The sequence below is a fragment of the Chamaea fasciata genome, unplaced genomic scaffold (assembly GCF_029207755.1).
Source record: "Chamaea fasciata isolate MVZ Bird 193981 ecotype frontalis unplaced genomic scaffold, bChaFas1.0.hap1 SCAF_4, whole genome shotgun sequence".
Taxonomy (NCBI): Eukaryota; Metazoa; Chordata; class Aves; order Passeriformes; family Sylviidae; genus Chamaea; species Chamaea fasciata.
Genome location: NW_027094089.1, coordinates 67,962,461 through 68,034,549, shown reverse-complemented (window position 1 = coordinate 68,034,549; position 72,089 = coordinate 67,962,461). Strand labels below are relative to the sequence as shown.

Genomic DNA, 72,089 nt, shown 5'->3' with positions numbered 1-72,089 from the left:
CACTTTTTACTTGTCTTTTTATTGTTAATCATTTTGCTTTTTGTTTTGGTAATCAGTTTGCACATTGTATAGAAATATAGATTACCCCCAATGCTTAGAAATAGCTTATAGATTGTATTTGCCCCTCTATTCTTCTGTCCTTCTCCCTCTCTCTCTTCTTTTCCCATTTCCAGGGATCACCAAGTCTTTATAAAAGTTTCACCCATAGGGTCTAGTGTAGAGGTCCCATCAATTTGCTGTTCCAGTGCGGACGGTGCCTTTTTTTTTTTTCTTTTCTTTTTTTTCCTTTTTTTTTTTTTTTTTTTTTTTTTTTTTTTCCCGAAGGCAACAGTGATGGGCCTCAGGGTCCTGGGAGTTGAGTTTCCTAGAGCCAGTTCCCACCAGATGCTGGTTTTTTGAGGCTCTCTGACCCTGTCAGGCGCACCAGAGTCAGGGAGCAGTTGCAGGGGCTATCAGATGCACAGTGCTACTACCCATGGACATACAGCTGGCATATGGAGCAGCTGTGGAATGACTGGTTGTTAAGCCTGGCACATGCGCATTGCATTAGATCCAGCATCTTCTCCTGGATCATGGACTTCCATATGATGTCGTGCACATGGAGATTGTTGCTGCCCAGGCCAGTTGGTCAGATTTCCAGCTGCATTCCACAATCCCCCTTTCCCAGCATCATATCCCACTGAGGTTTGTTGTAGATTTCTAGGAAACTGAAGAAAAAAGCTTCCCATCTGACCTTAGGTGAAGATGCATATCTGCTCAGGGATGCCTGGATGAGCAGCTGAATCTTCTGGAATATTTTTTCTGGTAAGGTATGGCTGGGAACACGTTGAAGTTGATGTTGTAGTGGAGCTCTGGGCTGCACTCCCAACCAATGTGGGACGCCTGTGGTCCACTTCAGTGCTAGTGTCCCAGGCTTCTGGAAGGTGAAAGGCAGGTACTGCAGCACCTGCTGCCAGTCTGACTCCTTTGGAACACTGGGAGCAGAACACAGGGATATTCCTCTTGAGCTCCTGGACTGTGGAAGCACTACTCTTTCTGCTCTTCCAGAAGGGTTTTCTGGAATATTTCCAAGTCCCAGAGCTTGGCTACTAGGTCCACATGAACATGCAGATGCTTTTTCATCTGGCTCAGGCTGGCCTTCATGATTTTCAGCTGCTCCTTCAACACCCGCCCTCAGCCTTTGGCCTCACCATGCTCCCATCACCCCTGCTCCTCTACCTATAACCACCACTTTTCATCTGCCAAAACCTCAGTCTTGTATCAGCTCTGCTCCAGTTCTGTCTGAAATTCCAACAGTTCCAACTCCATGGAGCCCACCCAGAGACTGAGGTTGCTACCCTGTCATTCCTGCCCCTGCTGCTCCCTCTGGAGCCCCTCCAGCCACTGCCGCAACTCCTTGTTCCTGGTCCCTCACTCCTGCTTCTCCATCTCCAGATCCCTGAGCCACTTGTAGGCCCTCCAGAGCAACCCCTGCAAACCCCCAGTTTTGACTCCACAGGTCCCAGAGAGTTTGTTGGAGGGTGCCAGGATTAGAAGGAGCAGAATTAGAGCAGTCTGAAGGCAGTTGTTTATACAGATGTTTTCTAAGTTTTAATAGCTGGCCACTTTTTTAAATATCGGACCGAGCAGCCTTGTTCCTCTGTCAGATAAACTGGTGGTAATTAGTTATGCTGAAACAACTCCACATCTGACCAAATGCAAACATCTTGACTTACAAAATGTGCAAAAACTATCTACTTGGAAACTGTGTAAACTGAATATAAGAGAGGGAGTTTCTGCACTATATTGGCAAGAAACTGTTCTAAGAAGAGAACCCATGCTGCTATGTACGTGTTAGGTACTGCCTGCAATTTATTCACCTCTTTGCAGGCAAATATTCACTCAATCCAGAAGAACACATGACTTTGTGTATACATCAAAAATTTATCCGATTAAGTATTTTTTCCACAGGAACATTTTTTCCACTGCAGAAAACTCAAATATGCCTTTGTAACTCTATAGGCTGGACTGTGATCTGACAAATGCTCATTAGGTTTATAGAAATAAGCCCCCAATATCAAGGGATGTGACTTTATCCAGCTCCTGTCACAACACAGGAATTACTACAATCTACCTACACATACTACTGAGATTTACTGCCCAACCCCTTTGGGATGAACTGTGCACTAGTGAAAAAACTACTGCAGCAAGATGACCGGTGTCAACTGTTGGAAAGCATCTGAAGCAATGGACACAGAATGCTAACCACTATTCATCATGGTACAGAAGGAATACATGGTACAGAAATGATACACGGCACAGAAATGGTCTTGGAAAGAGTGATGAAAAATGGAGAACATCACTAGTGAAGCATTTGGTTTGGGTGGTCATCAACTGCAACAGGAATTCTAGACACAATGTTGCACGTTATTTTAATTTTTATGATTAATGTTGTATAAATCTTATTGTTGAATATAGTTCTATATGTTAGAGTGTGTACACTAGCTAGACATGTACTGCTGTGGCACAGACCTCCTCACTTATAACATTGTTTTATCATGTTCAAAACAATCTTTAAATCCCATTATTTAGGTAACCTGATCAAGAATTTCCATCAATTTAAAATCAGAGCATGATACATCTTTGTTTATAGACACAGAGGAAAGAAGTGACCAGACTGCCAATCTGCTAGTTCCCAGGAACTGCTGCTGTCTAATGAGCTTGTTTTTTAACAAACAGTATGGGAAAGAGATCCTTTTAGATCATGGCAAGAAAAACTTTCATCCCATTGGCCTTTGCAGACACATGTTAATATTTCTTAGGTTTTGTTGTTCTACTGGTTTTGTTATGTCACCCTGTTACCATATATGCACACCTGCCAGAATGTTCTTTCTTCCCTTGGACACTATTGGGTTAATTTTGCTGCAGTATTCCACCCCTGTGATCCCATTAGTCCCTCCAGTTCCTAGCCACCCCTCTGCACAATGTTTCCCTACCCCTACTGGACCCTGACCCTAAGAAACACCCCTTTTATCTGGTATATAATCCTGGATCCTTGGCCCATTTTTGACTCTTGTCCCTGGTCCACATTCAAGGCTGTACCCACAATGCATACGATAAACAGCACTCAGACTTCCAAACGAAACCCTGTCTCCTCGCCCTTATCATCAGCCCTTTATTAGCAGAGTGCACCAGACCCCAGAGGTGCTGGTCACTCTCAGGCCCACACAGTAGCACGATGCTACAGAACAGCCTTGGAAACTTATTTTTCTCACCTGGAAAACTGCCAAGTGGGATGTTTTTATTATTGAGCTTTTGAAGAGAGTTTCTGACCTGAACTGAGGTCAGGATGGAAAATTACTATGACTAAAGCCCACTTGCTTGTGACACTATAAACAGTGGTCCAAAGTGAGATGCTCTGAGCTCTCCTCAGGGGCTGGACTGCAGGGGATTGTGATCAGCACCTCCCTCTGAGTAAGGCCTCTCAGAGCCAGAGAACACTCAAGCTTGCCAAATTTGGAGGACTATCTCCAAACAATGATGATTTCTAAGTTCATATGCCTGGTCCTCAAGGTTCAACCCTGAGCCCACTGTAAAGATGCAAAGGTATCCAAAGTGACTACTTCAGTGAACTCAAAGGTGTTTTTTCACAGGTATACCTTGAACAGACTATTTATGTTTGTGTGCATGCAAGTGTGAAAATGTTGGAACAAATACATGAGGAATATTGTTCTAGTTTAAGCATTTTAAAGTTAGGCCTGTAAGTAAGTTATAGTAAATTCTATATTAATCCAATGCTAAGTAGTTTAAGTAAATTATCTATTAAGTGCCATTAAGTGTTAAGTACTGTTAAGGTTAAGTGCTTTTAAGTTTAGGTTCTGTTAAGTACTGTTAAGTTTCATTTTTGTTAAGTTTAAGTGTTATTAAGTGAAGTGAAGTTCTGTTAAGTTTAACTGTTGTTAAATTTAGGTGATGTTAGGTTTAAGTTCTGTTGATTTTAACATATGTTAAGTTCTGTTTAAGTTAGGTTCTGTTAAATTTAAGTTCTGTTAATTTTAACTGTTGTTAAATTTAAGTGATGTTACATGTAAATTCTGTTGATTTTAAGTTCTGTTAAGTTTAAGTTCTGTTAGGGTTAGGTTTTGTTAAGGTTAGGTGTCGCAACAGGACACGAAATAAAGATGGGACTCCAGTCAGAAGGCAGTAGAAATCAGAAAGTTTTATTTACAATTTATTCAGCTCTTTTATAACATGCTGCACTAAAAAGACAGGTTATTAGTCTGTAAGACTGACACTTCTCTTATTAGCTAAGAAACAGAAATAGTAAAAACCACTTGTTATGAGAAAAGAATATTGTTTACACAAAGTTGTTTAAAAAACAAAAAAAACCCAAAAAACCCCAAAAAACTGTTAAAAAGTTTCCCTTGAAAAGAACTCAGCAATTCTCAGGCTCCAAAAATATCGAGCCCACAATTAGGTTCTGTTAAATTTAAGTTCTGTTAAAGTTAAGTTTAATATTTATTAATTTTAAGTGTTGTTTAGTTCAAGTGAAGTTAAATTTAAGTGATGTTAAGGTTAAGTTCTGTTAAGTTTAAGTATTTAAAGTTTAATTGTTTTATGTTTAAGTGCTATTAGGCTTAAGTGCTGTTAAGTTTAAGTGACCATAAGGTTAAATACTGCTAGGTGTTTGGTAAAAACTGTAGGCCCAGTCTGGGCCCAGTTTAACATGGGGATATACTCTGAACCTTGCGATCCAATCCAAGGGTCTTGCACAAATTTTTGCGTCCTTACCCTTTTCTATCCTCTTCTATTCCCACTCCCTTCCACACTCCCTCCCCTGTCCTCCCACCGTCCCCCTCACCCACCCTACCCTGCATCTTGCTAGCCTTCATATAGGTAGTTTTAGATTGGTTTGGAATTTTTGTTTGCTTTTTCTCTCTGCTTTAACCATCTAGTAAGCAGTAGAGTGAACCTTGCCAACATGCTTTCTCATGCTTTCAATTCAAAAATAAATCTGCTTTAGCAAATACTTTCACTGGTAATTCTTTAAGTGACCTTAAAACAGTTCACAACAAACTATAAAAAGCTGATTCGGGGGTGGCTTTGGGTGTGCTCCTCACTAGTATCTACGGCCTAACTTTTGCAATCCAAGATAATTACCGGAAGCTGATGTGCTTGTAGGTGGCCTGGAATAATTTGGACTCCACAGTTCTGTGTCATCAGTGGTGCAGCCATGCCAAACCTCCCAATACCCACACTGATATGCATGTACATACACACACACGCGCGCACACATGCGTGCGCGCACACACACACACACACACACTCACTCTTAAGACACTTTCATCTCATTTTGTCTCAGTGGCTGTCTCTTACCCTGGAAGAGCTCTGCAGATATCCTGTGCCAAACAGAGAGTCAGCTCTGACTTCAGGATGTAGCAAGTGTGAAAAATAACCGGTTGTGGCACAAAATGTGTTGTATGTGGCGATGCAAACAGCTTCCTAAATGGAACTGATGGAATGCCCATTTTCCCCTATCTAAGAGTCTCATTTCCAGAAGAAATCTGAACAAGATATGTTTGGACAAGTGCAGTGAAGTTTCAGTGGTGACTGAGACAGACAAATGATTATTACATGCCAAGTTGAAGTTGGGCTGTGTAAATCAGCAAATTGCTGACATTGCATGATTAATGGCTTTTCACTATTTATTGCAGGTCTCTAGATGGATGGCAAATTATTCTACAACTTGGAGAACACTGTTACAATTTTAAGTAGCTTGGTGCAAAAACATTAAAGTAGTTTTTATAGCTGGCGTACACTGTCAGAGTAGTGCAGGTACTAGTTAATGTTCATTGTTCCTGTTCGCAACCACACAAGCAAAGGACACAGGTTTTCCTGTAGAAGAAAAGGCACAAGGGTCTAGAATGAAGGTCATCATATGATATTGAGTGAATTCAATATCATGTTATCTAATGGAGGTTTTTTTTCACTTTGAGCAGCAATAACTGGCTATGACATTTTGTCACATTAGCTTTTCATTTACATAGAAGGAACTAGCTGTTGGTTTATTTCTCTGAAGGAACCCATAATGGAAGTGCTGAAATATTTAAGGCATAAATGCACAAAATGCTATTTCAAGCCTTAATATTGATGCATATCTGCCACTGAAAATTCCAAGAGGTTTCGCAAATGAAAAGTGGGATGAAGACTTGTCAGGCTTGTGAAAACAATTTTTGGAATAGCTCCATTTTTGTTTAGATTTCTGCTCCAGTGACAGATATTGAAGGGATCCTTATGTTTAATAGTAACGTTGGCTCTTGTCCATTTCTTGCTAGCCATGAAATTCATTGCATCTCAGCTGTAAATTCCATGACTGCTATAATCTACAAGTATTTCTCAGAGTTAGACTTAAATACCATGCTGCTCTTCCCTATGCTTTCACATTAAAACGGGAGCAAAGGAAGCTGGAAACAAACAGCCTCCTGTTATGAAAAAGACTGTGCGGCAAATAAGAATGTTAAATCAGTGAGAAACCTCATTCCTTAAAATCCAATATGTGCAACTCATGCCTGTGATAGAGCCATTTATTGTTCAAACTCCCTTTCATTGAGGGAAAATCTCATTATATGGCAATCTGTGTGCCATCGGAATATATTGCTGTGAGTAATGACATGTGTATCACTGTGTGTATTGTACCACCAGGGTTTTGGGTCACTCGGTACTATTCTACCCTGTCCTGATGAAAAACCCCCCCTGATAAAATATTTCAGTGGGCCAGATTGAATTGTGTTCTGCATGTGACCCCCAAAGGAAAGGAGGTCATGGGGCCATTCAAGCCTCATTTCTGCACATTTCAATGAGATTCTGAAAGGGCTGGGGAGGAGGGAAAGACTATTTTTCACTTTGGAAACAAAGGAAGAGGCAGCAGAAACAGAATCTGAATGCAAATGAGATATTTTCCCACTTGAGACAAGCTGATTTCCATATTAACTATTTTTTCTGTATTTGTCCAAATACATTTCCTTTGTTATTTGGTATTTAGAAGCCATATGACGATAATAAGTCAAAGTTACGCATTTTGTAAGGAAATACTGAAGCTGAACCTACACAGTTTAATTATGTTGCACTGCATTTCGAGAGTCATATCTTTAAACAAAACTGAGATCTGTTAAACCTGATGACCTGTGTCCAGTATGTGCTTTGTCTCTTACTTCATCATCACAAAGTGAAGGAAGGCAGGTAAGGTGAGAAATAAATATAAAAGTATTTATTCAAATCCTTTTTATGTCACTGAAATTAGGCACAGTTCTATCTGGGATTTAGATAATACACATTATTCACAGAAAGAACTTAAAAGTATAAGGAAACCTAAGCATGTAGATACAGTTTCAGATCCTTTCAAAAGTACAACTTTCTGAACTGCTCTGATGAATTTCTGAGCATTGCTGGTGGTGTCTGGTGCCTCCTTAGTTGATTCCACAGTAATTTGGGGAAAAGAAGACTAAGGGGAAATGTTATCCATGTGTATAAATACCTGATGGGAGGGAGTAAAGAAGTTGCTGTCAGATTCTGTGGTGAAAGGCAAGAGCCAACAAGCATAAAAAAACCACAAGAAAATCCACTGAAAGAGAAAGGGAAACCTGTTTTATTAGGAAACTGGTTAAACACTAGAACAGTGCTAGAGTGTTTGTAAAGCCTCCATCCTTGGAGGCATTCAAGCCATGACTGGATTTAGTCCTGGGTAACCTGCTTTAGTTAGACAATAGCTGCACAGAATTTTGGACTCGATGACCTCAAGAAGTGCCTTACAGTAACTGATTTTGTGTGATTCTGTGTTCAATTCAAGCCATCCTTTTGGAGACATATCTTGATCCCAATCTTCTGGCAAGGAATTCCTTTCCAGTCAATGGCATGGTTTTTTCATCACTTTTCCAGTTCCTGCTTGGTGTAGTGCTCTCCAAGTACTAAGCAAGCCTCAGCCAAGAGAGGGCCATCTGAACAGGACCTTAGGTTGACTGATGTACTGAGACCTACATAGCATATGCTGGTTTATCTATCCCTTGTTAAAATCTGGGGTTTTTTTTAATCTCAGTTTTGAGACTGGCCTTTGCCCTCCAAAACAGGGGCTGGAGGGACCAGACATCATCAGAGTGTCCACGGCACTCAGCAGTGTGACCCAGACCTCTCCTGTCCTCAGAAATGAGAGCTGGAGCTAGCAGGGATAAGATTAATGTTTGGCACTTGGTTTACACCTTCCCTACTGTTAGTTCTTCTGAATCCCCTCAATACCGAGGTTGTGTAGTTCTTCACAACCCTCCCCCTCTCCCCTGGCACCTTCTTCATTTATTGTTGTCAAATTTTTCCAGTCATAAATGAAAAGGAGTCATAGAACTATTCGAACAGACAGATAGTCTTCTCAGTCATACAAATATTGACATTGTTTTCATTTCCCTTCAGCTTCTAGATCTGTGGATTTGTCCTTATCCTTAGCAATTAAAACATCTTTCCTGAGTCAAACAAAAGGAAAATAATACAATGATAAAATGAGAGTGCTTGCATCTGCCTGATGTTATCTTGACAGCAGAATGATGACAGATACATTAAACAATAAAAGACCTTCATTGAAATACAGACTTGGATGGAAGGAGGCAATTCAAAGGAGAAAAAGCAATCTCTCTGATCATTGTGGTTTGACAATAATTATAGCAAAATTAATTACTCACCCTTCACAAGAGCTGAGCAATTATACCACTTAGATCTTCCAAGTCCTCTATGTTTATTTATTGTTAAATTAAATACAGATGGTTTATGACTTTGTTACCTTAGTGAAGTCACATTAAAAAAAAAATCTACTGGCACACAAATGAAACACCTGGAAATTTCAGCTGTGACTGTTGTCGTTCTCACCACTAACCATCACTACCCAAGCTCTCCTCTGTTCTCCCTTAATGACGTATTTCAGGTAAAGATTTGGGGAAAACGTTGTCTGTCTTTCTTTTACTCAGTGCTAAAAATACGTGCAAAGCATCAGTGTGGTAAAGCAGCCTGAGATAACTCCAGCGCTGCAATGATTTCTGGCACTAACTCTCTGTCTGGGAATAAATTGTGACATTATGAGAAATACTGCAGGGACTACACAAGTGTGGCAGCACCAAAAGAGATGAGACTTGATCGTGCTGGATGCAGAACACCATTGCCCAAGGAGACTCCAGTATGAATAAACCCGGGGCTGAAGCTGTTCAGTTTTCCAGGTGGTATTGGCAGCTTAATCTGTAATGAATTAGACAAGACATTGGGAAGGCATGACAGACTGCAGCAGGCACCAAAATCTCAGAGCTAAGCTGCAGTCTGCTTGGTTTTCAGAGAAGGGTGACACCCACAGACATTAAAAAGGAAAACAACTACTGCAAACATGAATGAATTATATGACTCATTAATATCCTCCTTTTCCCACACTTCAAAATTATCTCCGCAACTGAAATACTGCAAAGCAATCTTTAAAAAGCCATGGACGCTCATTAGTTTCTGCCTGACAGTTCCCTTTGGTCAATTTTCCTTTTAATTAGGAACAGCTATACCTTCTGTGTTTCATCTCTTCCCTCCATATTCACAAAGTATCTTTTATAAAATTAATAAGAAATTGCAGTAGTCTGACATTTCAAGAGATGCTGTCTCCACCACTCTGAGAAGGGCTGTTTAATAGATTTGTCTCAGAAGCCATTGATCAGGAGGGAATTTGTGCTGAGGCAGCATATCTGTTTCATAAAAATGGATCAAGGCCTTCTGTGTCTCTTAAAAGCAAATATTCTCCGCCAGGCTTTAATTACCTCTGATAAGCTCTTTAGCAAACTGCAAGGTTTTTAAATCCCTATCTGAGGGACTCTAAAGATTATGGCCTTTGCCAATAAAAGGTATTAATGCACAGTTGGGGAGAGCAGTACTTTTGTGTTTTCAATTTTCAGATTATTGCCATAACTACAAAGTTCAGAGATACTGATAGACATGCACAGTAGTAAACATGCACAGTGCTCTCAAGAAAGTAGAGAAAATCAGAAAGTGAAATCTGCCCTTCTGCCTTCCATTTTTAGGGTAGAGAGCCACATAGGGTGATATTTACTAGAGCGTTTCCAGGTCTCAAGTATTCCACTCTATACAGACAAGTACTCACAATATCTGTGTGGCTGATGTCAGTGATTTTTAAGTGCATTAGTGCCTAATTTTTTTATTGATGTGCAAGTATTTTGCATGCAGCAAAGCTGTAAAAGCTTAATGTGAGGCCATCAAAAGCTAAGAAATGTATGGTGTATGGTTGCCCCATTAGCAAGAGCAGTTCAGCTCTGATAACCATGGCTCATGGACAGTCTCTGGGGATATTTTCACCCAGAAACAGGTAAAGCAGGAAGGACTGGGCCTCAGACACTTTCCCTTCCATGCCTGCCATCTTCTCACAAGGGCATAGTGTAAGTGATAAGTCTACCATTATTTGGTAGAATCACTACATGGAATCTATCCTCTCAAATCAAGCCTGTAAATACATTTTCTTTATAGAACCATAGAATCATAGATCATTTAGGTTGGAAAAGGCCCTTAAGGTCATCTAGTCCAACTGTTAACTCAGCACAACCAAGCCTGCTGTTAAACCATGTCCCTAAATGCTACATTACGTATATCTAAACCGTACATTTTTGTAAGACCTCTAGATTTTTTTGACTCAACTTTGACTCAAGCCTTGACTGGTCTCCGTAACTCTGTCAGAGTTCCTTGTCTCTCTTCAAAATTTACTGTCACCCCTGGACTCCAAAGGCAGTCCTTCAATGACTGATTGGTTTGCTTTTTGATTAAGGTACCACTCTTCTCTCAGATGTCAAGATTTTCACCCCTTTGAGTTTTTACCATCCATCTTCCTCCTGTCTGTTGTCTAGATTTTTCTCTTGGCAGGTTTATATTCACACAAAGAGATGTATCTTATTCTGTTCTCTGAGGACTGAAAAGCCACTAGCACACTTCTGTGTGTCTCATGCATCAATACCCAAGTGTATACAGACTTTCAGATGCCAAAACCTTCAAAGCCTATAATTTTCTTCTGGCAGTAAAGCACATTTTTAATTTCTGCTTCATGTTTCATATCCAGACTTCCTGAATTCTTTTTGTGATCAATATGGCTTAATTTTTCAACTAGTTAGGACTCCAATTTACTTACACAATTTTACCTAGAGTTTAACTTTCTTCCATCATACTGGTAAAAAAAATCAGAAAATAATGGTATTTATTAAAAAACTTACATTGGGGTGGTTTTTTTGGATGTCCATCTAAAAATGGGCAAGAATTTGTTCAGAAGAAACTTTTTTTTTGTCATGTAATATGTTGGCATCTCAGTTTGCTAAAGGCACACAACACAACACAATTAACACCCTTCAGTGCCATTAAGCCCCTGAGAATACTGCCAAAAGGCATCATTCTGTCACCAAAAGGCATTGAAGAGTGATGGTTTCTGGGGAGGAAAGAGTTAAACAGTGAGTCAGAATTTGTATACGTTTATTTTTTCTATTTCTCTAGTTCTCTTCCAGCTTTGTCCAGCATAAATTTCTCCAGAGGCTGCCACAAGATGTTATTGTAAATACACTTTTAGTGACACTGACACTGTCTGCAGGAGCAGCTAAGGTGACTGGACAGTAGCCATGTAAAAAGAGCAACAATTATGAATTAATTATCCTTCTACAGTCATGTACACAGTGAATTTGCTGTGATAGCGCACAATAAAAATTGGTGTTACTTCAGCTTTCTGGATCACCTGAGAAGATGTGAATCCTTCCCTTACTAAAATAAATAAATAAATAAAATAAAATAAAATAAAATAAAATAAAATAAAATAAAATAAAATAAAATAAAATAAAAAAATCGGAGTTGGGCGTTCTTGAAATGACTATTTATCACTTTCAGCAAAAGATTGAATTCACTGAAAGTTTCACAGAACATTTCTCACCTTTTAGACCCTTTTGGAATCTATAAAATCTATCTATCTATCTATCTATCTATCTATCTATCTATCTATCTATCTATCTATCCATCTATTGATGTATGAGAGTTTACCATGGCTTAAAAAGAAGTTTAAGCAATACCTATCCTAAGCATAATTACTTGTTTTCTGCCAAGAGTTGCTGACAGACCTCTTCAGATCACTTGAAATGAAAGAATATAATTTTTTGCACAAATGAAGATTACCTTCCTTCTGTTGCCTTAACCTCAGAATGTATATAACACTGTTTGCACCTACCTGTAAGATAGTCTGAATGGGGAGGGAAACAATATGGAAATCAAATGAACTGTAGATAGACAGGCAGAAAAGAATCCATGGCTGAATTCTACCATTTGCATACCTAGCAAGAAAGAAAGTATTTATATTTATTTATACCCTTTGGGCATTATTTTACCTCTCCTGTGGGTGCACTAAGACTTTGGAATCAGAAACTACATGAGTAAATGCAACCACTCATTAACTAAGATGAGATGCTGTTAGATTTTGTACTCATATGCCATCTTACATTAGAGCTTTTTGTTCAAAACTAGGGGATGATCCAAATTATTAATAATATTAAAAGAAGAATATTCACTCTAAGGCCTAAATACTGGACAAAACACAACCTGAAAATGTATCTCTATAGCTGACTAGAATGAGACTTAGAAAATTTTAAAGAGAAGGAGTAATTTGCTTAGGTTTTCCTGAAGTTTTTTTTAAAGCACTATATGAAAATCATCTCTAACAAGCAATTTCAGAGGCAGCTTCTGAAGCAATTCAGCTGACATAAGCAAAACAAGCACAGATTTTATTCTATGGACACTCAAGTAGTGAAGGGAAGTGCCAGCTTTAAATACATTCTGAGCACTCTTGTGATTATTTTCATCTAGGCTTTGAAAGCCAGGCTGCACAAACCGTGAGTTTCACTGGTAGGTGACAATGAATTCCAAGGAGGAAATTCTTTTCAGAACCAGAGCTGGTGGTTTCAGAATAAAAGCTGCCTTCAGAGTAAAAGATACAATTTTTATATTGAAGAATTTTTTCTCAAAGAAGATGCTATAGGCATCAAATTCTCATGGGAATCACACTTGACTACTGTCCTGGGTTGCAATGTAGGATGTGCCCAAAGTATGTATTCTATCACCATCTTCATGAGCTGTTGAAACCAGGTGCGGCAGTATTTCCCTTGCCCCCTCCCTCCGGACTATCTTCTGTTAATGGCCCATCAATGCCTTGCCACAAGACTCACAGGTAACTCCCTCCAGGAGCTGCCTCTGTTTAATGGGCCATCAAGGACTCACTGCATGACTCATAGAAAGATATCAGCCCACTGTGAGATGCTGTGCCCAGGGGGAGGAGCCAAGCATTCCCACCTGGATATAATCTGGGATTTGGGACAGCACAGGGAGCCCTTACCCACTGGATTCCTAAAGGACAAGAGCTACCAGACCTTTCTATGCGATCACTGCTTCAAGGAGATGACCTCATCTGGACTGCTTCTGCCACCCTGCTCAGATTGTATTCTGACACTGTCAGTGGTCTCTTGTATTATTGCATTCATTTTATTTTACTTCTGTTTTTTCGTTCTTATTAAATAGTGTTTCTGACTTGGAGTCTCTCACTGGTTTTATTTTCAAACCACTACAACTATCCACCACCTCGCTGTGCCAAAAGGATGCTTTCCAAACTCAGAAACTGCAGGGCAGGAGGCAGCACAGAGCATGACTTCAGACTCTGGTGCTTGCTAAAATCACCCATCATCTGTTTCCTCAGCAGCTGTGAGACATCTCTTGGTATGTGTAGCATATATGGGCACAGTCCTGGGCTCACCTGGCAGTTAGAGCAAAAAGAATAAAATACATATACACACACACATATATATATACATAATGTTCATCTATATATTCATACATATATCCTTTCTCCTGAAGGAGGATGTTTCTTAGCTACACATCAGTTTTAGAAAGACATTGAACTTTGAACACATAAAGCAAAACAAACCTCAAGGCACAGCATGATATAAATTATTTTCTCTCTTTTTACAAGTGGATGACAAGTTGTGTGACCACACTTGATATGGTGTGATGTTGAATTGTTCAATATTCTTAAATGTAAAAATGAATGCAGGGCTCCTTAAGTGCTCTGTGGAGAGTTAACCTTGTTAATCTGCCTGCCAAGTGCTTACCCAGCCACCCTCTGATTCCCCCTCCTTAACAGGACAGGAGGAGAAAATCAGATGAAATAGCTCAAGGAAATCACTTATTAGTTACCGTCAAAGGCAAAACAAATTTGAATTAGGGACAGTTAATGTATTGCCAAGCAAAATAGATTTTGATGATGAGAAATTTAGCCTATTAAAATAGTGGATTTAGTCTATTAGGTTCTTCAGAAAAATATCCCTCTTCTCTGTGTTGGAAGAATGGAATGGAATAGAATAGAAATTAGTTCTTTGTACTCACAGGGGAAACCTGACCAAACATCACTAACTTTGTTGTGGACTCACTTAACATCTGGACCAAATACCTTTCCATTTAACTCTAAGTGATGCTATTAACACTTGTGATGCCATTACTACTCTAGTCTGATAGGAGGGAAGAAAAAGGGAGAGAAAGAGGGCAAAGAAAGAAAAAACAGTCTGAAGGAAAAGACAGAAACCCCACATGCAGCTCACTTCAAAGCTCTCGTCCTTGTTTTCCAGAAGTTTTCCTAGTGAAAATATCTGGAAATAGCTTTATCTGTAAAGTTAAAAAAAATTTACTTGCACTTCAACAGCTGCTCTCAGAAAATTAGACTGAGTCATCCCACAGGGAAAAAAACCCAAACTAAACAAAAGCACCCCAAAACAACACAAAAAACCAACCAACCAACCAAAAAACCCCACAAACCAGAACAAAAAGCCACACCACAACCCAAAATACAGTCTTTCATTCTAGTGATCCTCTGCAGGCCATGGCAAACGCAAAGCATACCTACGCTGCTAATGACTTGCATTTTGCAAGTGCTGTTTATCGTCTCCGAAGTTATGCAATAGAATGATGTCTGGCACAAAGGCAAAGCTTTCAGCCCAGTCTTAACAACATTCACTGGGGCATTGCAGCAGGGGTTAGGGCTGGGTCTGATTCAGTCTGCAGCAGAGATGGCTGTGGGACACTAACAGCAACCCTGTGTCTGTGGGGAGGGATCGAGCAGCCAGGGCAAGGCTTTTGCTGGAAACACCTGGTGGGAGTCTCAGGCACAAAACATCAGCTGTGTGCTGAGGAGCAGGTGTGTCCTCTCCTATGGATTTGGACCCTTTAATCCACATCAAATGGAAGTGTTTCTAAGGATGTCTTAACAGTGCCTCTCCAAAATCTACTTATATTTTTATAAAGTTCAGCCTCACTTTTTTTTTTTTTTTGATAGAAAGGCATACAAGATCCTTTCTCCAAAGAGAAAACAACAGCACGTATGTTTGTTGCGTGGTCATGTTTATGCAGGGCAGGAAGATGGTGCACTAAATTGCTTTGACGTTGAGGATAGATTAGGCCATTTCCCGACAAAAGAACTTACAGGAGCATACAAATGGCAACACTCCTCTTAAACAAAAAGCCTGATGTCTGACAGCAACCAGTAAAATGTTCCAGAAAGCATGAGAAAACAAACTGATATTTAGAGTGAGATGCCCTCCCAAGTCTGCAGTACTTTGTGGTTGAAAGGTTTGTTAAGCAAAAAAACCTTTTCATGGCGAAAGAATGGGATTTATTCTCCCTATGATTGTTAATTTGCCTTTTGAACTTCTGTAAACTTTGTCCAAGTAGTCTTCAGCATAATTCCTCAGTCCTCCAGGAATCTTGGGTACAACAAGTAGATCAGTAGATTGGATTAGGAGTTCTCTTTCTCATTTAGCTATTTCTAGAGTAATTTCATTTTTCCTTGCTTCAGTTTATTCATAACTAAAATAAATGTAAACACAAAGTTCATAGAAAATGCAGATTGATGATGAAAGGTGATATGAAAGCATGATAAATTCTAGGTATTACAAGAGGGAAACTTTACAAGAGCTCACAGTGGATGAATGGGATCAAGGAAGTGAATTTGTAAGTGGAAGTAGGAATTTATTTGAACTGCAAAGCTGTGGAAGCACCTGACAGGTGAACCTCTTTCTCAATACCAGATTTGAATTCTAGACTGCTAAAATCTGACACCACATACCTCCACGAAGACAGGAAAAATCTGAAGATGGATGAAAGAGGCAGTTTTTTCATTGGATAATGGATATTTGGCTAAACACTGCAATCAGAACTTAGATTTGAAAAGAAGTATGTATTTCAATAAATTTTGAGAGGTTTGGGATTTTTTAGAATCTTTGTCTTTCTGCCCCAAGGAAAAGAAATATAGTGGGAACAAAATCACTGTGATGAAGGGTCTTTTTGGGAATTGTTGTGGTTGAATGCCAGTCAGCAGCTCAGCTCAGCTCAGCTCCTCTGGAATTTCTCCCAGTGGAATGGGAGAGGGAATTGGAAGGGTTAAAGTGGGAATACTTACGGGTTGAGATAAAGACAGTTCCATAGGCAAAGCCACACACAATTTGAGGTGCTCTAGTGTAACCTTACGAATAAGCTGCCACTGATACAGCCTACTCACTGGTGGGGATGTGTGAGAAACAGAAAAGATCATGACTTTCTGCAAGTTCTGCACCTCTATATAACAAACCCTGTGTATGGCACAAATACAAAACAGCGCCCCATATCACCCACTTTGGAGAAAATTAGTTCTGCCCCAGTCAAAGCCAGTAAAAAGATGTGTGTGCCAGCAAAGTATGCTTCCTTTTAGATGAGGAAGCAAAGATTGCTTCCCAATCTAAATGATCAGGAAATATCAGTGATATTTAAAATGATCTAAATGATCAGGAAATATCAGTGATATTCGAAAAATCTGTAGAAATAATAAAAGGAATGTTTAATAACTCTTTTCTCATTTAAGCAACTCTGAGCTTAAATTGAGCTTGATTACACAGGAATCAGTAAAACTCAGCTTGGGAAATGCCTTAAATTAGCTGTTTGCTTTGAGTATCTGTCACTGTATTTAGTGAAATGGTGGAATTAGAATGGACTTCCTCAAATAATAAATGTTTTCTTCATTAAAATCATTAAAATCCATTCACACATTTGCACATCTCATAGCATATGATTCTCATTCCAGCCGTGCAGATTAATAATTTGGGTTATTTCCTTGCCTACTTAGGCTTACTTTTGTATATAGGTCTACTTCTGAACCTTGTTTAAAAAAAGGTATCAAATTTTTGTGTGCCTCAAGTTGCCATGAACAATTTAAAATCAGAATATGACTCTTCCAAGGAGAGACCTGACTTTGAAGGGCTGTGCAGTTTGCTGGAAACCAATGCAGCTTCATGGTAACACCTGAGGAATGCACTGCATACTCAATCCCAGGCATATTGATCAGAGATTTCATCCTCTTGGATCGTTTGCCTTCCAAAACCCAGCTTGATATCCATTTTCATTTCACAAAAATAGTTACATCGCTGTGGCAGCAAAAATTACTGTCACTGGAGGATGCATATCTGGCACAGGCTCAGATTCTTTGTTCTATGCAGAGCTGCATCTTGTTTCTCAGGCTGTTTGCTCCAGCAGAATCTCTCTGTCAGAAGTGCTTACCAAGGCCCAAAGAAGCATACAATGAAATAAACCCCAGCTCCTGCTTCACTGTTGTTGCTGTAGCTGGCCAGTAAAAACTTGGTAGCATCACAGAGAGTAGCAGCTCCGGCAAGAAGAGTTGTTTGTTTTTCCTGCTTCATGACAATATTTTTGACACAGCATCACATTTCAGTGTTTAGCAATGGGAAAATTGACAACAGGCACATGGCTTTTAATCAGAGAAACGAGAGTCTGGCCATTGTGGACAACAACTTGGTCATCATTTTGCTTCATTTGATTGCTGCTTCTGTGTTTTCTAAAAGTTGAACAGTCACTGTCAGCTGACTGGCCCTGAAACTGATTGAAGTCATGAAGCTGGCATCAAATTCTACCATGAAAAGAGCTTCAAGCAGGATGATGCTTATGCTGTTAACTATACTGGTGACTGTAGCTCAAAAAACCCCAGATCTCATAGGAATCTCACCACCATCAGCTGAATGCCTTGAAAAATTACTTACTGAGGACAGTGGTACCACTGTCAAAACTGGCAGTGTAATCACATAGTAGTGAAAGGCTTATGGAAATAGAATTTTTTTTTCTGAAAATAAATGATTGAAAAATACACCACTTTTGTTTGTTTGTTTGTGTTTTTTTGGTTTGTTAGAGGTTTTTTGGGTTTTTGGGTTTTTTTCAAATTTGGTAATAGACTCAGTTTCCCTTTATCTGCTTTCCTCATTGAATCCCATTTCGTTTCCTGTTTTATTGACTTTCCTTCCTTCTTGGTCTAATGATAGCATATTATTTTTCTTAACAGACTTATGTATTTATCTGTTTCTCAACTGGAATATGATGTAAAGGAAGAGGGCAAGAAATCACCTGTCCCCTGTCCCGCTAGCCTTTTATGTCAATTTTTAAGTTCTTCTAACTCCTGGTGTGTTTGTCTCCATGTTTCCCATGGCCATTCACCCTCTTATTCAAGTCTTCCCTACTTACAAAATCGTTTAAGATAAAACTATTTGAAATTTTATATTACGAAGACACAAGTGTGAGTGACAGGGAAGGTCATTTGGCCTAAAGCATAGTGCTAAGTGTGTACTGCCCCTTCCTTTTGGGGGAGGCTGTGAGATGGGAGTGTTTGGAGTATCTCCCATGAATCGAGGTGCATGGAGCTGACAGTGTGCCTGTGTCTTAGGGAGCATCACATTAATGAGAGTGAACTCTGTCCCCACAATTAGCAGTCACACCAAATCCTCTTAGAGTCTTACCCTGCTCTTCTTGTCTTCCCTGAAGGCAGTAGGCATTTGAAGTGATCACTTTAAGAATGCAGAAACACCCTCAAAACATAAGCTCCCCAAGAATATCCCAGGGCTTGATTAACTTTTTAGACTTTTATTATCAAAATTGTAATTTTAAACATTGGTGATCTGCTTTTTGCAGTGCTTAACAAGAATTCATTTGGATACTGACAGTATTGAGTGTTACACTGAAGAAACTTAAGGTGCTGAAATAGCAAATTTACGGAAGCTTCTTAACCATTTGGGCTAACATCCCAGAAAATGGGTCACACGTGAAAAACAAGTCCATGAACATCCTTCCTTATACCTAACCACAACAGTATCTCCCAAACTGCAGCTGTGTCAGTAATGTCAAAGGATAGAGTATCAGTGTATGGAAACTGTAGAAAATATTTTTATATGTATTTATTGTTCTTGAGATACTCAAAATTCTCATACTGTAACCTGGAGAAAATTGCCACTCTCACGAGATGCAAAATGTTCTTTTGTATTTGCTTATGTGTCCATTTGAGGAAGATGCAAAGAATGCTCTGCAATACTTTTTTGAGTCAAATTGTGGCACTTGTTTTGAAAAGCGATGCACACAATCACTGCACACTGAGCAGTGATTGCCTGCATACCCTTTATATTTTAATGGAATCAATGAACACTGGACTTCCCAGGCATTAAAATGATATGGGAAGTCCTTTAGTGCACGTAAACACTTAAAATTATCTCAGCTTTAATCTCAGAGTCTTCTGCAATACTGCACCTCTCTTTTCAGCGTTTATGTTTCAAATGTCAAGGTAGAGGTTTTTCAGTGCTAAGCTTTTCATATTTCTATTGGTTTGCTTCTTTTTATTGGAGGCAGGGACACAAAATCCTTGAGCTTCCTTGAAAAACCAGGAGCTGTCCAATTTTTAGCACCCTCCTGGAGTTATGACAGCACTGAAGCAGCAATTGACAAATCCCTTGACATGTAAGGTCTAGTGATTTCAATCAAAGACACAGAGCACTCAGGCACAGCTCCAATCAGTTTGTTCTTGGTTGACTGGTTTTCATTTGTTTCTGGAGGACCTTACTGATTTTTAGGCTTTTGTTTCTAAAGCATATTTTTGTGTATTTTGGATACTATTCTGTTGATTAGAAAGAACAGACCTAAGTACCAAGATACACCCACTGCAGCTTGAAAAGTTAGCAAGCAAAACCACAGTGTTTTGGTGAACTTGTTCACATGATTTATTATGCTCCTCTCTCTTCTTTACAGATGGGGTTGAAGTGGAGTGAGAGAGGCAGAAAAGGCTGAAAGAGGATAAAAATGGCACCCCAGTGATGTTCAGGAGCTTTCCTAAGCAATTAGTTACTTGCTTGACCTGCCCTGCAAAGAGTGCACAGAAGAGAGGGATGGGCTACAGAGAAGAGGGGAAGTTTTTCTGCCGAGCCTGATAAAACCCTGCAAAAAGTTGAGCAGACACAAGGATTTAACATGTTGATGTGGCCACAAGCTTCTGACTCCCTGGTGATAATATTTATTTGTGGTTTGGACAGGAGAGATGTTGGACAAACTGGAGGGGCTGAGCAGAAGTCACCCTGATGGCAGGAGTGGATCATGCCTGCTTTGACAAGAGATGAACTCCTTTGTGGGGGTACCTGTGTTTGGTTTCATTCTTTTTTCTCCTCTTTTTTCTTCCTTTTTTAAATTGTCTTTTTTGTTTGCTTTTTGTTGTCTTATTTTGTTTTGGTTTTGGGTTTTTGTTTGAAAGGTCATGAAAAAAAAGGTAATTTTATTTGAAAGGTCATGAAAAGCACGTCCTCCAAAAAAATGGAGCTTTCCTACCCAGATATGGAAGATCCCTGGATGGACCAGAAGACAGTGTGGGCTGATGGCACTGCAGTTTCTATACATGTTCAACTTGGGGTCCAAAAAGGGCAAAACCCAACCCCCCCAACCACCATTGTACCTTCTCTTGGAGCTACTGCTCAGAGCATTGAGCCTGGAACATGTCACTTCCATACCAAAGCCTTCATAGTACTGTAACCATGGGGCTTTAGGAAAACTTGAGAGCACAGGATACAAGCAAAGAGATGACATTTGAGCACAGACCTCTGGTCCACATCTGCTTCCTCCCAGTCCCTGTCTCTTCACTGTCCCTGTCTCTTCTCCTCTGCTGACACTTCCACATGTCTTCTTTCACTTCACCTTTGTCCTGAAGTAGAGATGTACTAAATATTGGCAGCATCTTGCCGTCTCTGCTCAAAGAAAGCAGTTTGGTAGAAAGATTGCCCATGTGGAACTTCACAAACTGACCATCCTCTGGGCAAAGTGGAGAGGGAAGTGCTGACCTCTTCTCTCTGGAATTCATGACAGGACACATGCAAATGACTCAGAACTGTGTCAGGGGAGGTTCAGACTTGATAGGAGGAGGAAGCATTTCTTTACCAAGAGGGAGGCAAAACACTGAAACAGGCTTCCTTGAGAGATGTCCAATGCCCCAAGCCTGTCAGTGTCCCAGAGAGATTTGGACAGTGGTTTTAATGTGCTTTTAACTTTGGGTCATCACTGAAGGGATCAGAGAGGTGGACTAGATGATGGTTAAAGGTCTCTTTCAAATGAAATACTATATTCTAGTCTAGTCTAGTCTAGTCCATTCTAGTCCAGCCTAGTCTCTAGTCTCCAATCTCTAATCTCTTTTTTCTATTCTAATTTAGCAAGTGACAATTTGCATGGAGGTGCTTAAGTAATTTTTTTCCCCAGGCCTCACCCTGTAGCAGTTGAAGTCAAATGTTAATGTTTCATCTGGCTGTACCTTTTCTTGGTGGAGAAGGTCAGGTTGGGTATGAAGAGGGTAAGTGATAAACAAGCACGGCTTGGCTGCTGTGATGGTAAGCAGAAATCACCCAGGCAATGACAAATTTATTCTAACATCATCTCCCTGTGCCTTTGCTTCTGCCTTTCACACTGCAGGCTGTGGGAGCACAAGTGTTCCTTTACACATCAGGGGTTTGGCAGAGCCTTTGAAGTGTTGTTAGAACAGATGCGACCAAAGGGAGCCTTGAATGCCAGTACAAGCAGCTACCAACTGACTTCTTTGTGTGACCATGAGCTTTCCTCCATAGGATCTCTATGGGCATGAAATACAGGCTGATGGTGCCCCAAACTCAAGGGAATATGGTGGCTGATTATTCTGTAAAGTGTTGCAAAGTCTCTGAGAATAAAAAAATTAAATAAATCCAGCCAGAAAAAAGTCTCTTCCCTGCTTGCCTAAGGTGAGTAATTTGAATAGAAGTGAGGAAAAACATCATTTTTCCCATTATCAGCTCCACACAAGGTGGATAATGGGTTTGTTCTGGGCATATGCTGGGACTTTTAATAAAAATTCTCCCAAATAACTGTCTCAGGCTGCTATTCAACTGCAAGAAATACTTATGATCATCCTCATTATTATTATTATTATCATTATTATTATTATTATTATACCAGCAGTATTACCATTATAGTTATCCATCAAAACATCCAATAGCTCAATTGTAGAAGATCCCAAAGCACACAACAGAAAGAAAAATCCAATTTCTAATTATCCTATTGGAGCTGAAATGCTCTCACTATGATCAGGCCTGTTCTACAACATCTAAGAGACTGAACCCTTGTATGAGATGCTGCCAGATAAGACACTGGCACAGCTCTTGGGGACTTTCAAATCGGAAAGGGGAGGATGGCAGGTGGAAAATGGCCAAACCAAACAGACCAAAGCCACATCTTTACTCCAGAACAGTGCAAGGGCCCAGATAACAGGCCACTGATTTGGCCAGCTGCAGGGTCATGCTGGGGGGTGCTGCTGCCTTATTGCCACCCTCCTTTTCTAAGATGTAAGTCCTCTGCCAGTGACTCCATGTGCTTTAACCAGAGGGCAGAAACTGATCTTTCTAGGAACAGCACGTTCCCGAAGATCACTGCTATTAACTGTGGGTTTGGTGATAAACACAGCCCACTAAACAGGATGTTCTAATGTGTGTATGGCTTGTATCACCAACCACAGGTTCCTGTCTAGGGCACAGTGCAGTGAGGAAGGCAATAGAGTGCCACCTCTGTGCTCTGCCTAGGTATGCATGTTCTACCAAATGCCTTTTCTTGGTGGCTCCCACAAGAAGACCATAGCCTCCTACCAGCCATCTGTGACTCAGTGTCCAGCTGAGTGCATACCTGGGAAGTCTCCACTTGGCCATGTATTCCTTTTAGTGTCAAATGTGTGCAGAAACACTGCAGTTTTCCACTGAGGTGCCTATGGGATCATTACTGATCCCATTACCCTGCATAGCCCAGGATTTAATGCAAGTGCAAACCATCTTTTGCTGCACTGGGCTGCTCCAGGGCCTGGCAGAGTGGTGGGCACAGGGTGGTGCCCTGGCAGCAGAGAGCAGAGGAAGGGCAGTGAACTGCAGGTGGCCTCCCTGGCATCCCCTGGCACAGAGTGCTGGTGTGCCCCCCCTCTCCACCCTGCTGGAGTTGGCACACACACTGGTGCGAATTGCACGAAGGGGCTGGGGGCCTGGGCTTTGGCAAAACTAGCTGTGCCCAGGCCCAGGGACAGGGATAAGGCAAAGGCAGCTGAGCTCACAGGCTTTTACTGCAGCTTGGTGATGATCAGTTCCTCCTGGAGGAGGACGAGTCACCTCTGGCTCCTTCTCCAGGCCCTCAAGGTCCCTCTGCCTGCCTGCAGCATGAGCCTCCCACCCATGAGCCTCACCTGCCAGTGGCGTGGTCTCTGCTTGCTGTCTCTGATGCCAAAAGAGTTTTGCTTTTTACTTCTTTCTCATCTAGTTGTAGTTTTGTAGACAATTCTTGACAAAGTCTCTAGTTTCTTAGATAACTGCAGTACTTTTCCTACCCTGTTAGATAAACACATTCCTGGAATCCTTTATGAAACTTGTTTCTACAGTGAACCAAGGCCATTTCATTTTACCATGTATTTTAAAACAATGAGTGGGGGACTAGAAGCAAGGAAGATGCTTCAGTAGGGCTCCTAACCAAGAGCAAAAAATTACTTAATTAGCTGTACTTCTAACTGGGGATTCTTGTCTATGATACTCATTTGCAAAACTCCTACAAATGCTGAAGCCCTGCATCGAGTGTACCTTTGGCCATAAGTGAACCTGGAAGAGCACACCTGGAGTCATGAATCAGTAACTGCTTTTGATATTGGTCTTGTTTGGTTTTTGATTTTAGGGGCTAGAAGGCAACAACTCAGCCCATGCCCTGCATCACTCAATGCCAACAGCACCTGCAGAGGGCAGGCAGGCCTTCACCTTGTTACCAGGCAACCTGACCCCAAGGCCTCCCCAGCTCAGGGGATAGCCACAGCACTTTTGGCCATGATCCATACAATGCTGCTCCTCTGCATGCTCCTAAGCCTGAGTCAAGGCTGTCCAAAGGGTCCCAGTGTGCATTAGGATGTCCCATCACTTCAGAGTGAGATGGGACACCTCCATCACATGGGCTTGTGCTCTGCCCTTGATTGCCAGAGAGCCCATAGCCAGCCTTCCTAGGCAGCACATTGGCTGCTTTCACAGTGCTTGGCCTGGGAGGAGGAGGAGATTGCCTCCGGCTCTGGAGGCCAAGGTAAAAAATCAAGGGTGACTCTTGATGGGCAGGTGATTTGCCCACACTCAAACCTGAAAAACAGGAGGCCTAGAAGCACCAATGGGTTTGGATTGGGCTGCCCCAAAAGAAGGGAGAAGCCTCTTGGACTGGGGCTTTCTTTCCTGTCCCTGCTTTCCCAATGGCAATTGGGGCTTTCCTTAGCAGGCCCTTGCAGCGCCTTCTCCCCAAACATGTGGCTCTGCTACCTGCCCAAATCCTTTTACAGTTTCTTGGCCCACCTTTACACAACTGGGGGACCAGCGGGGAACACCTGCCTGTTTTCCTCCAGCCCCCATCAGCACCCCTTGCCAAAACCCTCCTGATCCGAAGGTGGGCATCTGCAAGTTGCTCTCAATTACACCAACCAACACTGTTCCAAAGTTTCACTGACTGCACCTGGAGCTGCCCAGAGAGAAGTGCACCGAAGCCCACTTGAGTTGAAAAAGGAAATATATTACAGCTTGCTGTACCCCTGCTTCTTCCACACAATTAATAAGTTCTGTTACAAGCTTACTGCACATAGTTACATCTTTGCTGACTCCATGGCGACTGACAAAGATCACTACCAGTTCACAGAACCTCATCACTGACAAGTTAAAAAAGAGCAGCTGTACTGATACATGTATGGAGGGAGAGTGACAAACGTCCTTGTCCCTTTCTAAATTCCCTCTCTAAACAGAGTTGGAAGGAAACTGTCCAGTGCGACACAGATTTAACACAGAAATTCAAACATAGATAGAGCTGTACAACGGGATGCACATTTACAATAGAATCGAGAGATAAACACAACAATCTGCATTGCATAAATACATTGACTTCTGTATAAAAATGGCTATACACAACACAAACCCAAACAGAACTATACAATTAGCAAAGTACCCATCTACACCTCCAACCCCTGTAACTAAAAACATAGAACTGTTTATAGCTCTACTGCTCCATACATACTAAGGTAAAACTGGAGACAGACAGAGGCATAACTATATACAGGCACAATGGTAACATATAGGGGTAGGACAAAATACAGACAGAACAAGGACGGTCCACCTCTCCCTGCTCCTCCTTGGTCGTTTGGTCTTGCACAGAGCAGCCCTTCTGGAAATGTTGAGCAGACGGAGATCTATAGGAAGGAAAGGGAGCACTGAGTTGCTTGCAGCGTGCCCTCAGCCCCGTCATTGCCTGAGCATGCCTGTAAGCTCCCCAGTCCTTCCAAAGCCCCCTAGCCCATCAGTGCCCCCAGTGCTGCCATCCCCCCGAGCGTCCCCAGTGCCCTGAGCCCCGCCAGCCCTCTCAGCCTGTGCCTCTTCCCTGCCCACCCAGGCTCCGCTGCCATCGCCCTCAGCTCCCCCAGAGCCCTCAGCTCTGCCGTTTGCCCTCAGCCCCCGCCGCCTCACTGTCCTCTCAGTGCCGAAGTCACCAGCAGCGCTTCAGCAACAGCAGGGTGCCTTCACAGCGCTGTCCCCTGTGGCAGCCCCGGTGCCTCAGCCTGACCGGCCCTTCAGCGGCTCCCCGGTGCCTTGAGCCCCGCGGCCCCTGAGGGAGACGGTGCCTGGAGCCACCGGCACTTCCCGCCGCTCCCGTCAGGTCCGGTCACCCGAGCCCTGGCGCTCGGAGCGCTGTTCGGCCCGGCCTGGCTACCAGCCCGCACCCCAGCGCGGCCACAGGGAACAGGAGTGGCACAGCTGGCAAGGCAAGAGGTCAAATCACCCAGCAGTTCCTGAGCAGTTTAATACGAATTAACCTTAATGAGACAAATAGCCACAAGATTTTCATGACTTTTAAGACTCCATTTAAAGTCCAGATGCACTGTATCGATATATGTATCTAGATGAGTAAGAGTCAGAAATATTATTGTCCAGTCATATTAACCTGGTTCTGAGTACTGTCTTTCAGTAACCAGAGCATCTTCTTCCAAAGGTGATGCAGCTCTGCCTTTTCTGCCCCTTCCTCCTGTTTCATTTGCATGAGTTTCTGATGTGTTTCGGCCACCTGTCAACAGGGACAAATTAACCACCTTGTCACTCTTTAAAGAACTGGAGGTCTGATGCTAGTTTTCCAGCGACTGTCAACATTACCATATTAGGCTGGACAATGGATTAATGTTTAAAGTAACAAGCTATATTTACCTGCTTCCAGCTGAGCTGTAACAAGTCCCAGGGCATTTGTGGGACCCAGCTGAGCTGTAACAAGTCCCAGGGCATTTGTGGGACCTGTCCACCTTCCAAGATACAGTACGTAATGAAAGTGAGGTGACCTCAAGAGTACAAATTCTGACTCTGGCTCTTGCATGAAATCAACAGTAAGAGTAGACCCAGACAGCCCTTGGATAAACCCTCAAGAAAAAAAAAAAAAATAAAGCCTCATTGGATCCCTAGCTCTATGTATACAAAGAGAAGAACAGCAGCAGCCCGTGTTGAAATTTCACTGTGGAAAATGTCAATAGAGCTGAAAATGAGAAAACAGGACTCTCTTTAACTGCATTTAACAGCTCCACCTCTTGGATTATTTTTGCAAGGCCATACTGACAGGGACCTGGAGAGTGCTGGGGGCGGTCAAAGTTAGGAGTGCCCTGGGGCAACTGTCTTCATCATCTGCATGGAAGGCAGCACACAAAGCACAGGCAGTGAAATTCAGGAATCCCACCTTTCCCTCTTGTGATGAAAAATAGGTAGTTCTGATCAAAAGGAAGTTTCTTTTTAGGAGAGAGACAGTAAAGTACTCAAACTACCTCCTGTCTTGATTATACAGTTTCACAAGCTCCTTGCATACATAATATATGCTTGTCACGACTAGAAAAGAGGAAGAAAATCCCATGCAAACATGCTAAGTTTTCCAGAAAATACAAAATCCTAACCCTAACCAATAATTATTAGTAGGTTCTACTGCCAAACAAATACTACTGATTACCCTAAAAATTTTGCTCGTTGCGGTAGCTGACTAAAAAGAAAACAATTACTTTAAGGGATTTAATTTTTCTTTCTGAAAGAATTCAAAATTAAGGAAACAAACTGAACACTCCAGTCAGTTACAATGACAACTGAGTCACCCGAACTGTACCTCTATGAATAGGGTGACATATATTCTATGATGACAAAGCAGAGGAAAACAAGCCTGCTAATTAATGCAGACAATGAACTACAGAGCTAAATGCTTAAAAGCACTGAGTTTATTCAGAGAACAAAGAATAACACAGAATTCTCTTAACTACTAATCTCAAGTACAAATATTCCAGTATCTGCCCTATCAAAATGGAGAGGAAAAACTTTATATAGTTACGGCATCCTGACACACCAATGTGACAAGGATTTTTAAAAAATAATGCCTAATCTGTGTACCAGGGATGGCATCCACTGAATTAGAAATCCTAAGAGTGAATTTTTATATTCAATATCCTTTGCCTTACATAGAAGTCCAAGAGCTTTTGATCTGCTAAATATTTTTTGACATCTGTTTGGCTGGATGATTAGACTTATCATAGGAATTTGATCATCACCTTACTACAAAAAACAACAACAAAAAGTAAGATTTAGTGTTAAAGTTACATGTCATGAGAACAAAGTCTGTCTACAAAACTTACTTCATTACCTTCTATGAAGACAAGTGTTAATGCAGTAATCACTGAGCAGAATCTACCTTGATACCTCTGCACAGCCTTCTGAGTCTGCTTAGTTTAAGTGAAAAGCTTTCCTTCCTTCCTGAGCTAACTACCAACAACTATGTAAAACCTGTATATATTACATAATCCTGCCTGTACAACATACAATATATAAAGCACTTTAAGTCATGCCATGAAAGACCTAGATCCAAGCATCATACTGTTTTTTATAATAACAAAAAGGCAGAATCTAAATGCAAAAGGGAGCAATTTCAGTATCAGGTACCTTTAAATCAAGCACCAACATTTACACTTTAAAAAGGTATTTATATTGAAAATACTAAGAACCTTAGAAAAACAGAGATTGTTGCTATCAGAGACTGACTTGATATGCAACCTATGTACCACAAATCTCCATAAGACACCCCAAGTACATGGTAACTACATACTGCAACAGGCTGTGATGGACCAGCACATGGCTACTTTAAATGTATTGTTTTTAAATTAATTTAATATTTTAAATACCTTTAAATACATTAACAGCAAAATTCAGCAACAATCCACTTCATGCTGAAAGCTGGAAAAATAAGATAAAACAAGATAAACAAGATGAACTAGATAAACTACTTAAAGCAGAGAAGCATTGTCAAGTGTTTCTTCAGCTACAAGCAGAGAAATTTCCAAACATGGGTGAATTGCCTGTATTTGTTTCATGTTTTCCCTTCTAAGCTTCACTGCCATCTAGACTAAACAAAAAATACAAACTTAAATACACTGAAACTAAAGTTCACTGTGGTTTTACACTGGGCACAAAAGTAATACAGACCTCAGCTTCTCCAAAGCTACTACAGAACTAAGGCTCTCAGGAAAACATGATCCAAGTCTCAGCTCTGTTTTGTTCCTGCATTCAACTCCATATTTACATTCTTCAGGGAGAGAAAAAGTGGATCTGGACCATAACTGACAGTAAATGGTTTGGTTCAATATCAATAGCCTTCCTATATTCTCCTTTGGCCTGGTCGGGTTGCTCTAAACCAGCAGCTGTCAGGCCAGTGAATACCAAGAATTGTAGATATTTTTGTCTTGCTTCAAGACTGCCTAAAAATACACAATTTTGAGTCAAAAAATGAGTGAAATGCATCTTACAGATTTATGGCCTGAGTTTTGTCATTACAGTTTAGTGAACTATTCCATCAGGTAATAGTAGAGGTTACGTAATTTTTTTTGAAAAGAAGAGTAAATTTAGCTTTTCCTGCCAGAAAAAGTTACATATCTGAACTGTTCTGTCAGTAACCATACCTGGTGCTCAGCAATCAAAGCTTCTCTGTGAAGTCTAGATTAGAAAGGTATTTTTAACACTAGCATTCTACACTTCATATTCTTATCACCACTTATAAGCAAATGCAAAAGGAAAGGGAATAAAAGTTCACCTGTGCTCAACCAACATGAATGATCAATGAAGTTATGAAAATGAAACCTGAAAATCAATTTCAACCATTATGTCAATAAGGTACTCCACACTCTACATTACTTTACAGCTGTAGAGATAGGAGCAACAAACAAAATGTGTAAAAATGTTAATTTCCAAGTAATAAAATAATTACTTTGCAGTGCTTTGAGGCTTCCTTATATACTTTATTTCGTATGGCATCTCCAGTTATCTCTTTAACATAGTCCCCACCTCCTGATTTGACATTAGAGATACTAAATAAAAATGACATATCATCAGTTCTTATAAAAAGATATACTGAACTTAAAATATTATTTATATCCTACTATAATTGCATAGAGAGTATTTTAAACACAGTGCAAAATCCCAAAATACAGACACACCAAGAACTGCCGTTAAAAAAATACTATGGTTTAGAAATAAGCTTTAGCTCCAGTACAGGATTCAGTCAATATTCCAAACAGCTAAATGATACAAAACAGTCACTCCAGAATTAAAGCTTTGTTAAGGTTTAAGATGAATTTAAATACGGGGACATGTGTTATAGGACAGGCACACCCTGCACGCAGCCTCTTCTTTAAGAGGAATTGCTAAGCAGTGAACTGTTTTCAAGAGGCATTTTGCACTGCACATGTGCTCGAGTGACTCCTGAGGACCAGGGTTTCTTTTGCCAACCTTTTCCATGGCCAGCCTGCCGCTGGCACTGTGTGGCCCATGGTGCTGCTCTCCCTTCATACACACTGAAAGCAAACCCCACCTCCAAATACAGCCAGGGAGCCAAAAAGTGTAAGCATTTAAGGACACACCTGAGGCATTCACACTTTTGAACTGTCATAATAACCATGTACTGTTTTGGAGTATATCAAAGTATTTTGCCTCAAATGAGTCTTAGAAACACCACGGTCAAAACTAAATGGGATGAGGCTGAGAAACTGCAGTGGTGGTGTCAGCACAGAAAGAGACAAAGGAAAAACAGCTTTCAGAAGCGGAAAGGCAAAAGATAGAGTAACAGAAGGGCCCAGTGATAAATCTGTAAGGTAAATTAGTAGATTATTAGAAATGAAAGGAAAAATGAGGAAACTGAATTTCAAATGTTCTCTCGGAGCTCGAAAAGTATTGGGAAAAGTCTCTCCAACTTATATTGATCACCAGCTCCTGGAAAGAAATTTGTGTCCCAGGAAAGTACAGATACCTCGGCCATCACAAGTGCACCCGGCCGCGGCCCCCGTCCAACCTGAGCTCCGCTGTCACCCACGGCGACAAGGGACACCGCATCAGCACCTGCCCAGGCACGGCGGGAAATGTAGTTCCCACAGCCCCGGGACACGCTGGGAGCTGTAGTCCGGGGACACGCTGCTTTTTATGGGCCGCTTGAGGCTCTTTATAAGCGCCTGGGGAGCGCCCGCAGCCTGGCGGGAAACGGGGGCATCGCGGCGGGGAGCGCGGAATCGCAGCGGGGGCTGCCAGGGTTGTGACAGCGACGGCTTCCCCGGGGGGGTTTGGTACCCTTGAGTTCCAAACAGAGGTCGGCTTTGTTCCCGATGTGAAAAACGAAGTTCACTTTCTTAGAAGAATTTATAAATTTAATAAAAAATAGACAATTAGGAAATAGAAAAGCAAGTTTTCCCAGTTGGGGTGCCTTAATAGAAAAAAGCACACCTATTCCTTCAAGTTCCTTGCTTTTAAGGATTAACCTTTTACATACGCATTTTTCGAACATTCCTTCGAGTTCAGGTGTTCCCTTGGTTTTTGGCCCACCCTTTTCTTGAAACTTGTCCCATTGTACCAAATCAACATCTTAAAGTTCTTGTTGGCATGTGGTAGTCTTCTTCATGTTTTACTCTTCTGATACCAGGAGATCAATTAATTCCTTTTTGCAGCTTTTGGTTTGACTGTTATCTTGATCTATCAATTCAGGAATGCAGAAATACTCCCTCCCCTTATCTTCTGGTGAGGGTTTGATTCAGTTTGGTTAACTGGTTTGATTTGTTTTACAAATAAAGTTTTTACAACTCAAAAAGAAAACATGCATTCACCACATTTCTAAGACTGTTAATAAGAAAATACAGTCAAACTTTCTACATTAAACACAGGGCATTCATTTTAATACTTGTGAAAAGCCAACTTTATAAAAAGAATTCATAACACCGGGAATGTGCTCCATACTTGCATCAGGCACATGGCAGTGGCCAAGCACTGCTGCACATGTGGGTCCCATGGTCAGGTGTGGTACCCGCAGCATGTCTTGGAACAGACCTGCTGTGTGGGATGAATTCTCTTCCATCCCTTTGGAAAGCAGAAGGGAAAGCAAGCTTGATAAATGCTGTTATTTTTGCCATGGTGCGTCCCAAGAACTTTAGAGATGGGACGGATAGTTCCTGTTATCACAGTTGAAAAATTTGACTGAGTTAAGATGTTGGGCCTTGCATGTTGATTGACTCAGGCTTTAATTAATTATAAAAAATACTACAATTCCAGAAAAGCCCAGCTAAAGGGATACAGGAACCAGTAGCTATACTCTATACTTTTATTGACTAGCTTTATTACAGTGAATTTATTATTCATAAATTTGTATCAATAAATCCAATATCTATCAAGACAGGTAGAGAAGATTTTTTTTTCATTCCCAAACACTTAGTATATCCTCTTGTCAACAGCTAAAAAAAACAAATCTTTTACCATTTTCTTACCACTCTTCTCTCTGTTCACCCAGCATTCTGGACCTGCTTTACTCACAGGAAAGGGAAAGCCTTGGTTTCTCTGCCTCACCTTAACCCTCCTTACTGAGGAATCCAACATAAGCTCCATGCTATTATGTCAAAGGCAGATTAACCATTTTGATTACAACACTAGCAGAAAACTGGAAGTGTTGGGTACTGTTCAAACTACCAGTTTTTCTGGAAAAAAAATCCTTCAACTCCTGCAGACTGTTCAAAGGTCTGGGCTTTCATTTTGAAGTGTGCCTGCTTTGGTGGTGGGTGATGCTCCCTCTGGAAGACTCTTGCCTGTTTAGACAAGTGTGAAAAATGTTTCCTTCTCAGTGAAGAAGACTGGGCTGTGTCTGGCCTCCAGAGCAGTGACCTGTGGCTTGAACAGCCTGCTTACTGCTGCTGTGTCACATCAGGCTCAGTGCTTCTCACAGTGCTTGCTGGTGGGATGTGCTGGTTGGCAATTCAGCCCCTGTTGGGGAAGATGAATCAGGGAGACCTTATAAATATGATTGTTTAGCAAAAGATTCTGAAAATATGAAACCTATAATAGAAATGGAAGCTTACTTGGAGTTGTAGGATACCGAGTCTTAGTTACTATATAACCTGAAAACAATAGCCTAGCTAGCTGAAGAAGGATCCCTTGTGATGGAATGATACCCTTCTGCTAGCTAAGGAACCAAAGGTCAATGTAACAAAACAGAAAAGTCTAAAGAGTAGTTTTTAGAGTTTAAAATGTAACATAGTATGGTAATGTAGTAGTTCTTATAGGCTATATGTAGATTCTATAGGATTGTGTGTCTTGTATTGGTTGGTCACTGTAAATTAGAATATTCATCACAAAAGGAGATATAATGCATTGTAACAAGGACCTCACTCTCTTACTTCTACCGCTCTATTCCTGGCTTTTACTTCTACCTCTCTTTTTCCCTGATCTCTTGCTCTCTTACCTCTTCCCCCTGCTCTCTGACCCCCGCCACCTTGCTCCCTCGTTCCGTTCTCTCTCAACTCTTACCCCCTTGTTCTTTCTCCCTCTCTCTCTGGGACTTTCCTTCAGCCGAGGCTGGTGGCTGAAGGCAAGGCCCTTTTTACCCACGACCCATGCAATAAAACCACATATTCTAGAATATCTCAGGTCAGCAGAATTCCTTCTCCCTGCCATCCGCGGATGATCCTACAAGCTCCTAAGTGACTTTTTGAGGTTAACAAAGTGATGACAGGCTCTGCTTGCAGTGCAGCTTGAGTTCCTGGATGACATGTGCTTGCTAATGTTGCTCAGAATTAGGATACGGCCCCAGGTCTCTCAAAACCAACAAGTCCTACATAGTTCTTGTAGAGAGGGTCTTGAGAAACAGCTGCAGTGTTTTTCATATTCTCAGCCTGTTCAAGCAGCTTCTTTCACTGAATAGACATGTTGCTTGCCAAGTAACCAAAGGGTCTACAGTTGTTCAAACAAATCATATCTGTGCTGGACAAACTTGTGAGTATGTAGTTGACAGGATGACAGTCAGTTGTGTACTTTCTCACAAGAAGTTTCAGCTCTAAGTCCCTTTTCCAAGTTCCACCTGCAGATTACAACTTTATTTCCAGTTTGTCCTACTGAGCGCTTGTTCCAATTCCCAGTTATAGTAGTGTACCAAATTAGGCAGTTAGTCTTCAGACAAACTTGGCTATGAGCTGATTCTAGCTGCTGGGATGTCATGGTTAGCTCTACTGTTGCCAAATGAAATTATTTCTTCTGAAATGCTGTGTTATCTAAGAATTTTTGCTGCCAAAAAACAAATGGAGGGAAGTTTTTCTTCTGAGTGCATTCCCTGGTATGAACTCTGACGGGTAAAGAAAATTACAGTAACTATGAACAGATGAGTGATGGAAGAGTGGCTAGTGAGATAATGAAGTACTTGTGCTGTAAGGTTAAAATGTCTGAAACAGTGTCATTGTAACTCTAATATTAAAACATTTCAGTAATTTACAATAACTATTTCCTACTGTGGAGCGTGATTTTAGTGTTCTTAATTGTTTTCTGGGTTCTCTATGAGACCTTACAAAGTCTAATTCTGTGTAATCTCCTTTGCAAGTTGTCAGTTGGATGGTTAGTGCCTGCCCCTGAGGAATTGTGTGTAATAGAAGCAATATCAACACAGACTGTAAAATTTTCAAGTTTGTCTCCTTAATTGGGGGGGGGGGGGGGGGAGGAGCGGGGGGGAGAAAGGGAGGAGCAGCTTTGTACTCTTACAGTTTATTACAGAAAAATCAAATAGTAAAAACTGAAGTGTAAATTTGGAACATCTCCTAAGCTACAAAAAGAGCAGAGTATGAAATTGATGGAAGGCTTACATTGTCTTATCTGTATTCTGGAAAAGATGAGGACAGAAAGAAACTATGCACCTAATGCTATATCTAATGTCTACTGTTTAATACAGGATAACATTCTGTTTAATATAGCGTTTGTTTGAAATGGTTATTTTCAAAAGAGATACAGACAAAAAAAAAAAGGAAAAAAGCACATTTTCTTATTAAAAAAAACCACTGCAGATTTCATTGGGAGAATTGTCTTCCTTCAAGTGCTGTGCCAGTATTTATCTGACAGCATCTCTCACAAGGGTTCAGTGTCTCAGATGTTGTAGAACAGGTCTGATAGTAATGAGAGCATTTTAGCTCCAACAGGATAATTGGATTTTTCTTTTTGTCGTGTCCTTTGGGATCTTCTACAATTGAGCTGTTGGATGTTTTGATGCATAATTGTGATGGTAATGCTGGTGGTACAATATTAATAATTATAATAATAATAATGATGATGATGAGGAGGATGATCATAAGTATTTCTAGCAGTTGACTAGCAGCCTGAGACAGTCATTTAGGAGAATTTTTATTGAAAGCTCCAGCATATGCCCAGAACAAACCAGTTATCCACCTTGTGGGGAGCTGATAATGGGAAAAATGATGTTTTTCCTCACTTCTATTCAAATTACTCATCTTAGACAAGCAGGGAAGAGACTTTTTTCTGGCTGGATTTATTTAATTTTTTTATTCTCAGAGACTTTGCAACACTTTACACAATAATAAGCCATCATATTCCCTTGAGCTAGTTAGAAAAATTACCTGAGAACCTCCATGCAAGCAGTATGTTGATGAATTAGAATAGAGAAGAGAAGGCAAGGCAAGACAAGGCAAGGCAAGGAGTATTTCATTTGGAAGAGACCTACAACAATCATCTAGTCCAACTCCCTGATCCCTTCAGTGATGACCCAAAGTTAAAAGCACATTAAAACCACTGTCCAAATCTCTCTGGGACACTGACAGGCTTGGGGCATTGGACATCTCTCAAGGAAGCCTGTTTCAGTGTTTTGCCTCCCTCTTGGTAAAGAAATGCTTCCTCCTCCTATCAAGTCTGAACCTCTTCTGACACAGTTCTGAGTCATTTGCATGTGTCCTGTCATGAATTCCAGAGAGAAGAGGTCAGCACTTCCCTCTCCACTTTGCCCAGAGGATGGTCAGTTTGTGAAGTTCCACATGGGCAATCTTTCTACCAAACTGCTTTCTTTGAGCAGAGACGGCAAGATGCTTCCAATATTTAGTACATCTCTACTTCAGGACAAAGGTGAAGTGAAAGAAGACATGTGGAAGTGTCAGCAGAGGAGAAGAGACAGGGACAGTGAAGAGACAGGGACTGGGAGGAAGCAGATGTGGACCAGAGGTCTGTGCTCAAATGTCATCTCTTTGCTTGTATCCTGTGCTCTCAAGTTCTCCTAAAGCCCCACAGCTTCAGTACCAGGAAGGTTTTTTGCTGATATTAAACAGAAGGAAATTGTTGCTATACTTAACTGTATTTTTTTTTTTACAGTACTAATCTGAAGTTCATGGTTTAGAACAGTCTGCATGGTGCTTGTTATAAGTGACACTTTATGTAATCATTTTGTCTGAGGTGTATTGTGAATATATTGTGAACCTTGAATGTGAAGTAGGAAGACACAACAGAAATCTCTCTTTTCTGTTAACCTCTTCTGTGCCACTGTAGCTTTTCCTCTTCTGTGCCACTGTAGCTTTTCAGTGTTTTCAGAGTACAGAAAACTCTTGTTATATGGAGAACTAACAAATAATACTTACTGAGAAGTAAATTCCAAAGTAGTAGATGTTTCTTATTCTCTCTCATGTTGTGTCTCCAGGTGCCACTATCTACTCTAAAAATGTAAATGGCTTACAACTGCTTTCACTGTGTAAAGGCATCAGCATTCTCTGCTGCTGTAGAATGGAATATTAGGTTTGAAAATAAATTATGTTTACTTAAAATTAAAAAAAAAAACTTATGGAATTTATGCAACTCATGGCCTTTTCTATTACAGAACTGTAAAATCTCTGTGTACTGTAAAACCAGAAATACTTGGAAACAAGAATATACAAATGAAGGCTGAGAAATGTGAATGTCATTGTAATAGGGTTGTGGTTCTTTTCTTCTAGGAATGGTGCGAAATTTTGGGGGATAAGGAGAGCATGGGGGGAAAACATTTGCAAAAATCAAAATCTAACTTGGACATGAAGGAAAACTTTCTAGGTGCTAATTGCTAGCTTAGATGTTCTTGGAAGGCAGGGGTTCTTTTTTTTTGTCAGGTCCACAGGCTAAGTTATAACATATCTGTTAATTTTTTGTCATCCTTAGAATACATAAACTCCGTACATTGCTGAGGTCCTTTCCCTCACTACTTACACATTCCCAGTATGTGAACCAACATTTACTGATGAATGCCACTATTTACTGACCATTTGGTGATTCTTCTGAGTGTAACTGTGTTTTGAAAATGACAAAGATCAGTCTCTCTTTTGAGTACATTGATGAAGAACTGGAATTAAATTGTAAGTCTGCTGGGGAGGTGATACAGAACAGAGTACCAACACAATATGCTTGTGAAACATTTTGTTGTTGAACAGATGGTCCTTTGCATTTTGCACAAGCCGGCACTTTTTCAGGGCATGTGGCTTTCATAGCCCTGAATTACCACAGACAAACAACAGGATTATGTTATGCTTCTTTATAACTAAATAACTTTTTAATTCTGTAAAAATAAAGAGAGGAGTAGTATAGTAGTATAAAGTTGGTCTCATGTACTGAATTCTTTCTATCAAGGTGTCAAGATTTGTCATGCGCTGTCCTGAAGACCTTTCCAGACTAAGTGAATTTCCATATTGTTCTGTAGTCTCACACAATGTCCAATCTTTATGGTTTATAGTTATGCTACAATTAACGAGATGCTATGTCAGTGTTTCTGTACTTTCTGTAGAGTGAAATTCTAGGAGATTATTCTTCAGTACCTCTCTTTAAAAAAGCCATGAGCTGATAAAGCACATATTTCTGGCTCCTAGGCTTTGTTTCCAGCTAATTTTTGCAGGCTTCTTTTAGAAGTTTGATATCTGTGGAAGCAGAGGGAGAACATGGAGGACGTAGCAGTGCTGTGTAACAAATTAGCCCTTAGTGTTTCTTGGACAACAGACTGAAAACTATAAATTTGTGGGCAAAAGATTTTAAATTACATCTGCTTTTTTGTTTAGTTGGGTTTTTTGTTCGTTTGTTTGTTTGTGGGTTTTGTTGTTTGGTTTTTTTGTTATTGTTAAATTTAGTTGCTAGAGTATTGTAATTTCTTCTTACCTTTATGTAACTTAAGAAGCTATTAAAATGCCTGAGTGGTTGCAGAGGTGCACCCCAGTAGATTATTAGTCATTGTACACCAAGAGTTGCACAGGAGAGTTCTCAGAGCAAGAAGTGAGAAAACTGAAAGCATTTTATTATGCTGTATGTACAAGGACAGATGCTATGCTTGGTGTTCTGATTTTTTTAAAGAAAATACTGATTCGCTGGTCTATGGTGGGGGTGGGAGGGAAATAAAAAAAAGGCCTGGGAATTAAGTCATATGGATATTGATTACCCAGTCTATGGATAGCTTTTGAATCTTTGCAAGATGAAGTCACAGCATTCTGAAAAGTAATCACAAGAAGCAATCAGAGGCACAGTAACTGCAGTACATGGCATGTTTTACATGACTCATGTACAAGAGGAACTAAAGAACTAAGGAACCAACTAAAAAACTAACGAGAGAACCAAGTGTTGACTGAAATTATGGAAATAGTTGTGAATGGGACAGACTGGCAAAGCAGAGCTGGAGGGAGAGAAAAATTTTAGGGCATGGATGATGTGCTGTTGTGCATAGACTAAACAGTAAGGTTCCTCTTTAAATCTTCCTTAGCAGCATGTTATTGACAGTTTAGAAGGAAGTATTAATTTGACATTCAGAATTCTTCCTAGTTTGCAGTAAGGTCTTCATACATAAAAATGATAATGCAAGTTGGTCTTAATTTAGAACACTTTTATTTCTTGATTTGAAAGACAAGAACTTCCTTGCAGTCTAATATGAGATTCTTGAATTAAAAAGCCATTTTTTTCAGCAATTGTAGAATGATTAAATAATTTAAAAAACACTTAGTTACTCTTCCACATTTTGTGGTGGGAAGAAAAAAAAAAAAGAAAAAGAGAGAGATTCTAAGAGGAACTAAGGGCTTCTATGAGGGTGTAGGGACAGGAAGGAGAAAGTTCCACTGGTTAAATATAAGGTGGATACTGCCAGAAGTCCTTCACCCTGAATGTAGTGTCAGGCCTTCTGATGTTCTGTTTTGCAGCTGTTGAAATCACTGTTAATAGTTATGCTAAAAAATGACACAAAAGCAATAATAACAGCTTTACCTATGGTGCATCCTTGCTTTTTGACATTTTTTATGGTTGTTATTCAGTCCCCTCCACACTTCATCTGAAGCCAGACCTGTGCATCTCCTTGGTGACTGTACACTAATCTGGGCTGAAGGCTTTGGGCTCTGACTTCTGTGGCACAGAGGGGAATTTCCAACCCTCTAGGGCTGGAAACCAGGGTTCCCTGGGGTTTGCATGCTCCCTCGCTGGTACAGAAGTTGGAAGGAATATTTTGAATGTATCTTTTTCTTGTGGCACATGATATTTTTTCAGGTCTGTGAGATATTTGGCTTCTTACGAAAACAATTTCCTTACTACTGTTACTGTCATTCACACAACTACAGGGAATTTTAAGATACAGAACTATTTGTTGTTACAAAAAGGAGGTTTAGATACAAATAATCTTTGCTAGCAGTCATGCCTAACAGTTTACTATAGAAATGATAGTGCAAGTGCATCCAGGAATAATATTAAACCTGAAAGGATGGCAGGTTCATTAGCTTATCAAAGAAACTTCCGTTATGAAGGATCATGTGGAAGAAATGTGATAAAGACTCCATATAGGAAATGCATCACTTATCTGGACAAGCATGATAATATGTAATAATATAATAATAAGATATGATAGTGGATATAGTTCTTACCTCCTTGGATATGCAGGCACTCATTATGAGACAGAGAATCAAAGAAATAAGACTGACATTAAATAATCTAAACACACATGGTAAATAATGTTAATAGTAATTTTTTGAAGTGATCTGTGATAAAACATGCAGGAGATGAATCTTACTGAACATTAGATGAAGTCACTGTTGAAAGTTTATCTGGGATCTTTCAAGCTACTGCTCAGGAAAACATTTTTTGCAATATGGACTGCAAAACTTGCTCTTTCAAAACTGCTGTGTGTAAATTGCAGTCTCTGGAGACAACATGGAGCAGGACATAAAACCACCCTTCTGGCAGTGAAAGCCAGTGAAAAATCCTGTATTTTTCGATTTTCATTTTCTAAAAATCTTGTCTCTTCTCAAATATTTTGAACCAGTTATCCAGTTGAAAATAGGATATAAAATCTGAATAGCTTTGTCTTCCAACTATTTATATCAAATACTTAACATACATCATGAGTTTTAAAACTTTTTTTTTTTACTTTGTGCCTTTTCTCCAAAAAATGTGATTGGTCTGCAAGAACTCAATGTAGTGCTGTTTGGTTTTTTTTGGGGGGGGAATGATTGAATGCAGGAGTGTGCACTTTTTTCTTGTTAAGATGAGAAAATGCACCCCGGGAGAGCTACCAGTGCTCCTGAGGATAGGCTAAAATCCAAAGGAGTCTTGATTAGATAGAAAAAAAAAAAAACCTGAAATCAATCAGGTAAAATAATCATGGACTAGTTTGAAATCAAAATAAAAAGGAGAGGGAAAAACACTAAAAAGGTGGACAAAAAACTGTCTGGGCTGCATTTTTGCAGTTCAAAAAGAGTGCAATAGACCTGGAAGTTTTAGAAAAATTGAAACAGAGCATTAGCCAGCCACATGATATGGTGAAAAAGGAAATGAGTTATGTGTGAATATGATTTAAAGGAGTGCTGTTTGTAAGACACAAGAGGCAACTGTTATTAACTGCATTGAATGCTCAGGGTATTGATTCTGCTTTGTGACTTTATCTTTTAAAAAGGATCATAAACAGGTGAGATTTGGAGGAAAATAATATAAATAAGGGACCTGTGAATTGTATTAGGGATCAGCTGTCAGAGAAACCTTGAGGAGTCTGCTGCAGTGACTAAGGCTTCAGAGTGTGGAAAATGCTGCCACCCAGAGCAGGAAAAAGAAATTATTTTGGTTTTCAGGAGGCCCTGTTTTGATGAGCAATTTGGAGGAAAAAAGTGATGAACTTCAAGTGTTTAAAAATGAAAACAGCTTGCCAAGCTAACTCTGCTACTGGAATTGATTAAGTTCAAAATGTTTGTCAGGAACGGCCAAAATAGTTGTGATCCTGCACGAGACAGAGGGGCTGGCACAGGTGCCTTAGGAATGTGATTTACAGCTCCTTTCTTTCTGTGGGGTTGTGGTTTAGGCTTCACCATTATGACTTAAAAAGTAGCTACCGAGCTTTCGATGTCACATGCTTTGGTTTGTCTATCGTTTTCCTACGAATAAGCTGTCATCAACATACTGAGGGTTTTGATAACACATAGGCTGCCAGCTGTAAACATTGAAGGTTGCTCTTGCCCGATCACACAGAAGCAGAGCTCTCACAACACAGAAAAGTATAGGTTTGGCTTTATTTGTAATGTCAAAATGACGAAAAAAAATCAGCTGGTTCAGTGAGTGTAGCGAAAATCTCATGAACAGCAACAGAGCTAAATGAGGAGGGTACGGCCTCAGAGCAATATTCCTTCATTGCTCTGCCTTAAAACAGGCCAGGCAGGAATAACTGTAACAATGCTTTAGAAGCCTTTTGCCACAAACAGGGCAGGTTTTAGACATACAGATTCGACTGCAGTGTGCCTGTTACCGTCCCCTACTTAGTCTGTGCAGCTCATTAATTAAGTAATGCAAGAATTGCACCAGTCTGCTTGAAATGAAACGGTCACACTCACGCTCTTCTAGTGGATTCAAACAACAGAACCCACAAAAAAAACTCCAACAGCAATACGACAAAAAAAAAAAAAAAAAAAAAAAAAAAAAAAAAAAAAAAAAAAAAACAAACGGAATTTCCTGGACTGGCCAATTTTATTTCTGAATGAGGTAAGGTAATGAGGTACCACAGAATCCTCAAATACGATCAAAATATTGGTTAGGCTTTGTAATGATAACAAAACCTCGGGTTCTGAATGGGATTAACATCTGGGCAATTTGTGTATCACCTGCCATCCTACTGACTTTACCCGCTTCTGTAAGTTTGACATCGAAACACAGGGAGAAAAATCCAGTACAACACAACACAACACGATACAATACAATACAATACAATACAATGCAATAAAATAAACTTCCCCAAGTTCAGCCAAAGCTAAGAGCTAAGATAAAAGGGGCACCAGCAGCAGGACGGCGTGCGCCCTCCGCTCCGAGGGGATGCCGAGGGCAGTTCGGCTGAAGATGCGGGGTGAGGAGAAGAAGTGAGAAAGAAGCCTCCTCCATCTCTCCCTCCTCATCTGCAGCGGGGTAGCCGCTCTGTTGACACTCCCCGAGCCTCCGTGAAGGCTTGAGTGTATTTATATACTTATATATGTACACACATATACATATACGGGCTTCCCTGCCCCGGGGGAGCATCCTACTTGAAATAGCGCCGCCTCTCTCCTCACAGCCACGGCGGAGCGTCCCCCGGAGCAGCGCCGGGGAGAGCGGCGGGGGATCCCCCACGGCCCCTGGGGCAGGGGTATTTTTCCTTTTACCCAAAATGGGGGAACATTATTCAGAGCAGGGTACAGCAATGAATTGCCAGAATTCACAAATCCAGCTCAGTTTCCAGCTGGAGAAGGAACTCTTACGCTGCCCGCAAACCTCTTTGTCGTTCCCACCAGGTGGCAGTTGGCAGCTGGGACAATTCCATCCGTGCTGCCTGCAGTGACTCAGAAAATATCAAAGCAGCCGAACTCTTAAAAAAAATATCAGGAAAAAACTGCTGGAAGGCTAACTTACTGTTATAAGCCTGGAAATAACTTTTCTTCTTACTGACTGAAGTGTGTTTACTTCGACGAGTTGGAGCTGCTCGGGTAGCTCAGGATTCTGTCTTGGGATCTGTGTGGGGGTGATGTGACCCGTTCCCTCTTATCTAAGGGAAGAAAGTTGCCTTGAGGGTTTTCTTTTGGAGGGCCCCTGATGTGCCAGTGTAGCCCTTAGTCTACATTTGTTTGTAGATAAGTGTGAGAGTATCACCAGTGAAAGAAACCTGTTGGCTACTGATTGCTTGCGCAATTTCAGCCACCCAGGGTCCACGATGTGCTGATTGTCTCAGTCAGGTTTTCAGAATGGGAGCCTGGATAATTTATGTCTGCTAAATCCAAGCTGAGTGTAAGAAATCATCGCTGAATGAGCTGGAGGTTAGGTGACAGGTGTATTCTAATACTGGTTGGGAAATACACACATATATGTGTATACACAAAAACGTATGTGTATGTGTTTCTGCTTCTACAGATGAATGTATTTATAAACACAGGATTTTTTAGAGTAGTCTTAATAAAAGAGGTTTTAACTACAGGCCTCTGCATTTTAGTATCTTTGCCAATTTGTGAAGTTTATAGGCAGAGTCAGCCAAAAGATGATAGCAAAAATTCGGGATTTCCTACTCTGGTTCCTGTGGTTAGTTAGCTTATCTCCTGAAAAAAATAAGTGTAAATGCCTTACGGGATCGTCCTGTGAGTCTGGCAGTGACGTTTCACTTTCTGGGTAAGACTGGGTGGTATTTCCTTGAACTGGAACACAGGAAGTTGGTTTTAGAAGTTGATCATGTGCAGATCAGTTAATAACTGGTCTTGGAAATGCGACGCTGTCACTTAAACCGGTCTTCCCAGTGCAGTGGTTTATGAGGAAACCTGCAGTTGCTGATCCTGAGGACATGCCACGTGTGGCTCTGAGCAAGGTTTTGGGAGCAGGCAGCTGTAGCATGGACTCATAGTCAGGCCAGCAGCAGGGGGAACTGGAAGCTCTGCTCCTCTCTTATCAGGCCAGCCCCAGCATGTCCCTGGTTCTTATCAGCCCTGGCAGAGCTAGTTTCTGATGCATTCAGCCTCCACCTGGCATAGGGTGCTATAGGGCCTGGCCCCGTTTCCTCCTGCTTGCACTTAAAGAGGGGCTGCAAAGCATCTTGTGACACATGGGAACACAGCAGGGCAGTGGAGATAGACACCCTGAAGAGAGATGATGCTGGACCTCATCATTCTCAGCCTTCATTTCTTCATCTGCTTTCTCATCTCCATTGCAATCTGGTGTGGACCAAAGGTACAGTGCAGCTCTCTGTGACTCTGCACCCCCCTGCAGCCAGAAAGACAACCACCCCCTGTCCACAGTTCCTCTTTCTGTGTTTATAAAGACCTGTTTTAGCCTTATTGTTCTGAGGAAACGAGGTTGTATTAGGAATTTGGGAAGAACTGGAACACAGTAGCTAATTGTAAGTAAATTTAATGGGAATGCTGCACTTGTCATAAAACTGCTTATATTCTCTCTTCTGAGAGGGAGAGTCTGTTATTTGTTTGAAATATGTAAGAGGTGGAAAGGAAAGGCGGGCACATTTGCTAAAAATATCATGTTGAATACAGCTTCTCAATAAATAATGTTTTCTTTCCTTGGCAGAATATTTTTTTATTAACTTAAATCACTTTATATTTCTAGCCATAATATCATGTAAAGAGTGTCTACCCATTGCATACCTGAACTGGATAATATATTACATTTGCTGTCCTTATATTTGTTTGCACATGGGTTTTGAGGGGTGAAGGATGTTTAGGTGCAGAGTAAATGAATAGTGATTGAGAGTTTATCTTGTCTCAGCCTCACGTATAAGGTTTACAACAGCTGGTTTTCCATGTTAGGTCTGTTAAAAAACACACTAACTGAACATTATCACCAAGCTCTTGTGCTTTCTACCTCTGCATGTTGATAGTCTTTCACTGAAATTTTTCTCCCTTGCCCCACATGAAATCCGGATGTGAATTGCTTTATAAGTGAGCTTTTCATTTATTTGTATGTGTGTTTTAAGGATGTGGATTTGAACAGCTCAAGCACAAGAAGAGCTGAAATAGAGCCAGATGGTCTTATACTCATTGGCAAAGAGGAGGACATAAAGAAGTCCCAAAGAATAACAGCCAAAATCAATGGTAGAGAAATTGTTGTTTTCTGCCATGAGGGGAAATTTCATGCTCTGGACTCCCGCTGCTACCGTAAGATATCTGCCTGTGTAATCTCAGTTTGTTAGAATTAAGCATAAAATCTGCTGCATAAATTAATATGGTGTTCTGCCATGTTTCAGATGAAGGAGGCCCTTTATGTGAAGGAGAAATTGAGGTATGTAAGCAAAATAAAAATAATACAGAGGCATAGAATCATGTGAAAACTCTAACAGATTTTTTCTAATGCTTTTATCTGAACATTTTATTGAAAAAAAAACCAGTTGTATACATGTAACAGTGGACAGCCATACAACCAAATTACCAAACATATCTTTTGTCCTAGAAGATGACTTCTAACTTTTCTTCTTCTTCCTGCAGGATATCGATGGACAAGCGTGTATTGTTTGTCCTTGGCATAAGTTTAAAATTACCTTGGAAACAGGAGAAGGATTGTATGAAGGAATAAATCCTCTGGAGCCATCACCAACACCAAAGTGGCAATCAAAAGGAGTTAAACAAAGAATTCATAAGGTCACAATAGACAATGGAAATGTTTATGTGAGTCCTCCAGATTTGTCTGTGAGCTTTGACTCTGATTATTTTGCTGACAAGTACAAAAACGGTGGTGAATTAGCTATGGGAAAATAAAGCCACTTAGAAGACACAGAGTAGATCATGGCCAGACGGCAGAATCCTGGGGAAATGCACAAATGAAGAACCTTTGTTGGGAAATAAAAATGTACTGTGCCATGAAGATTGTCTTCAAGTTAAATTCTAATGTTAATGTTATTTTAAAGCATTGAAATACATAGAAATGAGTAAGATAAGAAGCCCTGCATTGTCAGAAATGTGACTGATCTTGTGCTGAGGGATTTTTTGCACTTGCATTTCAAAAAAGACTTAATTACAGCAGAACACTTCACAATATTTGGTATTTTGCTAGAACTATTTTAAATTTTAAGAGGGGATAAAGTATATTACGACTTATGAAACTTACTACATAGTTTAAGGTAGATAGTCAGGTGTAAAGGTTATCTTTATATACTTAGTTTATACTTCTGATGCCTGTGGCAAAAAATGACAAAAAAAATTTTAACTTTTGAGATATTAGAGATATTCGCAGAACTTCAGCATATTTTGGTGCAGTCTTTTATGCCTATTGGTGCATTACTACCTTGAGTATAAAGAGGTATTTATTTTTTTTCTTCTCACTGAACTCCTCCCTTTAGTTCATCAAATAATGTGGCAAGGATTTATTATTGTTTTTGTTTTTTCCTGATTCTGTTAGTTAAAGAGGGAGTTCTTTGGTATGCCATGTGAACCAGTGGCCTTTGTTTGCTTTGCCTTGCCTTTGTAGCCAAATTTTTATACATTCATATGAAAAATAAAGTGTAGAAACTGTGTAGAAAACAAAATCTGTGGTTTTCTCTGTGTGTTCAGTGTACAAGATCAGATCTTCCCCAAAAACCCCTTCCAAGGAAGTTTCTCTCTGAGCTCTGCTGTGCTCCAGGACATGATGAGTTCTGCTGTTATGCGTGTGGAATGCAGAGACATCCTGTGAACACAGAGCATCACAGAATAATTGAAGGTGGAAAGAAGCTCTAAGACCATTGAGTCCAACTGTTAAATCAGCACTGCCAAGCCCACCAAGCCCACCACTATACCATGTTCCCAAATGCCATATCTACACATCTTCTAAATACACCATCCCACATGGCTGCAAATATTCATTGTGGGTTTTTTGTGTGATTTGTTGGTTTTTTCAAAGTTTATTCATCGTCAGGTTCATACCTGCATGCAGGAAGAAATGCCTGCTCTTCATCTGTAAGTTTCTCTTGTGTTTGCAGCAGGTGGACTTGCTTTCAATGTATGTCACAGGTAATGCCTGTGTCAACACTGTTGTTGGTACAAATGTGTTTAGAAGTAGTGAGGCAGAGGAAAGAATCAAAGGAAAATTTGTTCCGCATTGATCACAATGGAAAAAGCAAAATACATATTCAATTGATTTCACAACATCTAAATTGAGAGAACCTCCTCTGGACATGCCCCCTTGACATGGTTTTTGCAGTTGAAAGAGGAAAGTGGCACCTTGAAAGTGCTGTTGAAGTGACTTACCCCAGTTTTGCATTTTGTAAGGTCTACAGCACAGAAATACTTTTCCTGTTATCCTCCTCCTTCTCTTCCTCTCCCTGACCACTCAGCCAGCCAGTGACAATGATCAGATGCCTGCCTTCTGTCAGGTGAATCACACCTTGATTATCTCCTAGAAAATGCTGTTGTGTGCTGACCAGTTCTGGGATTTGTTGGGGGTTTTTATTACTATTTGTTTGCTTTTAAATCAATATGTCAACTTCTCCTCTTGAAGATACTGGGTAGATGGCAGGAAGGTGGAGCAGGTACCTTCCTGCCATTTACCCCAGCTGAGATGCCCGAAGGGGCTTGAGTAGTGTCAGGGGGATGGAGAATTGGTGTCCTTCCCTCTCTCCTCTCCCAGGTGCCTGCAACTGTGATTAAACTTGACTACAGCTGCTGTGTCCTAGTAGAAGACATGGATCATATAAAAGGAGAGTATTGCAAAATCTTCAGATACCCCTGCATTAACTCATGTGATTGCTGAGACAGTGTGAGAAAGTATGCTAGCTTTTAAAATTTCAAGGGTTTATTAAACCTTAATCAAATATAACAAAAAACTGAATAAGGAGGAAGAGCAGCACTAGGAGCATGGACCTAAACCGCCATGGGCTCACCCACAAAATGGCTGCTCCGCCTTTTATACCTTTGGTGTTGCAGCAGGTAACCCTGGCCCCTCCCAAAGTCTGCCAATCAACTCTTCTTCACAGTGCTTTGGTAGAGACTGTTTTCTTGCAACTTGATTGGAGGTCAGGTGTTGCCATGCCACACCTCATAGTAACAAGCCTGCCCTCCCCCAAATGCCCCATGCAAGGGGCGCAGTTACACGCCCTCCCTCTACATGTCCCGACTACCAAGGCTGTCACTTGGGAACCATACAGGGAGAATGGGGACTGTGGTGATAACAGAGGATGTCCAAACAACAAATCACAATAACATAACTATACATTAATAAAACTTCTCTTAACATGTACATAATATTCATCCCTTAATTGCGAGAGCCAACCATCACTCATCTAAAACAATAGTATTTTATAAAGATAGTACTTTTCTTAAAGTAGTGCATTATTAGAAATTGACTCCTTAAATTAATAAAAATGCAGTTCAGTTTAAGAAAGCACTGACTCTGAACAATATGCTATTATTTGTATGATATTTAGAAGAATGACGGAAATAGGAACTTCTATTTGAAAGCTTCAATAAGTTCATACTAATGGAAGAGTGCTCAGGATTTTGCAGTATTGCATTTACTCATTTACTGGCTAAAATTCATGGACTTACACTTTTTCATATTGAATAAATGCAACTGCATGTCTGGGCATAGGTAAATCCTTTTTCTTCAGTACTTCTCAGGCGTAATAACTATCTGTAAGCTTTTATGGTTGTTTTGATTTTTTTTTTTTTAAGTTTTATTTTCCAGGAAGGTTGCATGAATTTAAAACCCAAACTTTTCCTATTCGTTCCCCTTGATTTTCCTGTTGATGATCACAGAAGGAACAGAAAATTATTAACTTAGGCAGGTGTGAACAAAGCAGGGAAAGTTGGTGGGCTGTTAGTTTTTTACTTTATTTTACCCTTTCCTCTTTCTTCTTTTCCCTTTTTCCTTTTTAAATTAATTTTTATTTCTTCTTTCTTTTCCCTCTTTTTCCTTTTTCTTTTTTCTTTTTTTTCCTCCTTTTTCTTTCTTTTTTATTTTTATTTTTGACAGCAAAGAACAAAGCCTTCAACATGTTAAAGTCACTACATTAAAAAAATACATGGACTATTCTGAGTTTTGAAGTGCTAGACTATGAGCCTGATTTGAAAATAATTTAACTGTTTAATGTCCCACAGTTGAACATTCTGAGTCTCTTATCTTTGCAGCTCTTTCTAGGTTCCCAGTTATACTGGTAAGAATGCCTGAAGACATGGAAAGCACGGGGAGGGAGACAGAAGTGATTAAGTCAAGGCAGTGATGCTAAGGTGGCATTAAAGGCACAATGAAGAGACAGAAGGAATGAGTAGCTGTGGGCAAGAGGTGAGTGAGTCAGTGGCTGGATAATTACCGCTTCCTAGAGATATTTGTTAATGACAGCTATCAATCTAGTCATTCCAGAAGACTGTTTTGTTTGTTTGTGGGGAGGGAGCTTTAGTTTAATTTGACAAATGAACAAATACCATCTGTTTTTCATCACAGATGAGCCAGGCAGGGAGCAGAGAAATACATTCTGTGCTTTGGAATGAAAATTTTTGTGATGATTCTGCAAGACATTCAGGCTCTATAATAAGCAAGCAGTTTGAAGACAATAAATAAATTATGCTATCATCGAAACATCTTTTCAAGAAAGACAGGTGAAAACTATGTAGCAGTTTGAAGTGCAGCATGAGTCTTGACCTGATATACCTGCACTGCAAAACCTTGATTAGCCAGTATTGACTGTAAGGCTGGGTGCTGTCCTTTTCCTTCTATTTGTAGTGCCTTGTTTTGCAATGCTCCCCTGTCTGCGCTCAGTATTGCACATTCAGTTAAGGATCCCTTCAATGTAAAACATGCTGTTAAGTTGGTACTGAGAAGTTCATTATGGAGCATATTACTTGGGGGAGAACAGTTTGCAGAACGGCTGAACACAGGGAGAGAAAAATGTTCATTCTGTAGGAAAACAATTTAAAGAACAGTCTGACACCATTGAAGCCCTTTTCAAAAGCTTTGTGCAGTTCCTAATTTTATGCTTAATACTGGAATGAAATCAGTTCTGAATTTTGCATCTCTGGTTTCTGAAATGATCAGAAGTCTCTCAACTGGTTCGAACACTGGTTTCTTGGTGGTACAAACACTGACTGTGAGAGTCAGCGTTCACTGACCCCCATTACTCTGTCCTACTAGCTTAGCAGCTCCTTTCCAAGGTTACTGGGGGAAGCAGGATATGGGGAGTGGAATATAGTGGAGATGTACTTCAGCCTCTGTGTATGTGAGGGGAGGCTGCCCTTCTCTGGCAGAGCTGTGCAAGAGCTACTGTCACAGCAGACTCGACCACCAGGGTTTTCCCCACCCTGGCTGTACCTCAGGTGTCTGGGGTTCTTGGTTTTCTGCTGGGCCTGCAAATTCAGCCAGCTCCATCAGCAGGTGAGAAGGCACCATACTGAGAGAGGCAGGAGAATTATGTAAGACTTAAGGAGGTGTGAGAAATTGGGTCAGTTCTTTGAACTGTATTCTGCAAACATTGTTTTTGATGCGGCATTTATTAACACAAACCCATGGATTTCATTAAGTGGATTTTTTAGCTGAATGAAGAATTGAGCACAGTTTTCAGCCTCTGATGTCTGTAAAATAGTGAAGTAGACTAAAAATGAAAGTGACAGTTTTGCCTGTAGGTAAAAAACCTGGAAAATCAGTGCAGATGTCTTAACTAGCCCATTTGTGACTCTTTCTCCATGAGATGAAGACAGTTCCCTGACAAGAAGTTGTTGTGATGCTTGAACAGTGGAATTGTTCTCCTGAGAGATGTCAGAGAAGTATGGTGTATTGTTGCAAACCATAGTACTTAGAAATCCAAGGCTTACAGAAGGAAAGATGACTCCAGAAATAATTATTCTACTTGAAAGTAAAATATGTGTTATCTTGTTAAAACAAACAAACAAAAAGTTATGAATCATTTAACTGTTCAAATTATAATTAATTTTAGCTGCAGCTGTGGCTGACTAAGGACACAGATAATGCAGAGATTACCAGTTAAGGTGATCTCTCTTTATTAAGGCAGCCACTACAGTGGAAAAAATGGTAGTTTTTGACCCTACTGAAGTAGGTCTGTTGCACCTGGTTTTCTGATTTTTTTAATGTATATATGTGAGTTGTTTAATGACATGTTTCAGCTCTGCACACACATGGCCTTCCTTGATTTCAATTAACATCTAAGATTCACACTCAGGAGGAAACTATTCATTTTATTACAGTGTGCACTGAACATCCCCTTCCCCCCCCCAAAGAAAAAAAAAAAAAAAAAAAAAAAAAAAAAAACAACAAAAAAATCATGTTTATTTGGCACAGATTGCTCTAGGAAAACTGAGTACTTGCATAACTATGTTTTGGCCCAGAAAAGCACAGAAGAGCAGTGAAGTGATGGCCTCACTTATATATATATTACAAGGCCTTGAGTATTCCTGGCACTACTGGTTCAGCAACCAGGAGACCAGACATCATCTGAATTTGGAAAGCCATGGTGCTTGGGATCAGCCACACTTCCCTGGAGACTGTGTCAATTTGCAGTGTTCATGGTATTTTTCATGAGACTCAGCACTGAAAGAATACCTGAAGCTAAGATTTTGGACAGCTAAATAAGTTTGGAGGTGCAGGTGTTCACACCAATTTTCATTATCAATTTTTTTATGCTAAGCAGAATGGAGGTTCCATGTTAGCTAAATGGATATGCAAGGTAGATCCTGCACCTGGATCAGGGCAATGCCAGGCACAAATACAGGTAGGGCAGAGAATGGATGCAGAGCAGCCCTTAGGAGAAGGACTTGGGGTGTTGGCAGATGAGAAGCTCAAGATGAGCTGGCAATGAGCTCAGGCAGTCCAGAAAGCCAAAAAGGTCCTAAAGCAGAAAAACCAGTGTGGGCAGCAGGTTGAGGGAGGTGATTCCTCACCTCCACTCAAGTGAGAACCTACCTGCAGTGTTGCATCCAGCTCTGGGGTCCCACTATAGAGGGATGTGGACCTGTTGGAGCAGGTCCAGATAAGGCCACAAAGATGATCTGAAGCTGGAACACCTCTGCTCTGGAGACAAGCTGAGAGAGTTGGAGTTGTTCAGCCTGGAGAAGAGGTGGTTCTGGGGAGATCTGAGTCCCTTCCAGTCTCTAAAGGCACTTCAAGAGAGATGGAAAGGGACTTTTGGCAAAGGGCCTGGAGTGACAGAACAAGAGAGAATTGCTTCCAGCTGGCAGGGGGCAGGTTTAGGTCAACTGTTGGGAAGAAAATCTTCCCTGTGAGGGGGAGAGGCCCAGACACAAGTTGCCCAGAGAAAGCTATGGCTGCCCCATCCTTGAAATGTTCAAGGCCAGCATGGATGGGGCTTTGTATGAGCAGGTCTAGTTGGTGACATCCCTGCCCATGGCAGGGGTGTTGGAACTACACACCCTTTAAGTGTCCCTTACAACCCACACCATTCTGTGATTTTATGATTTTATGTGATATGATACTCTAGTTACTTTTTCCATTGATTGTAAAAGGTGATAGCTGTGAAACTGAAGCAGAAATAAACATGTGAAATGTTTCCTAGTTTTGGTATAGAGTACTCTAAAAAATAGAAGAATAGATGAAACAATAAAAATACTAAATGTGGTTTTGGCATTTACCCAAACAGTCCCTACTGCAGAACAGAAACAAGAAGGAACCCAAAATTTCCCTCAGGCAAAAGAAAATAAATCTTGACTTCTTGTCTTTTGAAGTTTAAATGGGACAAAACCAGAGCTGTTTAAATTCCCTTTCTGAGATGACAGATAAACGATGAAGTGCATGGCTGCTGCCCCTTGTTCAGAGCAGCAGTTTTGTTCTCCCGCAGTGACGATGGGCTGTCCTGTTACTGCAGCTGTGACGTATTTACCCACTCCTTACCTGTATAAGGCAGCTGGTCAGAAAGCTCCCAAGCCCTCCCCATCCCTGGCTCTGTAGAACTCACCCCAGGACAGGTGTAGCTTGGTCCACTAAGTCTCAGATTTTCTTGACAGCCTGTGTCTAAAGGATTCTTATATCAGCAGGTTCAGCTGGAAACGTAGGTTTAGAGTCTTTGGCCTTGTGGAATGCACAATAACAGAGGAACAAAGCACCCATAGAGACACTTTATGGGGTTTTATCTGTATTCTGTCCAGAAGTGAGTGTTCTCCAAACTTCCAATTAATGTTCCCTGCAGGCATTCCTGTAGGGAGTGTCAGTGTATGTAAATGTGTATTCCATTCAGAAGCTGCCTGCAACATCATGAGGCCAGTTGGCCCAGTCTCCAAGAGCATTTTATGCACTTTTGCAGGCTGATGTGCTCCAAAACCAAAACTCTCAGCTCCCCCATCTCTGGAATGCATTAATTATGTGAGTGCACAAGCAGTTTCCCCTGCAATTCCCATCTGCTTTTCCAGTCTTAGGACAAACCACATTGCCCATCAGAGATGGTGGGAGAAAGGAGGAAGGAATATATATCCTTTGTCACTGTCACACTCCTGCAAGTTCCTTTCTATAGGAGTTGCAGGTGGGAAGAATATCAATATATTTAGACAGAGTTGTTTCAGCTGAAATTAAAAAAAAAAATGCAACTTCACATTGACAAACCCCTAGTGTTTAGTCTTAAACACCTGGATGACATGCTCTGCAATATCATCTCTGTACCTCAGGAGGGATGTAAACATTAGTAAAGAATGAATACTGCCAACAAAAATCACTGTCAAGATCTTTCACATATGACTTGTCTCCAAGTTTTCTTGAAGCCAAGGAAATGGAACAATGGAAGGCAAGCTGCCCAGCAACAAGCAGAATTCAGGCCTTTATTTCAAAAGGGAGGAATTGAGTTTCCAAAATAAGCTTCCTTTACTCCTTGTAAGATCTTTTCTGCCCTGCAGCACTTGACAGCTTGCACATCTGAACTGACTGCAGCTGTGTCCCATCCTGCTGAGTGTGGGGCATGTGTGATGCTTACTGCTGAGATGGGATCTTGCCATGACACTCTGTGGTACCTGGAATGCACCCTAGTTAAAGGATTATTTTATTTAGGATTAAAGGGAGTCGTGGTACATGGTTATGCATACATATCTAAATTAGGCAAGGTTTCTGAGTAAATAAAGCTCTGTCTGCCAGGAGGCAGGCAATGGTAAACTGTAAATGAGGTATCTGTGAGATCCTGTCTTGTTCAGATGTTCATCCTTTTCAGAGCTTGATACTCCAGGTTCCAACAAAAAACCCAGAAGCCTTAGAATTAGGAGTATTGTAGCACCTGCAAATCAGTGGTGCAGCAGAGCTGCTGCCTCCCCCTTGCCTTGTGCCACTTTCGAATAGGCAGTTGCCCATGAGCAACTTCTGTCTTGTTCTGTGTTCCTGTTCCTTCCAGGTGGCTGAGGAGTTGCTTGGGCCAATCTCTTCGTTCTCAAGTGGACACCAGCCCTTGTCCAGCACGCTGGCCACAATGCAGCTACCAGCGGGGAGATCTCCAGCAACCCACCCATCTGTATGGGGCCAAACCTGCTGAGCCCAGCCAGCAGGATGATGCCTCCTATTGAAAGCTATGATGGAGTTGATGGAGAAGGTGTGTCTGAACCAACCAGATGCAGCCTTCCTATCCCATCAGAGTTTGGGCAGCCTCATTTCTCCAACAAATGCTGGTGGGAAAGCTGCTGGAAAAGCTGTTCCACATCCACAGCCATCTGTGCAAGGGGCTGCTTCATAACTTTTCAGGCATTTGGGCTGAGATCAAGGTTTTGATGTGTGCAGGTGAAGGCACTGGTGGGGTTTGTGGTTGAGAACTATGCAGTGAGGGGATGGCTGGCCTCTCCTGTCCATCAGCAGAGGAGACCCTCACTGCCAGTGACAGGTACAAGGAGGAACTGGAGTGTTGTCACAGCCTGAGGCTTGGGATTCCAGAAACCTCAAAGTAAACATGACATCAGGGAAAGGTCTCTTGGTGGGTTTTGCTTCAGGTGCTCTTGACTGCTGCACACACTTGTGCTTTTTAGACAAGCATTTGGAAGAGTGAAGCAGAAGAGGGAAACAAATGGGATTACAAAGCAAAAGCCTGGATGGATGCATCACCCTCTATGCCAGGCATCCTCAAAGAAGATGGGGGAGACACGGGTGAAATCCAAAAGGCAGGTGTATGTCAGCTCCACAAATACTGGAATAAGGTGACTTGGGTAGTGAGGTGCTTTCTGCTGTGCCTCCTGAAAGCAGCCCATTTCTTGTGATTGTGGGATTCTTCCTGTCATTGCAATAATACATTGTAACACAAAATGGGAGTCCTTTTCTCAAATGTATTAGGCATGTGTTTGTCCTGGGTTGTAGTATAGGATGTGCACAAAGTATTCTGTCACCATCTTCATGAACTGTTGAATCCAGGTGGGGCAGTGTTTTCCCAGACCCCCTCCCTCTGGGCCATTATCTTCTGTTAATGGCCCATCGAATGCCTTGCCCATGACTCATAGATAACCCCCTCTGAGAGCTATCTCTGTTTAACGGGCCATCAAGGACCCCCTGCATGACTCATCATCCCATTGTGAGATGCTCCGCCCAGGGGGAGGAACCAAGCATTCTCACCTGGATATAACCTGAGGTTTGGAACAGTACAGGGGGCCCTTACCCACTGAATTCCCAGAGGACCAGAGCTACCAGACCTTTCTACGGGATCACTGCTTCAGGAAGACCACCTCATCTTGACTGCTTCCATCACCCTGCTCAGGCTGTATTCTGACTCTATCAGTGGTCTTTTGTGTTATTGCATCTATTTTATTTTACTTTCTTTCCTTTCTTCCTATTAAATTGCATCTCTGACTTGGAGCCTCTCATTTGTTTTGCTTTCAAACCACTGCGTGTTTAATCAAATTCCAAAATTTTCTCTGGAAAACCAGAGAAAGCACAGCTGCCAACCTCAGAGGGGTTTTGCTCAGCTCCTACTTCATCACAGCTTCATCCAGTCTATTTTGGGGTGGGTGGACTGTACAATATGTGAATGATGAAAACTAGCATCTTCTCTGCAGAACAGAGGTGGTGATTTGGCAATTGATCACCTGCACCTCCAGGCTGTCTTCTGTCAAGTGTTAACGCCAAATTTCCTGGTTTAGACACCTCCAGTTTTGCTTCCAAACACCCTGAGAACGTGGCACAATCCCTGGTAGGTGTGGAATGGCAGACAAACCAATCAGAGGAAAGGAAGTAAATGAAGCTCTCTTTGGTTAAAAACAAGAACTGACTGCAGTGAATACTGGCTTTCTCTGCCTAATTGCACTGCGGGGTGGGCAGATTTGCAGGGTCCCTACAGGAAAAAGAAAATCAAAGACAAACAAAAAGATTGGAAGCCAGAGAAAACGAGATGGAATGTTGACCAGGAAAGAAGGAAGAGAGAAGAAGAAGGGGACAGAAAAAATGCAGGAGGGTCCAGCAGGTCAAGAAGTCCAGGTGTATCCTAGGCTCTGCTGCCTGTCTTTCTCAATTCTAAATGCTGCCCTAAGTCAGAACGACATGGAGCTCTGTCAGGGGGTGTTAGGTTGGATATCAGGAGAAGGTTTTTCATCCAGGAATTGGTTTAGCACTGGAACAAGCTTCCCAGGGAAGTGATCATGGCACCAAGCCTAACAGGGTCCAAGAAGCATTTGAACATGGTGGGTTCATGCAGCTGTGCTGTGCAGGGGCAGGAGCTGGACTTCAAGATCCTGATGGGTCCCTTCCAGCTCAAGACATTTTATGATTCTAATTTGGCCCAAATTGTTGGCAAGGGCCAGTGAGGAACAGCACTGTGGAGTGTGAAAAAAAACTCCAAGGCCCTCCACTCTGAGTCCTGGTGTGTGGTTACAGGGGCCCCATGCACCTCTGCACATGCACAGGGCTCTACAGGCATCACCCACAGGGAGAAGGTGCCAGAGCCGTCCCATCACCAAAGCCAGCACTTCTTCGCTCCTGTGCCATAGTGACCCTACCCTGGGTGAGCTCCTGACCACAAAGAACACTCGCTTGGTGAGAAACCAGGTCAGGACACTAAACTTCAGCAGAATGAGCTTCCAGGTGTACAAAGAATTAGTGGATGAGATCTGCTGGTATCTGTCCTTAGGAGCAGAGTACCTGATCAGAGCTGGCAACCCTTTAAAGAGACTTTTCTTGGAGGAGAAGACCTTTCCAAGCTGATGTGTAAGGAACCAAGTAGGGCAGACAGGAAACCACCACAGATAAGCAGCGATCTGTTCCTGAAACTGGGGAGTAAGAGGAACACACTGCCAGTGGTAGCAGGGACTGGTGGCCTGGGGAGAGTACAGGGATACTGTTTGGATATATAGGGATGGGATCAGGAAAGCCAAGGCAAATATGAAACAGGACTTGGAAAGGGGCATGAAGAGTAATAAAAAGGGATTCTGTAAGGACATCAGCTGGAAAAAAACAGGCCAAGGACAGTGTACTCCTGATAATTGAGAAGAGAGAACTGGTGACAGCAGATATGGAGAAGGCTGAGGTACTCAGCGAGTTCTTTGCCTTCAGTGGCCATCAGGTTTTCTGTGTCTCTTGGTTCCCTGAGGCTACAGGTGGGGATTGGGGAACTGCAATCACCACCATTGTCAGTGAAGAGCAGGTTGAAGAGCACCTGATGGAACTGAATGGGCACAAGCCTATGGGATCTGGTGAGAGGTATCCCAGGCTGAGGGATGATATCGTTGCCAGGACACTCTTGTGATATTAGTAAAGTCACAGCAGTCAGGCAAAGTCCCCAGTGACTGTAAAAAGGAAGGCACTATTCCCATTTTTAAACAGGGGACAGAGTAAAACCCAGGAGACTACTGACCAATCTGGTGGCCTTCTGTGATGTAGTGACTGCAATGATTGACAAGGGAAGACTGACTGGTGTCATCTGTCTAAACTTCTGTAGGGCCTTTGACATAGTCCCAAATGACATCCTTATGTCCAGATTAGGGGGACATGAAAATGAAGGTGAACTGTTTGATGGATAAGGAATTGGCTGGGTGGATGCAGACAGAGTTGTGGTCAATGGCCAGTGTCCAGGTGGAGGCTGATGACAAGTGATGTTCCTCAGGGCTGTGTCTTGAGGCCATGCTCTTTACTGTTTTTATTGATGACACAGACAGTGGGATTTAGTGGACCCTTGGCACTTGTGCAGATGACACCAATCTAGTTGGTGCAGTAGGTGCAGAAGGATGGGATGCAGAGGCACCTGGGCCAACTTGAGAAGTGGGCCCATGACAACCTCATGAGATTCAATAAGGCCAGGTGCTGGCACTGCACCTGGGTCAGGGCAATCTCAGGTGTGAGCACAGGCCTGGAAAAGAAATCATTGGGATTTCTGTGAAGGATGGATGTTGGTGTATGCTGGTGGATGAAAAGCTGGACACAAATAACCCATTTACAAGGACACCTTTGTTTATGTTGTTTTATCAGAAGCTATTTTGCACACCACATAGAGAACTATGATGCAGCAAAGGCTCTAAGCAGCCAAACACCTCTGAGAGAGAGTTGTCCCTGTAGAGTAAATAATACGAGGGTGCAGGATAATGCAAGAGGCTACAAGGTTAAAATTAAGTCAGTTTCTCAAAGCAGTAAGAACAACATTCAAATCCATGAAAAGCATTGTTATCACACACTGTTCATCCTCTCTTGCTGCCTTGATAATTGATCTGTATTTACAGGTATGCAGAAGACAGAAAGATGGAAAGAAAAGGAGGATGAAAACTAGAAAATATCAGCAAAATCATAACAGAAAGGAAAACAAGAAAATAGAAATCAGGAAAGTAAATTAAAAAGGAAACAGCTGATTGAAAGACTAACTCTGAACTGGATCTGTGAATTTTAGTTTCACAGAATTGAAGGGTTTCTTAAACATTTTTTTAAAATACGAAATGGCCATCCAATAGCAAACGTTCAACACCTGTATAATGAAAGTCAATTAACAATGTGCTATGTCTTTTGATTCCGGAAAAGTGCAGTTGTATAAAAAGTGTTAGAAGACAACTTTAAACAGGAAACTTATGAAGATCTATTTATGATTCATTGAGACCTTACAACCTCAATAATTGAATAAGTGGGCTTTTAATGCATAGAGGCTATGGCAGGTATTTTTATATCTAGGTATAATCTTTGTTCTTTGATTTTCTCTTCTTAAAATGGATATTAACTCATATGTTTTGCTGACATTATTAGATAATTTTCATTTACCATAGCTACACTCCCATTGTAAGTTTTTAGTAAGAAAAAGTGGAAACACGATTTTAGTAAGAAAAACTAGAAACTTACACATTACTGAAAAAATGTGTGGGCAGGCAAAGCTTCTGCAGGAGCATGTTAAGTAGTTTGAGGCACTTCTCTCTGTAAAATTCATGTGCTGGGTCACTTAGTCTTAAGCACTTTTCTGGGGGATCATAAGGTGGATTAAAATAACTCAGAACTTTCAAAACATGCTGAGTGTATGCCACCCCTTCCCTAGCCCCAAACAGCAGCTGCATCTCTGGCCAAGGTGGTACTTTCTTGAGTGCCGTGTGGGAGACGACACCCAGACAGCAAAGATTTGTTGAAGGGGTTTGATCAGTATGTATTGCCAGGCAGTCCCAGAAGGGATCTTTCCCTGCTCTCTAGTGAGGATCACATCCCACTTCCCCATTCTTGGTGTAGCTTGCTCCATGCCCACCTCTCCCTGCAGCTCAGCCTCACCACAAGTCCACTAGGGTAGGCTGAGGTGGGGGTGATGCTCCTCTGCATGACATAATGGTCTGTGTCCACCTTGTGGCAATGGCTTCTCTTTCTAAAACTGCAGAAACAACATATAAAATACTTTTTCTTGATCCTTTGACCTTCATTCTAATGCAATTTGTAACACTTGTTAAGCTACGGCATGAGAATTGCAGGGTACATCTCTGCATATACAGCTGGGGATTTTCAGCAATCTGAGTGGGGTTTCTTCTGCAGCATGTTGTGCTTTCAGCCCTTCACTTCTGAAGCAGGTTGGGGCATTTAGGCACCAGATGAGTCCCCTCTTCATGGCACAGGACCTTGTTTCTTTCACTGCCAAAGGCAGCAACCTTTTCGGGCAGTTCTTGTGTGGGACATCTGCAGCAGCTGTTGGAGTCGAGGGCACAAGGAAAACCCCTCAAATTGCCCTGGGGGGTCTGAGACCCTGGCTGGGACTCCAGGAAAGCACGGCCTTTGACCTTAGTCCATGGGATAAACTTCCGACACTTATGGATGAATTGAAAACAGTGAAGATTTAAAATAGATAGTAGTTTAGTTTGTCACAGGGTGAAAATTTGTAGTTTTGAGGTTTTAGAATGGAAGTAGATGTGGGCAAGACGGAGAATTTTGGGTGGTGCCTTAAGCTTCTCTTCTCCCTTGACTCCATCTTCTGCTGTGACGGTGGCACAAAGACATTGGTTGAATGCATTTGATGTAGAAATTGTGTGTCAAAAATCAATAGTGATTATTGTCACAAAACTGTAAACATAGTATGTTTTAAGAGTTAATTGGACTAGAAACTTTTTAAAAGACCTTGAGCATTAAGCCTGGTGCTCTTGGCAGTGGTGTCTTCCAGCATGCTAAGCCTGGTGTTAGGCAGTGTGCAGACCTTGAGATAAGAAAACTGAATTTTAAGACCGAAGCTGCAAGTTCCACTCATCTTTTAAACCCTCGTACATGACTTTGTAAGGAAAAAGACCCTAATTAGGGGATTCACGGACTCCAAATACAAGAGCAGAAGACCTGGTTCTTGCTTTCCCCATCTCACCCTCAAAGCATTAGCAGCTTTCCATAACTTGCTAGTTGCTTGCACAGCTCTGTTCTGTCACAAACTGGATCTATTTTTAAATTTAAAAGTGACATTTTTCTTTCTCTTTCTCCTCTCATTAGATAATTTCCCACACCCTTCATATTTTAGTTTCAATATTGCACTCTTGACTTTTCCTTGGTCCTAAAATTAAGAACCAGACAGTTAAGGGATAAAGGTTTTTTATTTCATTATTTAATTTACTTTGGATTTTCATGGTGCAACACTTTGCTAAGGTGAAATATATTGAAATGTACACACATGGTAGATCTCATATACAATTTTATAGACCTTGCAAATTAGCATATCTAACAAAGATGTTCTAATGAGAGGTTTGAATGAATAGCGTGGTATCTCCTTATCCTGAACTATTGCCCGTTAGATGGGCCTAATCCTAGTTTACAGGAAGTAATCTAGAGGGTACCTTGGTTTCTCAAGATAGTGTAGGATTTTCTGGCCTCTAACTGAGAGGCCTTTAGAACATTAGGTCTTCTGGCCTAACAGAATATGAGGACTATGCTAAATTATCAGACTTAAGGAATTACAAGTATGCATGTTAAGGGGACTGAGAAGAAAAGGTATATAAAAGAAAAGGCAAAAAATCATCTGGGCATCAGCACTGATACAAACTCTGATACACTAAGACTAGAAAGAAGAAGTACTAAAAATGGATGTTAATAAATGGACAGGATTAGATAAAGTTTTTGAGAACAGTCATCAGAAACTCTTGCAAGAAAAAAAAAGAATTGTGTCTGGGGCCTCATAGGAGGCCACCAATATATTCAAAAACTCTTTTAGCAGGGCCTGGGTAATGCCAAAGTAGTGGGACCAGCTACCGCTCCTGGTGATATGACACAGTCTGTGACAGAAAATGAGATCCAGGGATGAGCACAGTCTGTTGGGAAGCTGTTGGAGAGGCTCCAGTGAAGTCCAGCATGACTGGCTTCTGGAGGAAGGGGGGTAAGTATGCCAAGAAAGGGGGTTGTGTGGGCATAATAATCCTCTTGCACTTTCAAAAACCCTTTGAGAAGCTTTTAGCAAAACTTATTAAATTTTGTAATGAAAATAAGTTGCCACAAGTTTGGATGAGAGGTTGGTTTTGGAGTTGAAAGCTAGTATAAGAAGAGAAAGTGAGGGACAGGGCTTAGTGGTTACTCTTCAGAAAGAAGGAGATCTATGCAGTCAGGGGATAATTCAGGTCAGAAGGGACCTCTGGAGGTCATCTAAGCCAGCCTCCTCTCCAAGCATGTCTAAAGGGTTACGGTTGTGCAAGGACATCTTCAGTGAAACTTGAATATGTTCAAGGATTGCCATTCCACAACTTGATACAAAAAACATTAGAATTTGAGCTGTTTTTACTTGATGCCTCCACCTGAGACCTCTAGAAAGCAGCGAAGAGTGAAACCTGTTGGGCTGGAGAGACATTGGGCTTTGGTGTGAGTACCCGTGCCATCCCTGAAACAGACTTGAATATGCAGGGTGGGGTTGAATTTGGTGGTCCTTAAGGTCCTTTTCAACTCAAACCATTCTGTGATTTATGTGTGAAAATTAAAAAAAAATTGCTTCCAAGTTTGAGCAATACTACATGATTTTTCTGGCATGGTTATGCTGAAAAATACTACTTATCCTGAACAGTGTCCTCCATTCATTTCCCACACACAAATGGCTTTTGTTAGTGGGGATGTGGCAGATGGCTGCAACAACGGAAAACCTCCTTTTTATTTGCTGGTGCTTTGTCCAAGCAGGGGTCTTGGCTGGCAAATCCTGAAGCAGCCGTATCTAGTCTGGACAAGCACCAATAAAGCCAAATCTATCACAGGGTATTTTTTTGCAATATTAGAAGGACACAGCTCTATACAGCAAAGTGTATTACTGTTATTTGGAATTATATTCTATCTTTGAAGAAAAGAACAAACCTGGAAATTTACATCTCCTAGAACAGCGCATCTTCTCTTGAACCTGAAGGCGACTACACCAGCAGCAGCAGCAGCTTTGTGCAGTGTACAGGATCAGTTAATAAGAAGATTTGGCAACAACTTTGACAACAAGTACATTAAATCTCCTCATTGTCCTGAAAACATAGGTTAGATAATTCTTCATGGCTCAATGCAAGTAAGGCTACAGCTTCCACAAGGGAAAAATCCTCCTTCTTGACTTGCCTGAACTTATCTCCTTGCATTGACAAATATCATTCCCCTTTGTCATTACCGACTATGTATTTGTTTTCAGTGCTTTATCTAAGGTACTCACCAGAAAGCTACAATGGAAATGGTTAAAGAAAAAAAAAGTTCCAGTGTAAACTACACAAGACTGAATATGTGATTACTTCCTGGACCCTGTCAAAGACACCCTTTTCTGCAGTTTAGCAGCAGAAAAGCTTTGTCAGCAGCAATGGCAAATGCCCGCTGGCTGAAAGGTCTGTTCATCACAGGGTATTCAACTTTGGATTGCCTAACAGAAAACAGTCAAGCAACCCTCTGTAATTCTCTCAGTTAAACAATCTTTTAAGGCTTTACCTTGCAGTGCCCATGTAACTTGCAGAATGCATCTAGGGGTGCCAAGCAACTTCCCTATTTGTGGTATTTATTATCCTGACAAAGTGAACTCATTTCCTTTCCTGTGTTTTTTGTTTGTTTATTTGAAATGCATTGCACAATCCCTGAGCAATGCATGTGAAAATGGGATTATGGACCTGCTTTGACAGGAGTACAGCATTCTCATCCTATTATAATGCTTGTTTTTAAAGTATTTTTTAAAATCTTCTGATTGCTAGAAAACAGTTATTAAAATAGTTCAGTATATTTTAGTATGTAAGCTTTAAGTGCTGTTCATCAGCTGAGGTGAAACTCACATGCACCATCTGCACACTTTGCCAAAGCTGATACTTCTGTCAGTCCCAAGTAGTTTCCCAGGTGGTTAAAGCAAGAAGTGACAGGAAAACAAAAGTGTTTTCTGTGACCCTCCATCTCATTTGGTATTCCTACCCTTGGCATCCCTGGGCAGGACTAGGTCTGCAGCAATGAATAAACTATGTTAATTGGAGTTTGGGTTAATTGGGTCATTCCTCATTAGTACCGTCTTATTTACCAGTCTGGTTTTTCTCGATGTTACAACTATCTATATGTGTGTCCACATCTGCATGCGTATGTGTGTTGTATTTATAATATGCATGCATGTATTTTAAACATATGCTTATATAAATCTGTGTATGCATATTTGTCTGTATATGCATATGCACATTTATTTTTATATTCGGCTATTTATGCATTTAGCTATACCATGTCAGGCTCATTAGTGATGTGAAGAACTTTTCTCCTAAAGGTTTCCTCATTTTCAATAGGTAGATCGCTACAAGTGCAAATTTAAAAATTCCAAGGGATCTTCAGGACCTTTAAAAAGTACATGAATAATTATGGCTGCAAAATTTTGAGTGCTCTGTTGACTCACAACATCATATACCCACTCCATGGATGGACACCACTGAGGCTTTGGATGTGGAGGCTGATACATCACAGTCAGAGGATCATCTGGGAAAAAAAAAAAAAAGGTTGCCTGTGATACTTTTTAAAACTTACCTAAGAAACACGTATTGTAACTTCGTATTTGTAGGAGGAAACAAAACCACAACCTCCACTTGTGTTTTGGTTTGGGAAGACAGGTATTTGTCCGGTAATAAAAAAAAACAACTGGAGTTTTTTTTGGAATGGAGAGTGTAAACTCCTCCACTACTCTTTTTTTTTCTTTTTCAATTATGAATTTACAATCAAAGGCTCTTAGGCAAAGATTTGGGAAATAGGAATAGCAGTTCTTTATTAGTATGTATTACAAAGCAAACTAGCACAAACCCCCCCCCCCCCACTAAACAATTACAGCATTAATAGCAAATGAGAACAGTACTAAGAACCTTGAGGGTTTTGTTTCACAAAACCCAGGGCAGTTTGGTTTCGGTGTCTTTGCAGGATTTTTAGAGCGCCAAGCTGAAACAGTGGAAAAGTCCCGGGCTGGTAGCTGGGATGGCAGGGTGTCCCGGCAGACAGGGGCAGGATGTCCCGGCAGCGCAGGGGGTGCAGGGTCACGCTGTAGCAAGAGGAGCAGCGCCGAAGAAGCCGATGGCGAGGCAGAACCGGCCCAGCTCCCGCGGGTGGCAGAGAAAACTCAGGATTCAGGCCGAACCGGTGATAGTAGATTTCCCAGGACTGGATCCCTTTGGCCACAGTGAAAACTCTTCCAACCAGCAACAGCCGTTCTCCCCTCCCCGAACGCCGGAAAAAGAAGAGCCCCCAGCTGCCTCAAGCTCTGTCTTTTACTTGCATTATCTTTCTCTTTCAACTTTGTTCACTTCTTTGTTTTGGTTAAGTACTATTAAGTATTTAACACTTGGTCTTTTTGGTAACTTATGGGGAAAAAATTCTTTAGAGAAAGAAGGAACAAACTTAACTCTCAACATTATTCACTCTGATTTTTTTTTTCATACTAACATATTACATTGAGTTTAAGCTGTTAAAATATATATATATATATATATATATACATGCAAATATGGATACAGCTACATTGTCATGGGTAGTTTACTTTAAAACAAGGTTTCTTTGAGGTATGCATCGGGTCTCTCTATTTTTTTGCATCACTTACCAGGTGCAACCTGGTCTTTGAGTGAAGACAACCCCACGGATGGGATTGTCTTTGCTGGAGGCAGGATTAATTTAAACAGTTTTCTTTAGCGTATTTTTCATGTGTACTACTGGAACTTTATTTTTCTCTGTTGTTTGCAAGGGCTCAGATTGGGCAGGACTTGCTTGGTTGGTGGAACCTCGAGTGTTCACCAACCAGGTGGCTTTTGCTAAATTAATATCTTAATTCTTGAAAGTTTTTTCACTTAGTGCCTTTAAGGTAGTTTTAAGCAGGCTATTGCACTGTTTAACTTTTTCGGCCGCTGGTGCATGATAAGGAATATGGTACACTTACTCAATGCTATGTTTTTTAGCTCAGGTGTTTATTTTTGAAATGGGTTTTATTGTCTGACTCGGTTTTTTCAGGGGTGCTGTGTTTTTACAGGACTTGTTTTTTCAGGCTTAGGATGGTGTTCTGGGCAGTAGCATGAGGCACAGGGTAGGTTTTCAACTCTTCACTGGTGGTTTTTGCTATGGTTAGCACATAGGGCTTGCTTTGGTGGGTTTGGGGAAGGGTGATGTAGTTAATCTGCTAGGTTTTTTTATATTTATATTTGGACTACTGTTCACCATATTATAAGGGCTTTACTCGCTTGGCTTGTTTGATTGCAGCACATGTTTTATAGTCATGGATAACTTGAGAAATACTGTTTATGGTTAAATTTATTCTTTGGTCTTGGACTTACTTATAGGTGGCATTTTTGCCTTGATGACTCGAGGCATCATGGGCCTATTGAGCTAGGAACAACTTTTTTTTGTGTTGCCAATTTAAATTTATCTTTGATACTTCTATTTTGGCAGCTTGATTTACTTGCTTGTTGTTCTGGTGTTTTTTATTAGCCTGACTTTGGGATCATGGGCATTTACATCGCGGACTTTTACAGGCAGCTTTTTTACACGAGTGGCAACGTCTTTCTATTTATCAGCAGTTCAGATTGGAGTTTTTTTTGTGCTGCCAGTTGGCTTTTTTTCACTTTTTCAGCCAGCTTTAAAGAGCATTGGCTACTACTCATGAATTAGTGTAGAGGTAGAACTTTGGCTACTTTTTTCTTTCAGCAATGTCAAGGGCTAATAGAACAGCTTTGAGTTTAGCAAGTTGACTTGATCTTTCTGCTTTTTCAGTGGCTTCTGCAATTTGTCGTGTGGGGCTTTATATGGCTGCTTTCTACTTATGGTTCATTCTCACGATGCGACAGGAACTGTTAGTGAAAAGAGCATAGTGTGTTTCTTCTGCTGGCAGTTGGTTGTACGAAGGAGCTTTTTTAGCTTGTGTCACTTGTTCTTGCTATTCTTCGTTTGTGAGACTAAAGTTTTGGGTTTTTTTCAGCTAGTTTGTAATTATCTCTAAAATTTTAGGGTGATTTGGGTTTCTAATACGGGCACGCTGTGTGATGAGGGTAGTCTATTTGTTCCATGTGGCGTCGGTGGCATGGTGGGTGGAGGGAGTTTTTTTTTTAAACATTTACTTTAGCACTGGTAGTCGGGGTGCTAAGAGGAGTTGTGCTTTTGTGCTAATCACTTCTGAGGTGGCTTGAACTTTTTTATAGGTGGTTAAGATTTTTTTTTTTTTTTTTTGTGGAAGTGTAGTTGGTTTTAGATTTTCTGTAACTTTGACTTTAGAATTTTAGTGGTTGGCCTCAGGTTTTTCTAGGCACTTTTTGCCAAAGGCTCTAGGACAAACTGTTGTACTTGGCTGCGGAGTAAAGCACATTCTTTACATTTGGTCCCATCCTGACTGGGCCAAGGGCTACTGCATGAGCAATCTCTTGCTTGATTTGGGCAAAGGCGTGTTGCTGTTCAGGGCTCTAGTCGAAATTGGTTTTTTTGCGGGTAATTAGGTAGAGAGGGCTCACGATTTGACTGTACTCATGAATGTGCATTTTTTAAAGACTTATGGCACTTAGGAAAGCTCGTGTTTCTTTTTTGCTGGTCAGTGGAGACGTTGCTGTGATCCTATCAATGACTTCAGTGGGGATTTGCCACTGTCTATTTTGCTACTTTACTCTTAGGAACTGGATTTCTCTGGCAGGTTCTTTGACTTTGCTTTTCTTGATGGCAAACTTGGCTTTCAGCAGAATCTGGATGATTTTCTTTCTTTTTTCAAACATTTCAGCTGCAGTCTTTTTTCACACAATGATGTCATCGATGTACTGTAGATGTTCTGGAGTCTCACTCTTCTTTAGTGCAGCTTGGATTAGCTTATGGCAGATGGTGGGGCTGTGTTTCTACTCTTGGGGCAGTCAGTTCCAGGTGTACTGCACGCTCTTTTAGGTGAAAGCAAACTGACGCCTGCATTCTGCAGCCAGAGGAATGGAGAAAAATGCATTGGCAATGTCAATAGTGGTATACTACTTCGCTGCTTTGGACCCTAGTTTGTACTGAAGTTTTAGCATGTCTGGTACAGCAGCGCTCAGCGGTGGAGTCACTTTATTTAATGCACGATAGTTTACAGTCAGTTTCTATTTTCTATTAGACTTGCGCACAGGCCAGATGGGGTTGTTGAAGAGTGAGTGCGTTTTGCTGACTACCCTTTGGCTCTTTAGCTCATGGATTATTTTGTGGATGGGGATCATGGCATTTTGATTTGTCCGATACTGTCGACGGTGCACCGTCGAGGTGGCAACAGGTACTTGTTGTTTTTCTACTTTCAGGAGTTTTACTGCAGATGGGTTTTTTGATAGTCCTGGCAAGGTGTTCAATTGCTTAATGTTCTTTGTTTTTACGGCAGCTATTTTAAAAGCTTATTTGAGTCCTGTAGGGTCTTTATAACAGCCATTTTTGAGGAAGTCTATGCCCAGAATACACGGAGCCTCTGGGCCAGTCACAATCGGAAGTTTCTGCTACTTTTTTTTCGGTCAGGCTCACTTCGGCTTCAACTAGAGTCAATTCTTGTGATTTTCCCGTCACCCCGGCAATGGAAATTGGTTTTGCCCTCACATGTCCCGATGGTATTAGAGTACACTGCGACTTAGTATTTACTAAAGCTTTATATTTTTGTGGCTTTGATGTGCTAGGCTATTGAATTTACACAGTCCAAAAAACTTGATTATATTGTGCCTCTTCTTGGCTAGAGGCAGGGCCCCTCTAGCACTAGTTATTATTCTTTTCTTGGACATACATGGTACAGGTTCTTTTGAGGGAATTTGACACAGCATTTTCACTTTTGTAATACTTGGCAGCTTGCTCATAGGAGGCTGAGGCTACTTTCATTCTAGTGAAACTTTTTCTGTTAATGTTTTTTTTTTGAGTTCACATACCCATGCTGCCAGGACAGAAGTGGGTTTCTTATGTCACACTTTTATGTTTTCTCCATGGTCACGCGGATAAAACTACAGGTTAGCTTGAGGCGTGTACTCTCTCTCTCTCGCTGGGGGATGTTGGGTTCTGATTTGGGGGCCTGTGACTCGCACTGGTGCTACATGGGAATTGTTTTTTCTTATCTTTTTTTTTTTATTTCTTTCATCTCCTCTTTGAGTTCCTTTACCACTGCAGAGACATGAGCTTGCATTGGGCCATTGATCATACTTTCATAATTTCTGAGCTTGTTGGCCACAGAACTCACTGTTTCTCAGTTATCTTTGGCATTAATTGTTGCGATGAATGTGGCGTATTGAGATGGTTTATGAGTTGCTAGATTTCACAACATGTGCTTTGTGCATTTAACTTTGTCGGGGTCATTATCATGCTGTCTGGTCTTTTCAAAAAGTACTTTCAATACTGCCACTTCTTTTAACTGTTGGATTTTTTCCTCAAGGGTCTTCTATTGCATTCTATTGTTGTGCTCTTACATTCTGTCTCTGTGGACAAATCTCTTTCTCACACTCACTAGAAGTCGTTCCCAAAGGGAAAGGGGCTTTTGCTCTCTTACAAATACTTGATTTATACCTGAGTCTTGGGTCAAGGGTCTCAAATTCTTTGCTTCAGCACTATTTAGTTGTACGCTTGTACCTATAAGGTCTCAGACTCGAAGTAGCCAGGCTGTATAAGCCTCACGTCTTCGTTGTACAATATTTTTTTGCAGATTACGTAGACTTTCATACGACAGGGACTTAGTGATGATTTCAACTTGTGGCTCTTCTGTGGATTGTGAGGGCCTTCTTTTCTTATCTTTACTACCAGGATCTGACGATTTCACTTTAGACTTCTTGTTTCCACAGGGGCGACTGCTGCTGGCTGTGGCTGTTCTTGTGGTTTAGCTGGAACTTGGACAGTTGTAACGTCTGTGGGTTCCACTGCTGCACCATCAGACTCTGCCTTTTCAGGGCAGGGGGAGGGTTTTTCATGAGCTGGGGAAATGTACTGTCTCTCAGCATCTGGCTCATCTCATGCATCTCTTTTACTAGAACTTCAGCTTAATCCGGGTGGGTCTTTTCTGAGGCAGGCTGCGGGGCAGAGTCAGGCTCTGTGGTATTATCTCTATTCTGTGGGGTAGGTATCAGGGTGGTCATCTAGGTCAATCTTCCCTTATCTCTGAATGCTAAATAGAATACGCCTATTAGCAGCACCAGCCATTGTATGATATCATTAGCATTCAGAGAGGATTTAAACCTTTCAAAAACTGGTGGGGCAGACCCAAAGAGGAGGGTATAGGGTTGGGAAAAAAAAAACTCCCCCAGTGTCATTTCCTCACAGTAGGTACCATTGTTAATGTAACTCCAAAAACACACAGTTAGTGTATGATAGCCTTGAATCTATGTGCCTGCTTTCTAGAGGAAATTAAAAATTTATGAGTTCTTCACCTTATTAAGCCATGAAATAAACTGGATGACAGTCACAGTAGCCTTAGTTATAGGGCCCATGTTTAGATAAGGGCCTGCAAATGGAAGGAATACAGCTACAACAAAATGCCATCCAAACCAGGGTTAAGTTAGACCACATGGTGCCGCCTAATGAGGTTTTTATATCCAACGCACACAAAAGAAAGTACTAGGTTAGTTAAGAACCACTATTTCTCTTCCCTTTTTTTGTTTCTCAGTGCCCTCAAGCCCCACATTGGGCGCCAAAATCTGTCTTGGTTTGGGAAGACAGGTATCTGCCAGGTAATAAAAAAAAAAACAACTGCAGTTTCCTTTGGGATGGAGAGTGTAAACCCCCTCCCTCCACCCCCCCTTTTTTTCTTTTTCAATTATAAATTAGAATCAGAAGCTCTTAGGCAAAGATTTGGGAAATAGGAATAGCAGTTCTTTACTAGTATATATTACAAATCAAACAAACACAAAAAAACCCCACCAAACAACTACAGCATTAATAACAAACTAAAACAGTACCAAGAACCTTGGTTTCACAAAACCCAGGGCAGTTTGGTTTCGGTGTCCCTGCAAGATCCTCAGAGCACCAAGCTGAAACAGTGGAAAAGTCCTGGGCTGGTAGCTGGGATGGCAGGGTGTCCCGGCAGACAGGGGCAGGATGTCCCAGCAGTGCAGGGGGTGCAGGGTCACACTGTAGCAAGAGGAGCAGCGCCAAAGAAGCCGAAGGCGAGGCAGGGCCTGGACCAGCTCCTGCAGGTGGCAGAGAAAACTCAGGATTCAGGCCAAACCGGTGATAGTAGATTTCTTAGGACTGGATCCCTTTGGCCACAGTGAAACTCTTCCAGCCAGCAACAGCCGTTTTCTCTCTCCCCGAACGCCGGAAAAAGAAGAGTCCGCAGCTGCCTCACGCTCTGTCTTTTACCTGCATTATCTCTCCCTTCCAACTTTCTCCACCTCTTTGTTTTGGTTAAGTACTCTTAAGTATTTAACACTTGGTCTTTTTGGTAACTTATGGTGAAAAAATTCTTTAGAGAAAGAAGGAACAAACCTAACCCCCAAAAACTTGTCTTTTTTTTTTTTTTTTTAGTTTTCTAGAGCAAAGCTAGATTGAAAAGCAGAAGCTAGAATGGGATAAAATGTGTGAAAACAAACAGGTTGGTAAATTATTACTTGTTTTGTTTTTTGAATTTTTTCTTTTTCAGTTGTCCCAGAAGAATTTATAAGAAAAAAAAAATTAGCATTCATAGCAGAAAATAATAGTGACATTTTATTAAAATGGTCTTGCTATTCAGTACTATATTGGTATAAAACTTTGGAAGTGACATCAACTGGCATCTCCTACATTTGCAAATAGTAGAGTAGTAGTTTTCCCAATGTATGGATTGTTTCAAGCAACAATTAGGATGTGTTTTTCTCTGACTGCAGTTAGAATTCTATGCTGAGCCCTGGGCTGTTTCTCAGTACTTTAACAAGTCGATGGGCTTGCAGTCAGGTGCCTGAGGCTGGGATTCAAGGTGTGCAGTTGACACCGGGGCTGTTCCTGTACCACAGGAGCAACCCTGGGTTGCACAGTTCTAGTGACAGTGAGCACTCCAGCTCCCCACCATGCCCAGTGGCTGAGCACAGCTGCAGAGGGACATGGTAAAACCCCCTTTCTGACCTCTGGCGGTGTGAGAAAAGGAAAGAAAGCTGCCATAATTATTTGTACTCAAGGGGAGTATGTTTGCTGGTTTAGGCTTGGAAATTTTCCTCTGGATTGAAGAGGATAGTAACAAAGTCTCTTTGGTCTCCATCTATTTCAGTGCCACCAGCACAGAGCTGTTAGTATTGTGATGGGCATTTTTACGGAGACCAGGTCAGAGCCTGGTGTCATGTGGAGAGCCCGCCAAAATTTCCTGTTCTTTACCCAGGACTTTCTGCGCTGGGCACACCATTAATGCATTGACTCCAGTATCCAAATGAGCATTGGGTTATCATAGGGATGGCACTTCTCCTTCTTCTGATTTGACCATGAAAAGGTTTCCTTTTGCCACATAAAGCTGAAACTTGCAGACTGCTGAGAGACAGAGCTGTAGGTGGCTCCTCTGTGCCCAAACAGGTGTTTTCATCCCAAAACATTTGTGCGGGCATCTTTTTATGTCTGTGTTGAATATGAGATTCCAAACATTTGTTTCCTTCCCTGAGGAACACCTGGTGGATTTCCTTTCTT

The 72,089-nt window shown here is 41.2% G+C and overlaps 1 protein-coding gene and 2 long non-coding RNA genes across 3 annotated transcripts in view; 2 read left to right on the top strand and 1 right to left on the bottom strand.

The window, feature by feature from the left end:
- Positions 1-5,008, top strand: part of LOC136288541 (uncharacterized) — a 9,658-nt gene extending 4,650 nt beyond the window's left edge. Inside the window, exon 3 of the long non-coding RNA XR_010720533.1 lies at positions 1-5,008. This exon is cut by the window's left edge and continues 242 nt beyond it. This is a non-coding gene — a long non-coding RNA (uncharacterized lncRNA).
- A 20,009-nt stretch (positions 5,009-25,017) lies between these two features.
- Positions 25,018-30,902, bottom strand: LOC136288949 (uncharacterized). The gene is made up of 4 exons (XR_010720660.1): positions 30,778-30,902; positions 28,661-28,712; positions 26,410-26,529; positions 25,018-25,660 (listed from the first exon to the last, which is right to left on the bottom strand). It is a non-coding gene; the product is annotated as an uncharacterized lncRNA (long non-coding RNA).
- Positions 30,903-43,771: 12,869 nt separating this feature from the next.
- Positions 43,772-45,608, top strand: RFESD (Rieske Fe-S domain containing). The gene is made up of 4 exons (XM_066182425.1): positions 43,772-43,967; positions 44,725-44,905; positions 44,995-45,029; positions 45,233-45,608. Exons 1-4 carry the CDS (start codon positions 43,887-43,889, stop codon positions 45,500-45,502), a joined length of 567 nt encoding a protein of 188 aa, XP_066038522.1. The 5' UTR covers positions 43,772-43,886; the 3' UTR covers positions 45,503-45,608.
- The last annotated feature ends 26,481 nt before the right edge of the window (positions 45,609-72,089 follow it).

Coding starts and splice junctions, on each gene's coding strand:
- RFESD (XM_066182425.1), top strand. CDS start 43,887: ATGATGCTGGACCTCATCATTCTCAGCCTTCATTTCTTCATCTGCTTT. Junction 43,968..44,724: donor CAATCTGGTGTGGACCAAAG/GTACAGTGCAGC, acceptor GTGTGTTTTAAG/GATGTGGATTTGAACAGCTC. Junction 44,906..44,994: donor TCTGGACTCCCGCTGCTACC/GTAAGATATCTG, acceptor GCCATGTTTCAG/ATGAAGGAGGCCCTTTATGT.